This window comes from Malania oleifera, chromosome 7, assembly GCF_029873635.1.
Source record: "Malania oleifera isolate guangnan ecotype guangnan chromosome 7, ASM2987363v1, whole genome shotgun sequence".
Classification (NCBI taxonomy): Eukaryota; Viridiplantae; Streptophyta; class Magnoliopsida; order Santalales; family Ximeniaceae; genus Malania; species Malania oleifera.
Window position 1 is genome coordinate 106,115,331 of NC_080423.1, and position 72,089 is coordinate 106,187,419.

A 72,089-nucleotide genomic window follows, 5' to 3' on the forward strand; every position below is an offset into this window, starting at 1 on the left:
AACAAATCCTAAACAACGATCATTACATATGATATCGGTAAATCAAAGACTCTACCAGTTCGAAGCTGTACGTCCTGGTTGAAGAGATGGATCCCGCTGTAGAAGGTTCGACGGGACTTCAAGTATCGCAATCTGATATACTTAATTGCCGCATCTCCTCCAGGTTGGATTGACTGCTTTTTACGAAGGTTTGGCTGATGACGGAAAGTATAGTCCGTCCTTGTAGCTTGTTTCACACACCAGTGATTCCTCCCACACTCCGCTCTATCTTCTCCAGCTTTCTGCTCCTTCGGTCTGCCACCCGTAGGTAATGTACCCCAGGCCATATCTGTCTTTGACTCCTTAACATTAACCGGCTTCGTATCTCCCCTTTAGGGTATTTTCCCCGAGCCTTTTCTGGATGTACCCCGTTCTAATCATTTCGGACTGCCTCATATGCACTTCGGCGGGGATCTGAGGGTGTGGGATTGGAGATCCTTTCTACTATAGGTTGTGACATTTTGATCTCAAAGGCTCGGAATGAGTCCTCCAATGCCTCTCCGTGCTTCCACATCAGGAGTGGAAGTGGGCTTTGTTGTTTATCATACCCATCGGTTTCACCATATACACAAACCAGTTTCCCATCTACTACAAATTGATGACCCGTTGGTGCAGAGAAGACGGAACTGCCCCGGTGTTATTAATCCACGCCTCCCCACCAAGCAGCTATCGAACGGTTATGCCATGACTTGAATGTAAATGTCGAAGGTTAATGGTCCATTTGCACAGGAATTTCCATTAGTCCCCACCGATTCCCCGCGGTTGCCATCGAATGCCACTCACAGTCAAATTATTTTGCCTTAGGTAGGACGGGTCACAGGCATTGTTGTAGGGTCGTCATGTGCATGAACATTCAAAGATGACCCATTATCATCCCCCTCCGTGCAAATCATATGATCTCCAGACATTTAGCGGAACGTGCAACGCCTGATTGTGCCCTGTCCTTCCACGGGGAATCTCCTCAGCAGCGAGGTCAAATGTAAGGTTTTGTACCGTAAGACACAATCACATGGTTAAAATTTCGATGCTGATGTCTTGGGGAATATAGGCCTGATTTAAAGCCTTTAATAGGGCTTCCCGATGGGCTCCGAGGCTCAACAACAGTGATACACAGAGATATGGGCTGGCATCCTCTCATTGATCAATAGTTTGTATTCACTGTGTTAATAATCTTCAAGAATTCTTTCTTCGGCTTCTGATATTGAACTGGCTTCTTCAGGTTCCTAGTCTGTTCCTTGGCTAGGTGTGCACTTCTCCCACGACCTGCGCGTATAAACCCTTCCACTTCTGTTATCCCTCTTGCTTCATTCACATCCACACTGCTAGTTTCTCCTTCGGTGCGTACTTCACATTGTACTCCATGGCACTGCCTGGTCCTGTGGTAATGCGAAAGGGGGAGGCTGAGATCACTCACCCGAACTGGGGCCTCTGGGACCGTGGGGTTTTTCCCTGATGGGGATAAATGGTCTTTTTGGTGAAGTTGGGGATGTCAATTCCCCTATGACTGACGTCATTTGTTTTTCTGAATCTGCTAACTTCCCCACTCTTTGCTGTCAATCAAACTACTTAGAAAAATCCGGAAAGTCCTCACTTGTTGTACTGACTTTTCATAGTATGCTGGCATTGCTGGGGGGCGCCTTTAGGGCAAATCGCCTTTAACCCTGCTAGCCGTCCGTGTCATTTCCTATACACCCAGGCTAAGCGTCATTTGCTTCCCATCTTCTTTCGAATTTTTTTTCCTCCCATCTTGTCTCGTCTCATTCCGACATTGTCCTTCCATGGTCAGCAAGGATTCTCCTTGAATACCACCGGCTTCCGCCGAATGACAAACACCCTCATCCTTCAAATCGTGCCCTTGTGTTTGAAAGGCCCACATTGGTCCTAGGGTTCCCTGGGAAATTGGCAATGGTACGCGCTCGTCCTCGTATGATACCAGGGTGGGGGAGGATTTGTGATAGGAATCCCGGGGATGGTAGATATCATCCTCTGTTCTAAATCTGGGGGAATAAGTCTGCGTTGACTGGGAATCGGTCCAACATCTCCGAAAACCTGTCTTGGGTGTAATTCCTCTTGTGTGTTTGCTGGCTCGGGCGAGTTGGTATTTTCGGCTGGGTTGGCACAACCCGGGGTCCACAAACTGGGGTCTGGGGGCCCATATGCAGTGTTTGGTTTTTCTACTGGGTCCTGTAGAAATTTCCTTCCCCGAGGTTTTTGACTTCGGCGTTCTCTGCTTATGCTTCTCAAGGTCCCTGTATCATGGGGTATTCTTCTTTTCCTTTTTAACCGGACGCCACCTTCTTCTGGGCCATTATCGTAGTGCCCAGTCTTTAATCCGTCCAGCTTTTGACTTCGGCTTCCACTCTGGCCCCCATGCCGACACAATTCCCTGAAGTTATGAGGATGGACCCTCTAGATTTTGAACGGTAGGGATCTTTAACGTCCTACGAACATCGATATTGCCCACGGTCGTTGACCTGAGGGGCCACTTGAGTGGCCCTCGCGTCTCTCCAACGGTGTTCATACTCCCCTGAAAGGTTCCGTTGGCTTTTTTTCTCTTTCCGAAGAACATCCTGATCTGGAGCCTTCCAGATATGACGATATTGCTCTTCAAAGGCATCGCCACGTCACCCCACTTGCGGATCTGGCCCTTATTCTGTGGACATACCAGCTGCCGCTGTTCCCGGTAAGACTGCTTGGAAGCAATGCATCATCACTTCGTCATTATCGGTATAGGCGGCCATCGACTGACATACATCCGGACGGTGGGTCGAGGCATGTGGTCCCCAAACTCCGAAGTCTGGCATCTTAAACTTTGGGGAATGACTACATTAGGGACTAGCCGTAATCTCCCTTCCCTGAAGGGTCCTTTCGTACTTTGGTCAGAGTCCCCTCTATGGCCCTTAGCCGTTCTTCCATTCATCACACCAACGTGTTCCGGCGCAGTTTGCTTGTCCCTACACCCGCAACCGCTGATGAGGGCATCCCTATTCCCTGTCACTGCTGGAATAAAAGGTGGCGTGCATGGTCGGCGGTGAGGTGAATGGGGGCGTACCAAGAATATTGCCCCTGAATTGGTGTAGTAAACCGGCGGGTGGATATGGTCATTTTCTTCTTCATGCTCCTGTTCTTGGCCTATCTTCCCTTTGTTCAGCACTAGGTCCAATATCTTCTTTACTTGATTGCTCGCTCTCCTGCCCCTGCTCGATCCCCAGAACATCGGCTCTCTACCTGTTCTGCCATGGCCTTAGCTTGTCCGCGGGTGTTGTATGGGTGCGTACTTTGCTCAATCTTGCTGGATCTCAGTCACGTCCACTTGTTTCGCCTCCCTGTTCATGAAAACCCCATCCTTTCAGAAAAATCCATGTAAGGTATGTTTATGGTAAGTATGAAAAGGTGCAATCATGCGTCCTATTGCTTTAGCCAAGGTTTTGAAAAAAATCCTTATCATTTATTTTCAATTTTTCATACACACTTTTAGTGAGAAAGATATAAACTTCCAACTAGTCTACCAGTGTCAAATCCTAATTTTCCATAGTCCGCTCTTAACCGAGGCAGCCTGAATCGTCTGGGGTTGGTTCTGACTTTGTGGAGCTGCACTTTCCACCTTCTGTTTCAGTGCTTGTACTGGCTTCCAATAGTTGGCCTTGTTTACACAAGGTGCCATCTTTTTTCAAGTACTTTTGTTTAAATGTAGCTAATCTCTGTTTTTCATACTGTCTTCTCTATGTCTCCGTATGTACTGAGATTTTTCCTCAATTTCTGCTCTTGACGCCCTCAATTGTTGGACTTTTTGATCAAGCCATCTTTTGAAGTCTCTGCTTCTCTTTTCTCAAAACACTGCCGTGCTTTTCTTTGGATGGCGACCCTGAATCTTTTGTCGCTTGCTTGGTTCAAGTTGAGGATCTACATACTGGACCCTGGTTTGGAACTGTTCTCGGGAGGTCAGTCTTTTAGACGGACCCTAAGCTCTCCTCGACCGTTTGCTTGTCTGTCCGAGTTTTTTTTTTCCTTGCACAGGAACCGGGTTCCAGCCTGTCACGTTTCATAGTTCATAACTCTCCTGGACTCCCGAGGTTCTGACTGTTGCTTCGACTATGTACACAGCCGCCATGAACAAAGAATTCTTGATCTGCCTTTGGCGTATCATCATCCGCATATGTTAACCGGCTTCCTCCAGTCCATGGGTCCATGGCACAAACGTGTTTGCGCCTACTTTGCCTTCGGAACATGAGTGGTGCATAGGATATTCCACCCCAGGGACCTAGCAGTGGGACCCAGGAAGGTTTCCACATCTATATATCACTTGGGCTGGTCGTCCACGATGCCGCCATACATCCCTGCTGACTAGATGTGACGTCTGTCTTTCATTCATCCTGTCTGGTCATTTTCCTCCCAACGACTACTTCGAACTCGGCTAAAGTTATTCTTATTGTTGAGAAGCAGCGCGAAGAATCCCTGGATGCATGGCAAATTGCTCATCATCCACAACATCAGCAATGCCTAGCAGGTTCAAACGACATGTCTCCTAATTCCATCTTTAATGATCGGAACGTTTTGCAAGAATCAAAAAACCGTAGACTGGGTTCACCCCTTCCTAATAACGTGTGGCTACGACGGCTGGTGCATGATCGTTATGCCTATTTCCTTCGGGAAGATAAGTTAGGCCGTATATGGCTAACGCTAGCAGATGCAGTTGACTTCTTCCTTCCTTCCTTCTTCATCAACTCTTTCCAAAACTCCTTTCACACAGTCTTTCCAAGTGACCTTTGAGGCCTCCCAGGTTTCTGGACCTTAAGCTCGGTGGCCCTGAACAAATCTTGACACAGAGGTTCGAGTGGGTGCGTACGTTTCTGTAAGTCGTTGACAGTTTAGCACAGATTCAATAGTGAAGTGTATTCTTCTATGGGTGGGAGCAAGTCTACCCCATCCAAAAGTAAAGCAGCAATACGACGGATTCAAAATGCCACCAAGCTTCAATCATGTGGAGTTTTACGGAAACAGGCAATAGAAAACGATGTGTGCCCGTACGTCTATGAGAAAAAGTCCATCGTCTCTGAGGCGTCCACCCTTTCCAAATGTCTCTCCGCTCCTTTAAGGAATTGGATCGAGCGTTGATGTCCCCCCTTTCTGGTAGTCAGCCACCGATTCCTTACTTGTGCTGTCGCCCCTACTTCTTTTGTGACTTCGGCCTACAATTGTACCACTAGTTCTGTTTTTCATGATGGTACTACTACTGTGCTCCCCATGAGTCCGGATTTTAAACAGAACCTTGGCCAAGCAGATGGGACTGCCTTAGAAGAAATGGAGGATGCACCATGTTTTAAAATCTCAGTTATATCATATTAATCATAGGGAGAAGGATGGAGCCTCTGTCTTAATCCCGGGGTAATTATGTACATAAGGTCCCGCGGGCATCTTTACCTAGGCAAGGGATTATGGAAAATCATGTGTGGTTAAGCTCTAAACCTTATTGAAAAAGGTCCCCAGATTGCAACGTTCATCCTCCCTCCAGAGGTCCGAAAAAACGCTTGCACTGAGCGGAGTGGTTCGCGGGGTTCCCATAGGCCATGCACATGGGAACTGGCACTATTACACTCCTTCTAATCCTAACTGGTAAAGCCCGGTGTGTTCGAACTGTGGAGTGTGTGAGTTTAACCATTTCAACCTACACCCCCTACCCCGCATCCATCCATTATTCAGAACATTCATGCATATGTAACCAAATTTGGACAAAAATGAAAGCGAGTAATCAAAAAGGCTTATTTAGATTTGAGATCGGGATAATTCTTAATTAATCATTGGCTTAACTCTCAACGGTCCCCAGCGGAGTCGCCAAGCTGTCGCGACGTCCCGGACCCGGCCCAGAGAACCAATCTCTGGTTTAAAAATGGGTTCGGCTTGCGAACTGGGAAAAATGAATGTGTATTTTGAAAATGTGAATTTTCGTGAAAAAACGATGTGTGGTGGAGTCGCCACTAACCTTTTGAAGTGTGGTTAGAACACTTGATTACTACCCCGTTAGGGGTAGAATCGGTCTACGTCACCAAAGTTAGGCTCGGGAGTATGGTTACGCAAGGGGAAGGTATTAGCACCCCCTACACGCCCGTTCTTACGAATGGTACCAGATTAATAAAGAGTTTTCCCGAAATAAATGTAATAAGCCTTTAAAGATCACTCCCTTTCAAAAGTCAAAAACAAATGAAAATACTATATAGGTATTCCCTCAGAACCGGGGCAATCTAGTACTCCGAAGAGTCAATGTTCTCGTTGGCAATCATCGGGAAGGAAAATCGAAAATAGGATACAAAATACGCTCCCGAGGATTTTGAAATCTATAGGTTTTTTTTTTTTTTTTTTTAAGTATCAAAAATACTATTTCGGGAGGTTTTTGAGATTGGTTCGGGATTGGAATGAATTTTTCTTGTGCCTAAAAAGATATTTTTGTGATTTTTCCTAAGTGTGAAAATGATTTTTGATATTTTTCCCGAATTTTCAAAATAACACAAATGAAATCAATTGAAACCAAAATGTGAAAATACTTTGGGAATTTTTGAAAATTTCATGATTTTTGTGAATTTTATGGATACAACAATAATATACAAGCGAAATGGAGAAAACTGGGGTGAACCAGTTTGGGAATGGTGAGCCGGTCAAACGTTGACCAGTGTGGGGGGGAAAAACCAGTTTAAGGTCTTGGTCGAGACCAATGATTTTCCGGAATTTTTCCAATGTCCTTCCGAATACAACAGAATTTTAGACAACAATCACGAAGTCATGGTTTTAAAGATATGCCTTTAGAATGTATTTTTGAAAATCTTGAATGTAGGGAAACAAATCTAACCTTTGCCAACATGTTAGAAACTTTCTTGGATTTTCTTCAAAATGTTCAAAGGTAAATAAGTTTCAAAGCTTTAAAAAATTTTTGAATTTTCTTTGAAATTTTTCTGAATTTTTGTGTCTTTATGAAATTTTTTTGTTTTTTGTTTTTTTATGAGTTAAAAGGAAGCTATTTAAAGTAAAGAAAAGTGAAATAAAGTCAAATAAACCAACAGAGGCCGATTAGGGAAAGGGGGACAGAAATGTAACATAGGAAGAGAAAGTTCATTGGTCTTACCTATCGTCTTTTTCTCCTTCGGTCTTCTTCTCCTGTCTGTGAATCCGCAAGGTTAGTCTACAGCGCCTTCCCGAGGGTTGTTCTTGAGTTCCGACTCGAGGCACTAGGGAGTACCTTCTTCAAATGGAGTGACCCGGTACCGGTAGGAAAAGGGATCAATCGATCGCTTGATCTTCTTTCGTTTTCCTCTGCTCCGGTCTTCTTTTCCTGTTGATGAGTCTACTAGGGCCGCTCTACAACATCTTCCCGAGAGTTGTTCTTGCGCTCTGATTTGAGGCACTACGGGGTGCCTTCTTCAAATGGGGTGACTCAACACCGATAGGAAACGGGATTAGTCGACCTCTTGATTTTTACTCAAAAAAAAGACTAACTTCACAAACTCGTGATAGAAAACTTCAATATTTGAAATCTTCTCCTTACCACCACTAAGAGCTCTTTCCTTGTGCTTGAAATGAGAGGGCTATTTATAGGCTTAGCTTGGGGCAAGCATAGGAAAGAAGACATAGGGGAGTTATGATGGGGGGAACCAAGTATGGGAGGAAGAATGATGAAGGGAAATTAGCATGGGAAGAATGATAAAAGGAGAAAACATGACATGTGGTGAGTGATGATGGAGGGAACAAAGTATGGGATGAAGAATAATGAAGGGAATATAGTATGGGAAGATTGGTAAAGGGAAGAAACATGACATGTGGTGAGTGATGATGGAGGAACAAAATAATGGATTAAAAAATAATGAAGAGAATATAGCATGGGAAGATTGATAAAGGGAGGAAACATGACATGTGGTGAGTGATGATGGGGGGTGATAAAGGGAAGAAACATGACATGTGGTGAGTGATGATGGGGGAACAAAGTATGGGATGAAGAATTATGAAGGGAATATAGTATGGGAAGATTGATAAAGGGAGGAAACATGACATGTGGTGAGTGATGATGGGGGAACAAAGTATGGGATGAAGAATTATGAAGGGAATATAGTATGGGAAGATTGGTAAAGGGAAGAAACATGACATGTAGTGAGTGATGATGGGGGAACAAAGTATGGGATGAAGAATTATGAAGGGAATATAGTATGGGAAGATTGGTAAAGGGAAGAAACATGACATGTGGTGAGTGATGATGGGGGAACAAAGTATGCTTGCATTTGACAAATTAAAATAAATAAATAAATAATAATAATAATAATAATAATAATAATAATAATAATAATAATAATAATAATAACATGATGGTTCTAGAAGCTGTGTGGAGCACATCGGAGATGTGTGGGTCCCACGCGCCATGTGGGGTCCACAAGCCGTTTGAGGGTTACAAAAGCCCGAGCTAGCAAGGCACCGGATATGTGGATCCGAACTAGCATACCAGAGGGGGTAACGTGCACCGGATGTAGGAATCCGAGCTAGCGTACCAGGAGAAGTGGGGCCCACAAACCGTGTGGGGCCCAATTGAGATATGTGGGGCCCACAAGCCATGTGGGACCTAAAAAGATGTGTGGGGTCCACAAGCCATTTAAGGGTTATAGGAACCCGAGCCAGTAGACACAAGCATGCCAAAAGAGGTAACGTGCATCGGATGTAGGAATCCGAGCTAACGTACCAGAGCAGGTAACGTGCATCGGATGTAGGAATCCGAGCTAGCGCACCAGAGGGGGTAACGTGCACCGGATGTAGGAATCCGAGCTAGCGTACCAAAGAGGGTAACGTGCATCGGATGTAGGAATCCAAGCTAGCGTACAAGGAGAAGTGGGGTCCACAAACCGTGTGGGGCCCAATTTGAGATATGTGGGGCCCACAAGCCATGTGGGACCTAAAAAGATGTGTGGGGTCCACAAGCCATTTAAGGGATATAGGAACCCGAGCCAGTAGACACAAGCATGCCGAAAGAGGTAACGTGCATCGGATGTAGGAATCCGAGCTAGCGTACCAGAGCAGGTAACGTGCATCGGATGTAGGAATCCGAGCTAGCGTACCAGAGGGGGTAACGTGCACCGGATGTAGGAATCCGAGCTAGCGTACCAAAGAGGGTAACGTGCATCGGATGTAGGAATCCAAGCTAGGGTACCAGGAGAAGTGGGGTCCACAAACCGTGTGGGGCCCAATTTGAGATATGTGGGGCCCACAAGCCATGTGGGACCTAAAAAGATGTGTGGGGTCCACAAGCCATTTAAGGGTTATAGGAACCCGAGCCAGTAGACACAAGCATGCCAAAAGAGGTAACGTGCATCGGATGTAGGAATCCGAGCTAGCGTACCAGAGCAGGTAACGTGCATCGGATGTAGGAATCCGAGCTAGCGTACCAGAGGGGGTAACGTGCACCGGATGTAGGAATCCGAGCTAGCGTACCAAAGAGAAGTGGGGTCCACAAACCGTGTGGGGCCCAATTTGAGATATGTGGGGCCCACAAGCCATGTGGGACCTAAAAAGATGTGTGGGGTCCACAAGCCATTTAAGGGATATAGGAACCCGAGCCAGTAGACACAAGCATGCCGAAAGAGGTAACGTGCATCGGATGTAGGAATCCGAGCTAGCGTACCAGAGCAGGTAACGTGCATCGGATGTAGGAATCCGAGCTAGCGTACCAGAGGGGGTAACGTGCACCGGATGTAGGAATCCGAGCTAGCGTACCAAAGAGGGTAACATGCATCGGATGTAGGAATCCAAGCTAGCGTACCAGGAGAAGTGGGGTCCACAAACCGTGTGGGGCCCAATTTGAGATATGTGGGGCCCACAAGCCATGTGGGACCTAAAAAGATGTGTGGGGTCCACAAGCCATTTAAGGGTTATAGGAACCCGAGCCAGTAGACACAAGCATGCCAAAAGAGGTAACGTGCATCGGATGTAGGAATCCGAGCTAGCGTACCAGGAGAAGTGGGGTCCACAAACCATGTGGAAAGGTTTTGACATGAGGTCTCCTCGGAAAGGCCTGGTTAAAATTGGGGTGTCGACAATAATACCAGAGTATTATACTATACAACCAAAGAAGGCATATCTATTCCACCATATTACATAACTAGAACTATAAAACATAACCAAAATACATATGAGTTTCTACTACCACTCGCGCTATGCTATACTATCAACCCTGCTCTAGAGCTTTCTAAGATCGACCACCAGAAGGTCCTGAAAAAGATGAGTTGTATATTGGAGTGAGACACTTCTCAGTAAGGATGGAATAAATTAACGTCAGTGTATGGTCAATGAGTTTAGTGCATAGAAAATATAACCATTTGTTAATCAACAACAATTGTAAAATCATTTATAGACCATACTTATGCATACATCATTATTATAAGTGAGAATTCCCGAGAATTAGGCAGATTACACGCTCATACATGTAACGCCTCTTTGCTCTGATACCATATGTAACCTTACCCATTTAGTTTGGGCATGGTTACAATTGATACCTATCAACGCACTTGCCTTACTTAGCAAGCTCTCGGGCGGAGAGTTAACCTTACCCCAACCACATGTAATACCACAATATAAAATACATTTAATACTTTACTATAAATAACTTTCACATACATACTATAACTCACACTTATATAAATACTATTAATGGTAAGTTGTTAATACTTTTGCAGCCATAAGTTGTGTACTGAAAATACTTTACAACTATACTCTGTTTTTATATGCTCTATTTTCATATACTCTATTCTACTCTAGTTAAATTTACAAATATGAATATAAAAACTCACTCTCAAATGGATAAACAATATACTTTCGCCCATGACGGGTTGTGCGGCCCGTAGGCTAAACTTAGCCCTGGCCGGCCTGCCACCAAACTAAGTCAACTATACTGTATGTTTGCTAGTACGAGTGACCATCCCATAGCTGGTCTACACTCCACGTGGGAACTGTAACAACCTGCTTTTCATGTTTTTTTTTTTCTACTTAAACACATATAAAATATATAGCAAATCTCCTTATATTATCTGTTGAAAACATCTTAGGCCTAAGGGAGCATTGAGGAAACTTTATTCACATTACATTCCTAAGCAGCGGTAAACATAAAATTGTAAACAATATTTACAATAGAAATCTGAAAGTCCCAAAATATATATCACAAAGTACCTAGTGACATCATCAAAAATCCTGGGATCTACCCAAACAACCAACACCCAGGAAACACTCACCCTTCAAGAAAAGGGTAGCGCAAGAACCTCTCTACCTGTGAGCCTGATCTGCTCGCCTAACTGGACCACCTGAAAAATGTTAAGTCACTGGGATGAGACGACGCTCAGTAAGAGAAGGTATGCTATCACTAGTGTGTGGCAATTGAGTTACACATTTAATATACTGATATAAAACTGAAACTATAAAATTGATAGTCTACTATACCGTACAGATTACATTTATTATAGTTTAAAATACAACTGTATATCTCAGTTTTCTAGTTACACATAATTGTAATATTATAATACAACTGTTGTTGCACTGTAAATCTATATATATATATATATAGAAACAACTGTGATAATACCTTGGGAATTGAATGTCACGATTTAACCTCTCATGACAGGGTTGTGCGGCCCGTAGGCGGGACTAAACTCTGGTTGGCCTACCAGGTAAGTCAATCTGAATCTTTACCAATCAACAATCTAACCCACTGTAGTCTCTCCGGGAACGATACTACTCTATCTCATCAAACCGGCCACCTCAACCTAGCTTTCTAGGGAGACTACAATTTCTCCTGACACGGTAGACAAAATCCACACACTATTTGAGATATGTTATTGCAATCTGATCTGAAATAGCAACGGTACTATATTCTGTTGTCTGAATCTTTCTGAATATTTCCACAGTGTCACGACCTGCTCATTTTTCCACATATTTTTTTTTTATATAATATCAATATCACATATCCCATATTCCAACTCAGTAGGTCACAATCCACCTGGGCCCGTGGGCACCAGGGATATATCAGAACATAAAACAGAAGTCCTAGCAGCAGAAAATATACTAACATGTACATCTCAATACCATATACCAGAGTTACTACAATCACTGTGTTTTCATATATACATCCCAAAATAAAACCTAGGGACATTTCCCACAAAATCCAACTGTCCCTACAAAACTTACCCCTCAAAAAGGGCAAATAGACCGTACTATATCAGCGGGGCTTTTCCTGCTCTCCTATCCAGGGCTTCTGAAAAGTTAATAAGATTTAGGGGTGAGATACCTCTCAGTAAGGGAAATAAATTAATACTAGTGTGTGGCAACATGAGTATACCGTGTTCTACATATACCACACATATCATATTCAGTACCGTTTATCAAATCTGCAAAAACATATGTATATCAAAACATGGCAGAACATACTGCATTTCATAAGCATGTCTCATCTCATATCATAATAATAACATAAAATAGACCTGGTAGGTTAACTGGCTGTTGTCATGTATTACCCCCACATGACTGGATTGTGTGGCCTGAAGGCGGGACCTGACAATGGTTGGCCGACCACTGCCAAGTCAAATAGTAGTCTGTAGGTCCGACGGGTCTACCCAGACTGGTCCGTACACCAGGGGCGATAACAGCACACTTCTTGAAAATAACCACATCGACCATCCAATCTCACACCACTGCGTACAGTGGCGTTAACACACATATCATGATCACGAAGGCCATAGACACATAGCAACGGTACCGTGCAAGTGCTAGCCTAGACCAAGCCAACTAGGTTCTGATATCATATACATATACTAAAATCGTGATAGATGGATAACTCATATCATTAATTATCAAATCATTCATATCATTTTTCACATATACATATATCATGAAAATTATCAGCCCGTACGCCGGTATTTCACATTTTATCATAGCTCGGTTCGTATGCCGGCAAATCACATAGCACAGCCCGTACGCTGGCAAATCACATAGCTCGGCCCATACGCCGACAAATCACATAGCACAGCCCGTACGCTGGCAAATCTCATCCATATAGAACAGCCTATACGCTGGCAAACATATCCACATAGCACGGCACGGCCCGTACGCCGGCAAATCACACACACACACACACACATATATATATATATATATATATAAATATATAAATATCTTAGCCCGTACGCCAGTTTTCCATCATAGAAATCCATATCATCCCCATTCCCAGAAAACAGTATTTCACAACATTTTTATACTCACGCCACACTGAACAAATTTTCCACGTATTCAACATATCATCATTTAAACAGTATTTTCCAAATATAAATCATATATATAAATATATTTATTTTTTCTGAAACCAGATGCTACATATATATACATGCATTTTCTCAAAACAAAACTAGCTTAGTTTATCCCCTTACCTAACTACTGAGAAAGCCCCCAAAACAATCTAGTCTAACCCCCGTAAGATTTCCTAACCAATACCCTGAAACCGAAAATTCTCAGTATTAAACTTCAGTATTTTCGTACGTACAACATTTTCTATAACAACCACAAAGTCAAATTTGGTTTAAAAAGTCTTACCTCAACTTAGGGATGATTCCCAACGTTCCCAATCAACACCCCTGGAAACGAAAACTTCCAGTATTAAACTTTAATATTTCAACGCGTATAATACTTTTCTCAAGTGTCACAACTTCAAATTTGGCTTAAAAAACCTTACCTCAACTTAGGGATGATTTCCAAATTGTTTTCTCCAACGATCCGCTCCGACAGATTTGTAGAGAACTTCACCAGGAGCGTCGTGGTGGCTTCGGTTTGTCGATCCAGCGTAAAACTGGCCCGGAATCGAAGAGAGAGAGAGAGAGAGAGAGAGAGAGAGAGAGAGAGAGAGAGAGAGAGAGAACACACCAAAATCAAAGCAAGCTTCCTGGAGAAGCTTGCACATTTATATATATATATATATATATATATATATATATATATATATATATATATCATATTAACTTGATAATTAAAGCAAAGCTTCTTGAAGAAACTTGTACACTTTATATATATAAGAAACTTGTACACTTTATATATATATACATACCTTTAACTTATATATATTACATATATATCATAATAACTTACTTATATATATATATATATATATATATTTTCCTTATCATACAATTCATTTTACTTGTTAATTTAATTATTTTATTTTATTTTATTTTATTTTATTATTATTATTATTTTAAATTTTATTTTTCCCGGTTACTACACACAGGGTTTGGTACTATTTAGTACTGATATATATAATTATCTTACGGTTTTTACCATGATATTGAAATAACCATAACATTTCAAAATTGATCCGCATAATATGAATATCTGGTTGAATAACTGAATAACTGAGTAACTGAGTGTTATGGTTCTATAGTCATGGCATTCTGAAAAAAAATACTATAAATCATATTTTCTGGAAACTGCATAGTGATATCTTCTGCTAGTATACTATAAAACATGATATTTGTAAAACTGTATTAATCCTTTACTAAACTGTTATGAACTCATGCCACACAATTAAGCAATTAGATTCTCATGCTCTAAAATCTGTAACTCTTACTATAATAATAATAATAATAATAATAATAATAATAATAATAATAATAATAATAATAATAATAATAATCTGGAAAAACTGAATAATAAGCTGATATATATATATATATATATATATATATATATATATATATATATATATATATATATATATATACACATAATCTTCTGATGTACTTTCTAAAATCCCCAGCATAATATATTTCCCTTACCCCACCTGGCTGGGAGGTTGGCCTCCACTTCACTCCACTCTCGCACCCTCGGTATACCAACCTCAAAACCTGTATTTACATATACAAATTCTCCAGTAAATCAATACACCCATAATTCCTGAAATTGCCTATTCATAAATTTCTTAAACCATAATTTACCTAAGTTCTCGAACAGATACTTGCTGGGGTCTTCAACCTATGACTATAGGGGCCCAAAACATCATATTCCTGAAAATATGACACCCCAAATTTATTTCACAAAACACTAGCATATTCTCAAAGTATACAAAATTTGGGCTCAAATAAAACTGGTAATACTGAAAATACCTAAAAATCTACTTACCCTAATTTTAGGATGGTTTCCAAACTACTCAAATCAAATTTCTACTCAAATTAAGTTGTAGAGAATCTCCCCAGGATCATCATGGTAGCTTCTGATCATCGAACTGGGGAGAATCGGAGCTAGAATCTAGAGAGAAGTGAGAGGGTGCATTTTCTAGAGAGAGAAAATGAGGGAAAGAAAAGTTTTTCATTGAAAACCCCGTTTTTGCATGTTTATAGGTGGCTGGCCACATGACCTCATCGACGAGCCGATCGACGAGCCACATCGCCTCGTCGACAAGTTCATGAAGGTGGTTCGTCGACGAAGACAGTGCTCTCATCGATGAATTTCAGGCCCTAAAAAATAGCCTCTCGGTAAATTCTCGTCGACGAGGCCTTGCTATGTCCCCTTTTAAAATTCTTTTCCCTTCTTTTTTCTTTATTATTTAATTCTAATAATTATTTGGGTTATTACAGGAACTCTACTCTTCACTAGCCCACTTGACTATTTAATACCAACACTCTCATGCCACATAATTTATTCAATAACTATAATAAATAAACTATTGGAAAACAGGAAATTTTATACCCAATATCTGTTTTACCAAAAATACCGGTTTAATTATCTCCACCATTTATTTAACTCAAACTATATATTTAAAAGAGAAAACAGAGATAACCAACCCTACTCACCTTAATCCTTTACCAAAACATGTTTAACAACTCACACTAATAATTTCAACCCGTCAAATCATTCAGAAAATCTACGACAATAATCCAAAAATCAAATACTTTAATTCAATCGGTTCAACTTTAAAATAACAATTATTATAAAATCCCTGAGCTCACAAACACCCATTTAATTAACTCATAATAATAATAATAATAATCCAAAATCCAATTTCCATATACCAAAATATTCAGAAAAATGTATATATAATTCTTATAATTTCATATTACAATTTAATTGGTTAAATTATAAAAATTCCTGACATAATTTATTCCCCTTACCTCACCCCAAGAGTGGTGCCTAAGATGCTCCTATGACAAATCCACGTCGGTTAAAATGTTGGTGACCGAGAATGGAATCCAGTGGTATTTTCCGTTTTTCAATCGGTGTACGTTTGGTCGAAAAAATTGAGGAGAGAGGGAGAGGGATTGAGGAGAGAGAGAAAGACAAAACAGAGAGAGCTGAATCTGTGTCACGCCCCGAACCCGCGAGTGGGTCCCAAGTGTGAATTTAGTAACCTAACCTGTCTCTGTATCAATTAAAACATACATGATACCACATACAAAGAGGGTCCGACCTCGTGGGGTGAATGGATGCCCTATATACATACATATATACGTCCATACTCATCAAAATACGTAGCGGAATATGGTCTTTTATACATAACCAGTATCATACCAGAGTCTATACAAGCTAGGATATACCTTCCCATTTATAAAACATACCCCAGGTGTCTACAAAAATCATCCCGACAACCTGGATACCAAAACTCATACCTAACAGGTACTAGCAGTAGCTAAACAACACCCCTCACTTCCGGACACTAGGATGCTAGTTTCGGCTACCCGAAGGACCTAAAAAACATTTATATATATTTGGGGTGAGACACCTCTCAGTAAGGGAGAAAACAGGTTATATCAGTGTGTGGCATACCAGTGTCATTTTACATACTTCATAACACTATACATACGATACAGTTTGAAACAATTCGTACAGTTTCATACATTTCCATACAGTTCCAGTATTTTCACAAAAACCATTCTAGTTCATACAATACCCAAAACACACATACATACATACATACGGTCAGTGTCGTCACACCAGTTTCGCAACTACACAAGGTCACCTCGTCTCACAGCGATTACATTGCTACCTACGCAACTACGCTGCGACGATCAAGGCCTAATAGTGATTACATTGCTCCATACGCAACTACACAAGGTCACCTATTCTCACAGTGATTACATTACTACACATGCAACTACGAAGATCTACGACTCAAGCCCAATAGTGATTACATTGCTACATACGCAACTACACAAGGTCACCTAGTCTCACCACGATTACATTGCCACATGCACAACTAAGCTGCGACGACCTAGGCCCATAGTGATTCCATTGCTATATACGGTGTAGAACACACCCTTCGGTGACCAACCGGAACATACTGGTGATATTTCACACCCCAGATATAGAGCCGGCCACTCTCGCCCATGGTAGTTAACCGATACATGGCTGTTTTACAAACTCCTTGAATCATTTTGGAACTCACGTTCCTATACATTTCAACGTAAGGTAATTAGCTGCCACATAGTTATTTCACAAATATCTGGAACAAAATACATACATACAAACATACCACACTTATTTGGTTTACGGCAAATCATATCGTTTACAAATTCAAGTATACAGTTTATGCAAATATGGATTATGGTCACCTCAATAATACAGTTTTAATACAACTAATAGTTTTCTAAACAAAGTAGAGATGATACCCGAAATCCTCAATTTTTCCTGAAAACTGTAACCCAAAAATCCCGTGTTTTTACCCGATAGATTTCCCCAAATAAGTAGCCAAAACGTACATATGATCGTAGCCTACAGGCTTACCGATCCTGATTTCGAAAATGAACAGATATAAACAGAATCCCCTTACCTTAACCCGAATTCCAGCTACGAACTCTACGGTCTTCAAAATTACAAACTGAGACTCCAAAACCTACAAACCACAGTACAATACATACTTACAATCCGTACTACTGCACATATACAGAATCAGAAATGAAAACTGAGTCTTACCTCGATTTTAGCCTGAAACCCGAAAACACTCGAATCGAGATTCCAATCCGCTAGAAACGTAGAGAATCCTTCACTGATCCTCGCAGTAACCCTGGATTTACTAACCGAGCAACAATCAGCAAACAAAATTAGAGAGAAAGTGTGTAGGGAGAGTTTTAGAGAGAGAGGGAGAGCTTTTGGGAAAACTTATCCTCAAAGCAACCCCCAAAGATCTTTTATAAGCCTTTGACCCGAGGGGCATCGTCGACGAATTGGTGTCCTCGTCAACGAAGTCTTCAGATATTTCATCGACGAGACCGCGATTTCGTCGAAGAACTCTGATATTTAAATTTTCCTGAACCTCTCAGCTTTTCCTCATCGACGAACCTCTGAATTTCGTAGACGAAAAGCCTTCTACCTTCGTCGACGAAATATAGCCTCGTCGATGAAGTCTGTACAAATTCCATTTTTACCCCTCTTTTACATAATTAACCCATACACCACGGTTCGGGTTCTTACAATCTGAATCTGAGATTGAGATTGAATCTCAATCTTAGTGTTATCTACTTTATATATAATATATTATAATATTATATTATTATATTATAATATACTATATTAATATATTATATTATATTATTTAATTAATAATTAATTATTTATTTATTATTTTATTTTTTTGGGATCACTACATTCTCCCCTCCGTAAAAAAATTTCGTCCTCGAAATTCGCTAATCAATCCTTTAACCTAACTCTATAATTACTTAATCATCATCATACCACAAATTCCAATATACTCCACAACTATAAATAAATATATTAATCAAGAACAAAAATAACCATTGTTTGCCTTATAACATAAATATATTACTTGCTCCTGCGCCACGAGCATTATCCGCATCAGTCGGGATCAGTGTATACACACGCACTGGGCCACCTCGGGGTGCCTAATTGTTCCCTCGGTACTGACCAGAAGTAGGTACGTTAATCGGCAGCGCATGACAGTATTATGAGATGTGTCCTGGCCTACCGCACCAATAACAGCTCGCACTCCCAACCCGACAGTCACCCCGATGCCTTTTGTTACATTTATGGCATAGAGGGTGCGAAGAATTATCCCGATAGCCTTGATCCCCTATCTCCTACCTCTGGCTCACGTTGTCCTCACCTCTCTTCCATAAACCCTGACTGGCTTCGGTACGGAAACCAGAAGGCATGAGCCTTTTCTTTTGCTCTGACAGCTCTACACCTCTCTGCAAGCTCAACTTTGCAACGGTGACTTTATCCACAAGCTCCAAGAAGTTTTGTACCTACAGGACTACCACCTTATTGTGGATCCTCTATTTCAAGCCCCTTTCAAACTTCCTCGCCTTTTAGTATTCATTTGGGACCATGAACGGGGAGAAGCGTGACAACTCCACGAACCTAACAGTGTACTGCTGAACGGTGCGGTGCCCCTGAGTCAGGTTAAGAAATTCCTCAACCTTCGCATCCCTGATGGTGGCGGGGAAGTACCGGTCATAGAAGACCTCCTTGAAACGACTCCATGTCATAATTGTGGGTACCGCCCGCTACTCTTCCAGCAGCTTCACTGCTAGCCACCACCGCTTGGCCTCGCCTGTCAGCTTAAAGGTGGCGTAAAGAACCTTTTTCTCCTCAGTGCAACCTAGCACAATCAATATCTTCTCCATCTCCTACACCCAATTCTCAGTCATGATTGGGTCGATGTCACCCGCAAAAGCAGAGGGTTTCAAACAGGTGAATTACTCAATCGAACTGCCTTGGTTTACAGGTGGGCAGTTCTGTCCCTCAGGGCCTCACCTAATCTCTTTCTTGACCTGCTGAACTAAACCTCACAGTAATATGGTGGTTTCAATCTCATCCCCACTGGAAGCCCCTAAATCATTTTCCCCTCCAGTGTCCATGTCCTTACATCTGGGATCCATCCTAAAGATAGGATAGAGGCGAGTTTGAAATTTCCATATCTTAACATAACTGATATAGTTATGAAGTAAAGAAACCAGTTTAACATTCAAATCCTCAATTTAAACATCAAACACCCAACTTGACCTCAACCGTCAAATCACGACACCTAAATTACTAAAATTCTCTTTTAGGGGCTTATCCCCATAAATCAACCAACCTAACCTTGGAGTTTGAATTTCAAGTTCCAATCTCTCTGCTTGGAAACATCACCATCGATGGATTTAGTGAGGTTTTCTAAACCTGTCGACTGATTCAGAAAAACAAAGAAGTCCGTCAAGGGATTTCTGCCTCCAGGCTATGAAACAAAACTCAAAATTCCTATCTGTATCCTAATATACCAATTCCTATCATCATCCTAACTCGAACCTATACTCTATAATTAATTCACCCTAAAATCTGCAGAACCTAACAACCTAAAGCTCCGATACCACTTGTAACGGCCCGAACCCGCTAAGTGGGGCCCGAGATGTTATGTGTTCCATTCACCTATCTCTGATACATCAATCATCAAACACGCAACGGAATTAATAATGCATCCTCAATTATAATACCAGAGTACTATACTATACAATCAAAAAGGGCATATCTATTCCACCATATTACATAACCAGAACTATAAAACATAACCAAAATACATGAGTTTTTACAGCAACTCATGCTATGTTATACGATCAACCTTGCTCCAGAGCTTTCTGAAATCGACCACTAGAAGGTCTTAAAAAAGATGAGTTATATATTGGGGTGATACACTTCTCAGTAAGGATGGAATAAATTAATGTCAGTGTATGGCCAATGAGTTTAGTGCATACAAAATATAACCATTTGTTAATCAACAACAATTGTAAAATTATTTATAGACCATACTTACACATACATCATTATTATAAGTAAGAGTTCTCGAGGATTGTAGAGATTACACTTCCATACATGTAACACCCCTTTGCTCTGATACCTTGTGTAACCTTACCTATTTAGTTTAGGCGTGGTTACAACTGATATCTTTCAGGGCACTCGCCTTACTCAGTAAGCCCTGGGGCAGAGAGTTTACCTTGCCCCAACCATATGTAATACCATAGTATAAAATACATTTAATACTTTACTATAAATAACTTTCACATACATACTATAACTCACACCTATATAAATACTCTAAACAATAAGCTGTTAATACTTTTGTAGCCATAAATTGTGTACTAAAAATACTTTGCAACTATACTTTGTTTTCATATGCTCTGTTTTCATATACTCTATTCTACTCTAGTTAAATCTACAAATATGAATACAAGAACTCACTTCCAAATGGATAAACGATATGCTTCCCCCCATGACGGGTTGTGCTACGCATTGGCTGGACTTAGCCCTGGCCGGCCTGCCACCAAACTAAGTCAACTATACTGTATGCCTGCTAATACGAATGGTCATCCCATAACTAGTCTAGACTTCAGGTGGGAACTCTACACTTCACTAGTTCACTCGACTATTCAATACCAACACTCTCCCCAATATGTGTGGTTGTACTAAACTCTTCATTACTATAGCTATGATATCGAGCGATCTATGGTTCATCGGAATTCTTAAACCATACTTTGCAATTTGATAAAACTACCCATGGTCTATATGCCACCATAATTATTTACTATACATGCATTATTTTCAACCATTCTAGAAATTTATATATATCAACACATTTCCAGTACTTACATCAAATGGTCCAAATCACATTTTCACAATAATACGGCAAAAATACCTAGATTCAATTATGCAGTAAAATATAATTAAACATCATGCCACACAATTTATTTAATAATTATAATTATATAAACTTTTGGAAAACAAGCAATTTTATATCCAATATCTATTTTACTAAAAATACCGATTTAATTATCTCCACCATTTATTTAACTCAAGATATATATTTAAAGGAAAAAAAAAACCGAGATAACCAACCCTACTCACTTTAATCCTTTACCAAAACATGTTTAACAATTCAAACAAATAATTTCAACCGACCAAATTATTCAGAAAAACTATTACAATAATCCAAAAATTAAATACTTTAATTTAATCGGTTCAACTTTAAAATAATTATTATTATAAAATCCCTAAGCTCACAAACACTCATTTAATTAACTAATAATAATAATAATAATCCAAAATCCAATTTCCATATACCAAAATATTCAGAAAAACATATATATAATTCTTGTAATTTCATATTACAATTTAATCGATTAAATTATAAAAATTCTTGACATAATTTATTCTCTTTACCTCACCTCAGGAGTGGTGTCTACGATGCTCCTACAAAAAATCCACTCTGGTTAAAATATTGGTGGTCGAGAATCCAATGGTTTTTTATGTTCTTCAATTGGTGCACGTTTGGTCGAGAAAATAGAGAGAGGGAGAGAGATTGAGGAGAGAGAGAGAGAGACGAAGCAGAGAGAGCTGAATCTGAATCTGAGTTCAATCTCAGTGTTATCTACTTTATATATAATATATTATTTAATTAATAATTAATAATTATTTATTTATTTATTTATTTATTTTAGAATCACTACAACATGAGCCTATAATGACATAAGCTCACATGCTAGAGGCTCACTGAATATAGCAATGTGGACCCCACATTGTTGTACCTAGTAAGTCTCTGTTAGAAGTACAGTGGCATTGAACACTTTCTAATGAGAAACAATAGGTCTTTTTTAGACTTTAAATGAAAATTAAGATGATATTTAGGTTACTAAGATTTGCTAATAAAAACTATATATATATATATATATATATATATATATTCCTTTCTATTTTCGAACATTAATTCTCATATACCAAACATAATAATAATAATAATAATTATTATTATTATTATTATTATTATTATTATTAGATGCTCAATATATATTCTCCTTTCAAAGTATGACAGCTGGCTCCTCATATGCTTAGTGATTTACAGACTGGATTTTTGTCCTCCTATAGACCATCGGCTCTTCAAGACATAAGCCCACTTTAGTTGCATGCCCTTCTGCCTCTGTGAATTAATTAATTAATTATGACTATATATACTTTAAAAAAAAACATATTTCACAAAATCATAATCCCATTTTCATGATCTTAAGCTTTCGAATAGTTAATTGTTCACTCATTGTCACCCTAATACGGTCTCACGATCTATGTAATTCACTCATTTGAACTTCACTAATTCTTTGTTTTCTTTCTAAACTTAAATTTTTGAAATTTTAGGAGCTTTGTTCGATACATGTTTGATTTTTGAAATATTTATATTTCGGATCAGATTGTAAATTTAAATTTGTATAGATTGAAATAAAACATTATACGAAATTACTCTAAAAATCAAAATCGCAAAGGCAGCCTTATTTTTGGTTCATCAATTTACCATTAAATAACAAAATAATTTATTTAAAAATTAACTATTTTACACCTATATATTTGCTTCTTCTACCAAAATGAAGGTGGGATTTTAGAGGGCATATTTATTATTAAAAATAATAATAATAAAAAAAGTGGTCCACCATATATGCACTGAACCAAGCCTAATGAATCTGAATCAACCCTATCCATGCATGTCTACCTGGCCCAGGCCCCATACCTCTCTCTCTCTCTCTCTCTCTCTCTCTCTCTCTCTCTCTCTCTCTCTCTCTCATGTCCATATAAAAATATAATTTGTGGGTATTTGGTGAGGTTGCCAGATGAATACACAGAGTGGGGAGTGTAATTGTATGGTATAGATGACAAGATTGTAGTTGGTTGGTTGGCTTTAAATCATGAAGGGGTGGCCTTTAGATTTTCTTATCATTACCAATCATTATTCTTTTCTTTCTTCTTCTTCTTCTTCTTGTTAGTATTTTTCCTGTTTTAGGTTTTCTTGATTTCATAATGTATTGAATCAATTTTAATACAAAAGATTGATTGATAGTATATATATATATATATACTTGGAATCTGGCATTTTTATAAGATGTCCAGCTTTATTGGTCTGAAGCAAATCTATATAGTCACAAGCATGCTTGGTGGGTTGGCCTGCCTGGGAATTCGCCATTTGAGATTCTATATTAACATATATAGACATTTGGAATTAATCCTTCTTAACAATGAATCTATTATGTTCTTTCATATTTTTTTAAATCTTTAGAGGCTTCTGGGGTTTGGGACCGTGAAAGGTAATAGATCTCACATTTCATAACTTTAGTTTTTTTTTAATGTGTTAGAGGTCCAAGTTTAGGAGAGAGAGAGAGAGAGAGATCTATTATTTCATACCCTTTCTTATTTTTTTCAAAATTAGAATACGAAACCTTTAATATAAAAATCTCAATGGTTAACCACTAAAATATTTTGCACTCTACCATATATAGTTCGAGCACAAAACCTCCTACATGAAGTTAAGTTTCATATTCTAGTTGTTAATTAAGATATCTTCTTTACCCTGTTTAGAATTTGAAAAATATTAAAAATAAAAAATAATGTGAAAGAATTTACCTTTTTATGCTTGGCACTTGAAGGAATTAAGGCTCCATTCGGAACTTAGAAAAAGAAAAGGAAAATATGAAGGAATCCATTTTTCATATTTGGTTAATTATCAAGAAAAGTAAGAAAGAAAATAAAAGTTATACTAAATTAATAAATAAAACTATGATTCTATGCATCATTTGCATTTTATTTATTTTTTAAATTTAATCATAAGAAAACAAATTTTCATTTTTAATTGTATTTGATGTAGTAGGTGTCGTGACTTTATCTTGGGACAACTAAAAAGAGTGTGTTTTTAAAAATGATATTTTTGTGGAAAACAATGTACATGGAGTCACCACTAACATTTTGAAGTGTGATTATAACGCTTGATTACAATCCAATTAAGGGTAGAATCGGCTTGCGCTATCAAAGTCGGGTTCAGGAGTTTGGTTACACGAGAGGAAGGTATTAGCACCCCTTGCACGCCCGCTCTTACGAACTATACCTAATTAATCGAAAATTATCTCAAAATAAATTTCATAAGCCTTAGAAAATTACTCCTTTTCAAAAATTGTGAAGAAAGGTATAAAATAAATACTATATAAATATTCCCTCAGAACTGAAGCATGCCATACTCCGAAGAGCTCAATGCTTACCATTGCGATCATCAGGATAAAAATTGAGAAAATATTTTATAAAAATAACTCTTAGAATTGTTTCACAAACTCTATAGAATTTTTCAAAATATCAAACAGTATTTTATAAATTTTCTAGGAGGTTTTTAAACTCATTCGGAATGAAAAGTTTACAAAATGATTTCCTAGGTCTCAAAAACTTTTTTTTTATCTAGTTTTTTTCCCCACATTTAGTCTGAATTTTCAAATAGATAACATAGTAGAAAAATAAATAAGAAAATACTAGGTAACTGGTTCAAGCCGATTCAATGAATCTAATAATTCTCAGAGGAGCAAACGTGATTTAAATCCCGAGTAGAACCTAACGTTGAGCTTGAATTCCTGCATTCACAATTTTTTTACCTATTCTATCACATTTTAGAATGTAACTCAGGAAGGAGAAACCTATTAGTTTTACCGTCTTCCTCTCCTCTAGTATTCTTTTCTTATTGGTTAGTCTTCAAGGGTTAGTTTATAGCATCTTTCTAGGGATGGTTCCTGAACTCTGAGTTGAGGCACTACGGAGTACTTTCTTCAAATGGGATGACCCGGCAGTAGTAGGAAACATAATTGGCGGTCGACCACTAGATTTCCCGATAGAATGAAACGTAGCCTTCTCGCTCACTCACAAAGAGAGATACAAACTAAACAAAGGAAGACTTCAATATCTCCAAAAACCTCATTTTGTGTTTACAATGAGAAGTCTATTTATAGACTTAGCTTAGGGCAAGCATGGGAAACAAGACATAGGGGAATAATTATGAAGGGAACAAACCATTTGGTAAACAATTATGAGGGGAATATAACATGGGTTGAATGATAATGAAGGGGACAATGCATGGGGTGAACAATTAAGAGGGGAATATAGCATGGGGTGAATGATAATGAGGGGAACAATGCATAGGGTGAATAATTATAAGGGGAACAAAGCATGGGGTGAATAATAATGAAGGGACAATGCATGGGGTGAACAATTATGAGGGGAATATAGCATGAGGTGAATGATAATGAGGGGAACTGTAGAGACTCGGTGAATTATATTAATTAAATAATAGGAGGAGGAGAGAAAAAGAAATTGTAAATTTGGAATTCAACAGGGTCTCGTCGACGAACGCGTTGCGTTCGTCGACAAACACATTTGATGGGATCATTGACATGGACACGCGTCTCATCAAAGAGAAGTTACCGAGGGGCTATTTTCAGTTCTGAATTTTGTCGATGAGGAATAAGTGTTCGTCAATGAACTCCTTTTGTGGCCTCGTCGACGAGATGATGTGTCTCTTCGACGAGTGCAGGTGTATAAATAGCCGGAACTCGATTTTCACCTCAAAATTCACGCGAAAAACTCTCTCTCTCTCTCTCTCTCTCTCTCTCTCTCTCTCTCTCTCTCTCTCTCTCTCTCATATTCGGTTCTCCTTCCTTCTCTCTAAGATTTTGGGTTCGTTCTTTTCCGGATCGACGATCTGAAGCCGCCAAGCTACTCCTGGGAAAGTTCTCTTCAAGTCTGCTAGAGTAGATCGTTGGTGGAACTAACTTGAACTTCATCCCAGGTTCAGGGTAAGGCTTTTTATTGAGTATTTGACATTCCTACAATTGTAGAAAAGGTAGCATTTGGAGAAATATTGAAGTTTAGTTTGGGGCAATGTCGTTTTTAGGGTGTTGAGAAGCAGTAATTTTTCATAAAAATTATTATTAATTAATAGAAGATTAATTTTCAGAAAGCATGTATTATGTATAAGTATATTTGGGAAAGTATATATATATTTAGGAAAATACTACTGTTACACAAGAATATGTTTTTAGTGTAAAATATCAGAAAATGTAATTCTAGAATAGAATTCATGTTTTTATTCAGTTTGTGTGGTATGAATACTATTTCACATATATTGTATTATGTTAAGTCAGATTTATAGAAAAGACATGTTTATAGTTATTTTTAGGAAATACACGGATAATATAGGAAATTATGGTATCATAATATATGATAAACAATACATATGCTCAGTTCAGTATCTATGATATGCTCAATGCAAGGCCGTGATTGATAGCCGGTGCAAGGCCGCAGTTATGTATATTATTCGGTGCAAGGTCGTGATTATTTATGCTATGACAGAATTCAGAAAATGCTATTAATCTATTTATGTGAAAGCAGTATATGATCATGTAATATATGTTATTAGAACCCGGATGATAGTTCAAATCAGTTTTCAGAAGCAAGGTACCGTAACTATACAGTTTGTTTCAGTTCAGACTTATGCTAACCACCACTGCCAATGGAGGGGATGGGAGATGAATAATCGATGTGGATTTTAGTGTAGAGTTGTAGACGTCCACCTGGCAGTCCGTACCAGGGTGTGGCGAGCCCATCGTACTTACAGACATTTTTGATTCGGCAGTGATCGGCCAACCATTGTCGGGTCTCGCCTTCGGACTGCACAACCCGTCATGGGAGGTAATACATGACATCAGCTAGCTATTCATCCTGGGTATATTTCAGTACTACTAGTTATAGCAAATAATTTTATGAACATTAAGATATAGTATGATTTAGTATAACTATGAAATTGTATATTTATTCAGTTATGATATTATCAGTGTTTTCAAGTATGTAATATGTACTGTATATTTATTACAGTACGCAAATATTCATGTTGCCACACAACTGTATTTAGTTTATTTCCCTTATTGAGAGGTGTCTCACCCCCAGTACAAAATTATTTCAAGAAACCCAGACAGATAGACGGACTGAGGTCTGCGCTATTAGAGGCAGTTTTTACTACCTCACTAGGAGGGTGAGTTTTTGAGTTAGGATCAGCTGGTTTTTGTTGTATGATTCTAGTTTTTTCTTCTGAGGTTGTGAGGATTGTATATATACATTATAGACATAGTAAGATTTTCTTTGTATTTGAATATTTTGTATGAAATTTATATTTACTGCTGCTTAGGTGTCCGCTGTGTATAACAGGTGTGTCCCCGTTACTCACGGGTTCAGGTCGACTTTGCTATATCATTAGTTATTGGTATTAGAGTATTTAATATGGTTGGTTATGTAGTAAATTAAGCAGGTCTTTATAGGAACAATGCATAAGGTGAACAATTATGAGGGGAACAAAGTACAAGGTGAATGATAATGAATGGGACAATGCATGTGATGAATAATTATGAGGGGAATATAGCATGAGTGAATGATAATGGGGGGAACAAAGCATAGAGTGAATGATAATGAGGGAAACAAAACATGCTTGCATTTTACAAATTAAATAAATAAATAAATAATAATAAGAATAATAATAATAAATAAATAAATAAATAAAAATATACGTCAAGAATGGCTCAATCCGCATGGAGCCCATGAAGATGTGTGGGCCCACAAGCCATGTGAGACCTACAAAGATGTGTGGGGTCCATAAGTAGCATGGGGCCCACTAAGATGAGTGGAGCCTATTAAGATGTGTAGGGCCCACAAGCCATGTGGGACCTACAAAGATGCGTGGCGTCCACAAACAACGTGAGGCCCACTAAGATGCATGGAGCCCATTAAGATGTGTAGGGCCCACAAGCCATGTGAGGCCTACAAGCCGCATGAGGGTTGTAGGAACCCGAGCTAACATCAAAGAGGATAATGTGCACTGTATGTAGGAATCCAAACTAGCGTACCAAAGGGGGTAACGTGCACCGGATGTAGGAATTCGAGGTAGTGTACTAAAGGGGGTAATGTGCACCAGATGTAAGAATCCAAACTTGCATACTAGGAGATGACGTCCATTGGATGTGGGAATCCGAGCTAGCGTCAAAAGGGATTCAATTTTGAAATAAACCGAAACTTAATTTTGAAATAAACCGGGACTTGATCGGATCCCCCTACTCCTGGTTTACAGAGTCGTCTTTCTTATCACATGGGATCTCCTCGGAAAGGCTTGGTTAGAATTGGGGTGTCTACAGTAGGAAAATATAATAGAAAATAAATTTTATTCTAGTTTTCCTTCCATTTTCTTTCCTTCACCAAAATCCTTATTGGTCCAATTAACCTTCAGGATTCGTTTGGATCAAGGATTTTGCTTGAGGAAAAGAAAATAAAATAAGAATGATATTCATTTTCTCTTATATTTTCCTTCTTTATTAACTACGATAAAAAATGAAAGTTTATTTTAATATGACTAAAAATTTGGAAAAACTAAATATTAATTACGTGTGAAATTAAAATTATGTTCATAAAATTTGGTATATATATTTTCTTTTTCACTGTCCTTCATAACCAAACATGAAAATGTGGATTATTTTACTTTTTCCTTTCTTTTCCTTAATATTTTCTAAGTTCCAAACATGACCTAAGTGAAAAAGGAAAAAAGTTTTATATATATATAATGTAACGCCCTAACCCTCTAAGTGGGTCCGGAGTGCTACTAATCCATTCATTTACGTGCTAACCAACATTCTAATATCATTTATGTAGCGGAATACATAAATATAATCTTCCAACAATATAATACCAGAGTTTTCTACTTGTATCTATATACCAAACTCAACTTTTCATCCACCTGTGTTCACATAGTTACATATCTTCAACATCAAGTATTCACAACCATCCATTTCTTAGAAAACTTAAAACATAAAACATAAAATATATACATCCCAAAATACAATCAAAATTATACCATTTTTCTCAAAAATTCTATAATAGCTCGAGCTCTCTAAGCTCGATCTCGTGGAGGTCCTAAAAAAAATAAGTTCATATTCGGGTGAGACACATCTTAGCAAGGGAGGAAACAATATATTAAAACAGTGTGTGACCAACATAAGGTTTGTATATAACATATTATTCATCATTTCAAATCATTAACATAATTTCTAAAATCTTTTTTTGATCTTATTCGAACACATGTAAGGTATTTTACCCACGAGGTTACCTAAGGATAGGAGTGATTACTTATCCATACAAGTAGCAGCCCTCTACTCTGATACATTAGGTAACCTAAAGATTACAATTGAAGCATACTAGGGCGCTCACCTTACTTAGTAAGCTCTCAAGTGATAGATTAATCTTGCACTCACATAGTTCATACAAAAGTTTACCAGCGAAGGCCCCAAGGATAAGGAAATCTACCTACCCATATAAATAGTTTTCCTCTGCCCTAGTACATTATGCATCCCACTGCTACATCTAATACTTACTAGGGCACTCGCCTTTCTTAGCAAGCCCTCAGACGAAGAGTCTGCCCCGCCCAAACGTAATATGTTCTATTAGCATAAATACTGATAATACCATAATACATTATTCTGTCTGTCATTTTTCTGTAATTCTCATCTGTTCATGTTCTCAACTTTGTCATTTCGTAGTGTTTCACTTTACGTGGTTCTTTCCTATTTTACATTGTTCACATTTCACATTTCATTTCCGTTTCATTCATTTCTATTTTCATTTCATTTCATAACATACCCAGCATCTTTCAGTTGTTTTACCCAACATCTTTCAACCGTTTTACCCAGCATCTTTCAACTGTTTTATCCAACATCTTTCAATTATTTTACCCAACATCTCTTAGTTGTTTTATATGGTTGTAGGGGGGTGTACAAAAATTACCGAAAAACCAAAAATCGGATTAAAACCGAATTGAAACCATAAACGATTCGATTTTTCGATTTTCAATTTCAGTTTTCAAAAATAAAAATGTTTGATTTTGATTTTGGTTTCGATTTTATGTTGAAACCGAACCGAAAAAAACCAAAAAATCGATTTATATAATCCATATATATAATATGGCTAGTAAAAATATAGCATGCAATATAGCCATATAGCCACTAAAGAAAATAAAAATCCTCAATAAATTTTTAAGAACTTTATGAAAAATAAAGGTTATTTTTGTTAAATGTGCCCAACAAATTTTATTTTGTTAAAATTATGAGTCCCTATAAAAAATTAAAATGTTCAATAAATTTTCAATAACTTTATGAAATATAAAGGTTATTTTTTTTGTAAAAAAAATCTATTTAAAACCGAAAAACTGCAACCGAACCACCACGTTTTTGGTTTTCAATTAAAACATAATTTTGGTTCGGTTTCAATTTCGGTTCGGAAATCCCAAAATCGAAAATTTCGGTTCTGGCCAAAATCGAACCGCACTGAACCATGTACGGTCTTACATGGTTGCATTAACACTCACATGTAACATATTTCGTATAACATTTTAATACTCAGTTCATTTCCTGTATATCCTGCATCTCATACATATAACATATTTCCACACAGAATTCCTATTTACTCACGTCACACTATTTAGCAGTAAAATTCATATATATATATATATATATATATATATATATATATTTCTTGTAAAATAAACCAACCTACATTTAATATTTATATGCTGAAAATATACTTTTTATTTCTTACATAATTATCTTGAAAATATCTTTCACTTTCATTAGTTCAATTTCACATATACGTATCTAATAAAACAGCCCTAGGCTCAGAACACATAATTTAAATAGTTGACATTTTAAAATTATACAAAAACATATACACATATATTCATAATATATTTCATTTCCCAATTAATTCATAAAAATTTAATTTAATATATATTCTCCCTTACCTGGTTTCTTGAACTACGCCAACAAGGACCCCGAAAAGATACCTGCAACGCTCACCTGAGTCTTGAATAAAAAATCTTAATTCCATTAAATCAACTCTAAATAAGATACTATTTTAATATTTCCTAAGCTCATAAATTTCAAATAAATAAGTATACCCTCAAATATAACTAATTTACTTAATTCCCCAAATCTCATTCTTACTTTGGAGTGGTGCCTAGGAAACCCAAATTGAAAATTTACTCCGACCAAAATGAGGATGATTGCAACTACGACCCCGTGGTAGTGCCTGATCGTCGATTTAGTGGCAGATTTAAGGAAAAATTGAGAAAATAGGGAGAGGTTACCTTATCTCAGGAATGGTACCTACGCCGCTCCCACGACAAATTCGCTCTAATAGAAATGTCGGTGGCGGAGCTAAAAACCCAACGGTACCTTCCGTTTCCCGATTGGCTGAATATTCGCCGAGAAATGAGGAACAAGAGAGGCGGAGGCAGAGGAGAGACACTGGGGGGGGGGGGGGGCATGGTTCTCTGGGAGAATTTCCTTCTTGAAGGATCTTTTGATCCTTCAAGTTACAATCCTTATATATATAAAATCTTATATTATAATAATTATTATTTAATTTTTTAAATTAAAATTTTTAATTTTAATTTTTTAAATTTTATTTATTTATTTATTTATTTTTGTTGGAATCACTACATATAAGCCTTCGCTTACCCCATTCCTTGATCAGGAATGGCTGGAAGAGGAAGTTTGGAAATCGACTCTAGCTTGTTCCATAACAACCAGATAGTGAAGCAGAGTGAAGGCCCATCCCGTTGCCAATCATATAGAGTGCTCTACCCACTAACTACACTTGCTTCATAGACAAGGTTCATTCTGTAGCACGCTTTGGGCGATATATATATATAAGCTTTCCCTTACCCCATTCCTTGATCAAGAATGGCTGGAAGAGGAAGTTCGGAAATCGACTCTGGCTTGCTCCATAACAAGCAGATGGGGAAGCAGAGCAAAGGCCCAACCGGCTACCAGTCATATAGAGTGCTGTGCCCACTGACTGAACTTGCTTCATAGACAAGGTTTGTTCTGTAGCACGCTTTAGGCAAAGCTGGGGTCCAGAGTAGCTTGCGCTGGGTTTTGCAATTGTGATTGGGTAAGAGGGTTTTGAGTAGGTTAGGAGAGTTGAATTGGAATGCAGAATCTCTAACTTGAAATTTAAACTCGAAAGCCTCTATATGTGTGTATGTGTGCGCGCGCGCGTATTACTTTGCTACAACTATATTTTTTTAGGGGGGGTGCAAGTGCAACCATAAGTACAAGTTTATACATATTATATAGAAGAAATGGAATTAATACTTGACTGCACCAACCTACATGCATTGAACCTTTTAGTATTTAATGCCTATCTTAAGAAATTTACTATGATTTTCTAGATTTATATTGAATTTGCTTCTTTAATTATTGCACATAAAAACAATAAAACATTAAGAAATGATTTTAGAAAGTCTCATTATTTGTTTTATAGCTAATCCTATTGCCACCATGAGATGACGTAGCACTCTATGATTGGTTGGATTTTAAACATTGAGTCGCCCAACCAATCTCATGATGCCATATCATCATCTACTCAAGGTAGCATCGTCCATGATGAACAAGGATTTGATTTTCTTTTTTTTTAAAAGGGGTAGGGGGGAGAAGTTAAAGCACAAGGTTTTTTATGCTTTAAATTAAATAGGAAGCTAAGACATGTGGTAATGATAACCCTCTAAAATATTATAAAATATTTACAATAGTACCATGAAAGACTTAATTTTCAACTCTTCGATCAGACTCTAAATATAAAAAGTTATATCAATATTAAACTAATATCAGTATTAAATTGCATTAAATCCTTCTTAACAATGAAACCATTATGTTCTTTCATATTTTTTAAAATCTTTAGAGGCTTCTAGGGTTTGGGACCGTGAAAGGTAATAGATCTCACATTTCATAACTTTTGTTTTTTTTTTAATGTGTTAGAGGTCTAAGTCTAGGAGAGAGAGAAATCTATTATTACATACCCTTTCTTATTTTTTTTTCAAAATTTGAACATAAAACCTTTAATCTAAAAATCTCAAACATTAACCACTAAAATGTTTTGCACTCTACCATATATAGTTCGATCACAAAATCTCCCACATGAAGTTAAGTTTCATATTCTAGCTGTTAATTAAGATATCTTCTATACCCTGTTTAGAATTTGAAAAATATTTTCAAAAATGTAAAAGAATTTACCTTTTTATGTTGGGCACTTGAAGAAATTAATGCTCCATTTGGAATTTAGAAAAAGAAAAAGAAAATTTGAAGGAATTCATTTTTTCATGTTTGATTAAATTATCAAGAAAAGTAAGAAATAAAATAAAAAATATACCAAATTACTAAATAAAACTATGATTCTATGCATCATTTGCATTTATTTAATCATATTAAAATAAAATAGTATTTGATGTAGTGGGAAAATATAATAGAAAATGAATTTTCTTCTGATTTTCCTTCCCTTTTCTTTCCTTCATCAAAATCCTTGGTCCAAACGATCTTAAGGATTTGTTTGGATAAAAAAATTTACTTGAGAAAAGGAAAGGAAAAGAAAAGAAAAGAAAATAAGAAAGAAATTCATTTTCTCTTATATTTTTCTTCTTTATTAAATACTATAAAAAATAAATATTTGTTTTAATATGACAAAAAGTTACAAAAAATTAAATTACCTATATATAAAATCAAAATTTTGTTCATAAATTTAGTCTTTTTTTTATTTTCTTTTTCACTTTCCTTCATAACCAAACATGAAAACCTGGATTATTTTATATTTTCCTTTTTTTTCCTTTTCCTAATATATTCTGAGTTCCAAATGGGCCAAAGTGAAAAAGGAAAAAAGTTATATATATCTGTGTATGTGTTTTACTTGGCTGCAACAATATTTTTTTTTTAGGGTGCAAGTGCTAGGTACAATTTTATATATACTATATAAAAGAAATGGTATTAATACTTGTACTGCCCCTAGCTACATGCACTGAATCTTTTAGTATTTAATGCCTAGCTTAAGAAATTTACTATGATTTTCTAGATCTACATTGAATTTGCTTTCTTTAATTATTGCACATCAAAACAATAAAACATTAAGAAATGAGTGTAGAAAGTCTTTTGCAACTATCCTATTGTCACCATGAGATGACGTAGCACTCTCTGATTGGTTGGATTTTAAACATACAAGATTTCCTATGCTTTAAATTAAATAGGAAACCCTTCAAAACATTATAAATATTTATAATAATACCATGAAAGACTTAATTTTTAACTGCTCGATCGGACTCTTAGTATAAAAAGTTATATCAATATTAAACTACAGTTTGATTAGCCCCAATGCTAAATTTAAAGAGTAATTTAATTTAAATCAAAATGAGTTTGAGTTGTGGCATATACAATGTTACAATTTTCAACAGAGATTAGTTTAAGTTTGTGCTTAGTTAAATTATTATTTGTTCACATCATCTTTGTACTTCCCACATAGGAAAGTGAGTCCACACACACAGAGAACTCATGAGGGGGTCTTTCGATTGGCTGTGTAGTCATTTTTTAAGCTCTAGCATTTGGTTCATCTTTTGTTTGGACTTTGAGGAGATCATATTATCATCTTTTGTTTGGTGCATGGAATAGTTATATAAAACAATCTTGTTTGGACTCCTAGATTATCTTTTCCGGCTTGACATCTAAGCATTGAGATATAATTTGCACAAACAAGGGGTTGATGTATGGGAGTGGGTTTCTTCTCTTTCACCTACGCCTCTTATTTAGGGTATTTCTTTTTGGTTCTACCTTTAAGAGTTGCTCAAAGACTTTAACAACCTTCGTAAGTCGTCTCCCGACGTGGAGTTTAGCCGTTGCTTAGAGTTTTTATCACTTATTGTCTCTTTATTGTGAAGTAGTTAATAATTAATGGTGATGGTTATTATTATGAATTTCTTTACGTTTTGTTTATCGAATACGTATCTCGAAGTGTTTCCCTCTTTGTTATATACTATTAGCAAAGGTAAGGTAAGTAATTTTTCATTAAATAAATTTCATTTAACTAGTTATAATAATTGTCACTATGTTCCGGAGGGTCAATTCCGAGAACAAGGCCAGGTGTCATGCCTCCGAGTCACCTCGATCGAGTGGCAAACTTGAATTCAAATGAATAGGTCGTACAAGAAATGGGTCAATATAAGGTCCAATGGAATTATCACTAACCTATTTTGCTGTAGATGCGAATCGGGACAGTTGCAAGTTCAAGAGGCATGATCGAGGCCTGAGCTTTAGACAGAGCCTCGGCCATCTTGGTGGTAAATAATTCAAAGAGGAGCGTATAAGTATTAGGGTCGGTGGTCGAGTCACCATACTTCGTCGAAATTTCGTCATCATTTCCCAAATGAGAAGGTATCGAGCGGAAGGAGGATATGGGCTAGGGGTCGACGTGAACCAAAATCCAGATATCGTGTGGCTCTGATTTCATGTCAAATTCTCTATCTTTTTTATTTTTCCATCTATTTATAGACGTATTGTACAAATATATATGGAGATATTAACAACCCTATCCTTTTTAAAAAAAAAAAAAAAAAAGCGGCACCTCAATTTATTTATTAATATACCCTCACTTTTGGTGGAGGAATACCATGGTTATAAGATAAAATAAAAGGGAGAGTACAGAAAAACCCTCCCAAAAAAAAAAACCAACTCCAGCAACAAGCCCTATCCTTGGCTATACAGATTGTATGGTTATAATCATGCTAAAATCATGATATAGATTTTAGGAATCATAATCATGATTAATCCCTTGATGGAAGGGATTTTGCAGTTATGATTATTCCTATAATCTCTATTGTTGGTTTATTCTTATAATCTCTTGATTTGTTTCTTAATTGATAACTCACGCGAGCGGTATTGATTTTAATAATCGCACGAAAACTAATTATGTGACCTAAAAAATTATACATAATCTCAATAAGTAAAAAATTAAATTATTTTCTAAAAGAAAAAGTGACATCTTCTAATTAATTTAGCCAATTGCCCAAAAAACTCCTCAAGTGAGCTATTTGCGCAATAAATGATAATAGAGTATGCATAAAGATAAATAAATTAAGAAATTATAGTAACTACAATTTTTTTTATTTTTTTGTTTTTAAAATGCCCTTGTATATAGGTTTCTTCCCCTTCACCTTATTGGTAATTTTCATACTTTTAACAATCCAAAATATAATTAATCAAAACATACATAAACTTTTAAATAAGGCACTTTATCCCACAAATTGGACTCCTCAAAACATTCAAACACTTTATGGGTCATTTTTCTCCACGCATTCAAGTCCAAGTTTGATTTCGACATGACAATGTTCTAAGCTACAATGGATTGGGCCATCAAAACCAAGCGACACATTCTCTGTATGATCCTCCTAATTAATAATTTGCCAAAAGTCGTTTTGATCAATTGCTTAAATTCTTGATGTCATATTCACGCAGCGATGTAAATAGCTACAAGAATAGATTGAAAGGCATGGTGTTTGTGATACAAGTAAAAAGAATGGTATATAAAGGGAGTTGAGAAAAGATTAGAGGTCTCTCTACATTAAATAGACAATCAGTGAAAATGGAGCATGGATTTTCCTTCATTGAATAGGTATAGAGAAAATGAACTATAGATCTTCTTAAATTCAATAGGTAACGAATGAAGATGAAAGGAATGTATATTCAATTTTGGATTTTGGAACATACATGCAATTTTAATTTTCATGAAGGGCAAAATTATCATTATAATTTTTATCACTTTAAGTGTTGAAATACTTTCTAAAATAAGCATTTAAATATATCTGAGTTTGTCCCACATTGGAAAGAGTGGAAAAGAAAAAGTCATTAATAAATGATAAGGTGGAATAATTTTTTAAAGTTGGTTAAGAGAAAGTGCTAGTATGTACTCTAATACACCAAAGTACTGTCCGCACACGCACTCGTGCGCGGCGTGGGTTGTAGGGTGCTAGCGGTGCATTTAGTTGGTGCACAAGCACTTAGCATTTGTACTTTATGAGATCGTGACCGTTAATCATGATCAGATGGTTTAAAATTAATCTTATATTTTTTAAGATCAAGTGGCGCGACCAGGAGACCAGGTGTGACCTGGTCAATGGTACCATCGACTTAACATGAATGAATAATTGATTTTCTAGAATGTCTCGACCAGGACGAAGCTAGATCAATGCCTGGTGCGACCAGGTCGAATCTGCTTCACGATTTGAACAGATGTAATCTTTCAAAAAAATGCATAATTCTGTCTATTTAAAGACATAATTAACTCCACGAAATATACATAAAATTCATCATTCTTTCGTTCTTTTTGTTACATAAAGCTTGAACAAATTATATTTTTTTCAAATCTGAATTCTATTTTCTGTAGAAATAGAATTCTAGAAAATTTGTTCAAATTATTCTGAGGGTGTTTGTATCAGTTTCGTTTGTGTATAACGCAAATTGATATCAGATTATATTCTGAGCTTCATTGTATCTTGGAAACGTATTTGCTGACTCAATACACATCGATCTAGTGGGGCAAATAGCATTTTAAGGAAAACGATATTTTAACATGCCTTGAAGCATTTTCTAATATACAATATTTTCCTATCTTATTGTTACATTAAGAACTACGAAAAATTTTTCCTTTACTATTTCAAAGTAGTTTTGTATATCTATGTGTGCGTACACGCCATATGGTGAATAAGGCGACAAATTGTGTTTCAAGAATTCGAATTTCATTTTAAGTTAGAGGCAAGAATTCCCAAAAAATAAATTAAAGGAAAAGTCTCATGTAAGAAAAATAAGCTTAAAATGATGAGGTATACAATACATGCACATATGGATATGAAGGAAGAATGATAATGTAATAACCCGAACTTAGGAAAAAAAAAAAGAAAATAAATAAAAGGAAAAAAGGAAAATAAAAGAAAGGGACAAGGAATTTAAAAGGGTAACAAGCAGGGACTCATCGACGAAGTTGATCTTCTCATCGATGAATGATCTTCTGGGTTTCGTCAATGAGTATATGTGTCTAATCGACGAAGATTTACCGAGAGAGGTTTTGGGTGTTTCTAAAATTCGCCAATGAACTCACGGTTTCGTCGACGAACGTTCTTCTTGGGCTCATTGACGAATCCAAGTGTCTTGTCAACAAAGCTCTGCCTATAAATAGGAAGGCTTTCATTTTAAGCAAGAAATTTTCTCTCCTCACGCCACTCTCCCTCTACCTATGACTCCCTCACCTTCTCTCTTCGATTTCAAATCCAATTCAGTCTGGATTAACGATCAGGAACCACCATGAGGTCCCTGGAAAGATTCTCTGCAACACAAGCAAAGTAGATTTTCAGTTTGGAGTAGTTGGGCACCACTCTAAAATTAGGGTAAGTAGGGTATTTTTAATATTAAAAAAAAAAGTATTAGGAGTGTGTGGGCTTAGGAGATTTTAAAAACCCCAAAAACAGAGATATAAAAAAATTAGTGGATTGATTTCAAAAAAATAAAAAATAAATAAAATTAACTAAAAAAAATAAAAAATAAATAATTAAAATTTTAATTAATTAACTAAAAAATTAATCGGATTTAAAAGAAAAAGAAAAAAATTAATTAAAATTTATTTTTATTTTTATTAATAAAATATATTGTTATTATATTAATTAAATATATTTATTTTTATTATTATTATTATCCTGAAGCTTCAAAGAAGCTTCAGGATGAAACTTTTATTAAAAGTTCTCCTGCACCCCCCTATCTTCTTCTTCTTCTTCATTCTTTTCTTTTCTTTTCTTTTCTTTTCTTATTCTTCTGCAACGTGAACTCTCTCTCTTTCTCTCCTCACGTTCTCTCTCCCTCTCTTCTCTATTTCGTGATGGATTTTCGCCCGATCGAAATCTGAAGATACCACTGAACTCCATTCGCCGCTGCCATCATTTCTACCGGAGCGGATCGGTGGTAAGAGCGGCGTAGGTATATTCCCTGGGGTAAGTCATTTTTTCCTTTTTCTTTAATTTCTTGCAAAATATAAGCCCAATTGACGAACGAACACCACCACGAGAATCTAGGGATGATTCGCTACAAGTCTAGTGGGACGGAATTCTTGTGGGGGTGTCGGGCCAAAATCTCAAATTTGGGGTGCGGCGATTATTAAGGGGCTTATTTTTAATTAATTAGTATTAATTTAGAAATGCTAAAATATTAAGCATCAAGGACTGAAGTAGGATTTCTGAAATTTAGGGCCCGGGTGAGCACCGTGGGTGTGATTTTGGGACTCGCAAACAAAATTTGGAAAATTAAGTAGGAATGTTAAATAATAGTTTAAATATTAATTTGAGGTATATGGAGCCTAGGGAAGACTAGATGAGTATTATTTTGGAGAAATAGATTAATTAATCTGGGGAAAATGTAAATTTCAGGAGTTGAATTTCGAGCACTAAGGGCGTGAAATTTTGGGTCCTAACGAATTTCTCAGTAGCCAGGTAAGGGAATAAACTAAAGCAGTAATTTTTCATACAAATTATTATTGATTATGAGTAAATTTATTTTCAGAAAAGCATATGTTATATTGTGTATTACGAATGAAATGTACGATTGGGAAAATACTACTATGATGATTAAAATATATATGTATGTATGAGGTGTCGGATAATCACAATTTTAGAATATGAAGTATGACTTTTAACAGCATATGTGTGGCATGAATATTATTTTATGTGAAATGTATTATGATATGAAAGATTTTACGAACAAAGCATGATCTCAGGTATTATGAAAATATGAGTTATGTTGTGATGGTTTTGACGATTATGTGATAAATGATGTATTTTCAGAATATATATACCTGAAACAATTTTGGCGCGAGGCCATATATATATGTTATCGGCACGAGGCCGTATTTATGTTATTGGCACGAGGCCATGTATTTATGTTTTCGGTACGAGGCCGTAATTACTATATTATCGGCATGAGGACTATTTATGTTATTGGCGCGAGGCCATGTATTTATGTTTTCGGCACGAGGCCGTAATTACTATATTTTTGGCATGAGGCCGTAATGATGTTATATATATGATCATGTATTATATGTTATCACCACCAGGATGTTAGTTTAATTCAGTTCAGGGGCTCGGTACCATAGCTATATGTGTAGATCAGATATCTACGTCAGATTAGTGCTAACCATCCTACGAGGGGATGGGAGATGGATAATCGATGTGGCTTTCAGTAGAGTGTGGACGTCCACCTGACAGTCCAGACCAGGGTGTGGCGGGCTCATCGTACTTACAGACATATTTGATTCGGCAGTGGTCGGCCAGCCATTGTCGGGTCCCTCCTTCGGGCTACACAACCCGTCATGGGGGGTAATACATGACACCAGCTAGCTATTCATCCTGGGTTTGTTTTTAGTACTACAGTTATAACAGATGATTTTATGTATGTTATGATTTATTAATAGATGTGAAAATATATGTTTATCCAGTACGATATGATGATATTTATAGAATTATGAAATGTAGTATACGTATAAATGCATTAAATATTCATGTTGTCACATAACTGTATTTAGTTTATTTTCCCTTACTGAGAAATGTCTCACCCCCAAACATTAAATGATTTTCAGGAAATCCAGTGAGACCGGCAGGCTAGAGCCGCCATTGAGTGATTGGAGCTTCCCTACTAGAAGGGTAAGCATTGAACTAGGATCGGGAGTTTTTGTTATTTAATCCTAGTGTTATTTTGACTTTTGGAGGTTGTATATCATAATAGTATTTTGATGTTATAGAAATCTCTGGTATTATGTTTTATGATTGGATGTTTGAGATTTTATGTTTACTACTGCTAGGTTTTCCGCTGTGTTTGACAGGTGTCCGCGCTGCCCACGGGTTCGGGTTGACCATTTTATTTATTATGTGATATTTTATGTTAAGAAATTGAGGGACGTTACAGAGATGATAAATGATAACTATCCTAGGGTTAAATTAATAATGTTAGGATTTTGGAATACAAGGTCTTGTTTTCAGTTCGGTTTAGGTAGAATCTCGAGTAGCAGGTAAGGGGAAAACGTTATCGCAGCTTTTTATTAATTTTAAACTGGTTAAATTCGAGTATACAAGAAATATATATATTTATATTTGATTTATCTGATTAGTTAGGCATTTGAAAAATAACGATTTTGATTATATTTCATATTTGAGAAAAATCGTGTGGTATGAAAATAACTTTCATAATTAAAGGGTTGCGAGTACTGCATGATTATGATTTATTGTTTGCTTATGGTTACTATTTGGGTTGTAAATTCTGCCTCGATGGGAATACGGTTCAACTATGAATATTGTTTGATTGTAAATACTATGGTGAATGCGTTGATGTGTCTGGATGATTGGTTATGCTATGGATGTGTATTGTTCTAAGGTTCATGTAAATTGTGATATAGCATTGGCAGTAGTATAAGGAGGTCGTTATATCGTACCTAATATAAATCGCCATATAACGTTGGCAGTGATATGAGGAGGTCGTTATATGGGCATTTATATTAAGAGGGTAAAACATTGACAGTGGAATGAGGAGTTTGTTTTACCGATTTACTATGAACAAGGTTATGTGTGTGGATTTGTAACCTATGTGGTTGGGAATCTTGTGTAGTAACCTGTGTGGTTGTGAGTTCTGGTGGATGTGAGTCCTGTGTGGACTGTATTACTAGTGTGGATATGGACCCTGTGTAGGTTTGATTGAAGCATGTATGTATCCTGTGTGGATTGGTGGTTGTGATATGCGTATATATATGGATCTTTGTGAAATGGTTAGCATTGGATGCGTGTAACTTTAATTACATAAGTATTTATGGTAAAATTGAATTCTCCACCCGAGGGCTTGCTGAGAAAGGCGAGTGCCTTGATAATTTTATGTGGTACTAGAGCAGAGGGAAGTTACTTGTATGGGCAGGAATCTTCCCTATTCTCGGAGACTTTACCTAGATACATAACACGAGGGCTTACTGAGTAAGGTAGTGCCCTAGCATTAGTGTTAGAGCAGAGGGAAGCTATTTGTATGGGTGGGTAAACTTCCTTATTATCGGGAATTATCTCCAAAAATATTTATGTTGTGTGTATGTTATCAGATGTCAGTGATGTGATTGATGATGCGGATTCTTAGGTGCTAATAATATTGAATAACAGATGATTATATTTTTGTATGTATTAAACTCTCTGCCACACACTCTTATAGTTTTTTCTTCCTTACTGAGAGGTGTCTCACCCCAGCGATTTATTATTTTTCTTAGGTCCTTTAAGTGATCGAGCTTAGAAAGCTCCGGGCGGGATTTAGTTTTATGAGTGGTTAGAAGAACATATATATGTATAGTTCTATGTTTAATTTCTTTTCTAGATATGTAATATGGAGAATTTAGTTGTACTTTTTTACGAGTTGAATATATGTATATAGTACTCTGGTATTTCATTTGAGGTTGTTTAAATAATTCTGCTGCGTGAATGGTATCAGAGACGTGTAATTGGTCTCATAACACCTTAAGCCCCACTTGGCGGGTTTGGAGCGTTACAAATAATGTCTTCAATATTAAAGTAGACTACAAATACAATTTCTTGGAATTTGAATCCATATGCTTTGGAACATTGTTTAAATCACAATTGTTATTTATAAAACAAAAATACAGTGAGTTGAATATTTTTCAAGTGGCAATTTTCATGCCTAAATAAATAATGTAATTAAAAATTTTGCACTTGGGCAAATAAATCTACAATAAAGTTTTAAAGAGTTATTAATAAAACAAATCTAATAAAATAAAAAATATTTATTCCATTAATATATAAAAAATTGACTCATAAGTCTTATTCCAACAATCTGAGGTCAAGTGCATGAATTCTTTCATATGGTTCCACTCCTTAATTACAAGACCACAATTTAATGACCTATAAGATATGAGATTCCAGCATACATTGAAAATTTTTAGCATTCACATCCATAGATCTTTTCATAAATGAAAATGGAGATTTATTGTTATAATGAAAAAACTGAACAACCACTCGTAAAATTCAAAATTGAAATAAGTTAGTCGTACTAAAAATGATAGATCCATCTGTAAACACTAAATTTTGAAAAAAAAAATTGAAGAAAAGAAAGAATATATATACACTTTGTAGGAGTACAAGTGATGAAAATACATATGTAACTTTCGTCAAAAGCACCACCGCCGAAGTTGAGAAAGTCGTCGCCAAAATTGAAAATTCGCCGGATTTGCAACTTTCGTCAAAAGTAACACCGTCGAAGTTGAGAAAGCTGTCGCCGAAAATGAAAATTTTCCAGACCTAACACTTTCGCCAAAAGCACCACCGCTAAAGTTGAGAAAGTCGTCGCCAAATTGAAAATTTTCCAGATCTGCGACTATGACGAGATCGGATCTTGCCTATAAATATTCGGGCCTCTCACCAAGCCAAGGCATCACAACTGACAATGAGCAAAAAAAAAAAAAAAGATCAAGCATCAAGCATCAAGAGAGAGAGAGAGAGAGAGAGAGAGAGAGAGAAAGCAACCAAGCAAATTTGCTTCCACTTGAGCTCTTTCAATGACGGTTACACAGAAGTGGTGGTGTTAAAGCCTAAACTAGAAGCTTTTTACAAGAAAATGCTATGAGATCTCGTCAAGTAAGAGACTTGGAATTTGCCCTTGTTTGGAAAGTAGCCATTTAACCTCAATGTTGTGGGTGAAGGGTCCCAGGCAGCCTTGTTCCTTAAAGTAACATTTGCCTTGCGGAATATGGTTAGAATTTAAGGATTGCTTTTGTCTTCAAAAAAAAAAAAATATCACCGTGCATGATGAAAGTTGGTGTTGCTTTAGCACAATGTCCAAATAAAGAACAATAGTGTTAAGTCAAAAACACCCCACTCAAAAAAAAAAAGAAAAAAAAAGAGTCCAACTTCACAATCAAAGCTTTGCCTACAAGATCGTCTTTGGCATTGAAGTAAAGACTCGAACAAATTCGCTCCGCTAGAGATCAAGCTACTATAGCCCTCGACGGAATCTCAAATGAGGATTAATCAGAGGAAAAACCGAAGGTCGTACCTACAAAAATTTAATTTACATTTTACTGTAAAATTTTGTAGTTTGTATTTTATTTTATTTCTTCTTGCTTTTTTCGTCGCCCTACGAAGTCCAAAGGGTGCGAGATTTATAGCGAACAAATTCTTGGCACACCCGGTGGGACAACTTCGCCTCTCATCTCTTCCTCTCTATAAAAAAAATAAAAATAATAAAAAAATAAAAAGGCTAAAAAAAAGAGCCTAAAAAAAAAAACCTAAAAAAAAAGAGACAATAAAAAAGAGAAAAGAAAAGAAAAGGCCTTTAAAAAAAATCAAAAACAAAACAAACAAACAAAATTGCAGTTGGTGAACACATGGCACCAAGGAAGAATATCACTACTGGCGCCAACAAAGGAAAGGTCAATACTCCATTGCCAGCCACCACAGCCTTACCAGGTTACACTGACCCTGAGACGCGCAAGCGAACCCAAGTTCTCGCCTCCCTAGGGCCTTTGAATCTAGAATACATACGGTTCCCTCAAGATCCAAAGTTGTCACCCGACTCTCTCGAAGCATTGAGAAGCCGATCGTCTACACCGATTGACATCAAGCTTGGGAGCAACTACTTACCTCTAATCTCTCCTCAATAGCAAAACCTTGATCACTCCATTGGGTCAAGCAAATATGGCGCAACAAAACCATCTACCCCAATCTTCCACAAAGGATCATCTGTTGATGCCAAAGTAGTAGTAATGACTACAAATGCGGCAAACATAGATGAAAGGATTGCTGAGTTGGAAAATAAGCTAGCAATGCTAGCTAAAGCCCTCGAAGACAAGGACTGATAGATTGCTTTCTTAAAAGAGAAGGCCCAAATCGATCCTGAATCCGACGAAGAGCAACCGTATCCTCCCGGTTTTGCTCCACACGTTGTACTAGCCAACACTTCTATAATAGAAAGACCTCAAGCGGAACCAGTATATATTGCGCCATCCACCTCCGTCGCCTCTCTATCAATACAAGAACTACTGGATATGATAGCTAACACCATCAGATTGCAAGAAGGTGGGCCCAACTAAGGCTTTCAACCTATGCGAAGCCTTATTCGCAAAGGATCGAGCAGATGAGGATGCCATTAGGCTATCAACCGCCCAAATTCCAACAATTCGATAGAAGAGGTAATCCAAAATAGCACATAGCCCATTTCGTCAAAACCTGCAACAATGCAGGGACATACGACAATCAATTGGTGAAACAGTTTTTTCGGTCTCTAAAGGACAATGCATTTGAATGGTTCGTTAATCTCGAACTAGAATCCTTTGACAGTTGGGAACAACTTGAGAGAGAGTTCCTCAACAGATTCTTCAGCACCCAATGCACGGTGAGCATGATGGAGCTCACCAACACCAAGCAAATAAAAGGCGAGCCAGTTGTCGAGTACGTCAGCAGATGGCGCACGCTGAGCTTAGACTGCGAAGATCGCCTAATAGAGACTTTCGCTATGGAGATGTGCATCCAAGGGATGCACTGGGAGTTGCTTTACATTCTCCAAGGTATCAAGCCTCATACCTTTGAGGAACTTGCAACCCGAGCTCATGACATGGAGATAAGAACCTCCACCTCTAGGGGCAAAGACCTAGTGCTCGATGTGGACCAACATCGAGAAAAGAAGGAGGTCAAAAGGACCAAAAAGCCCGCTAAGGGCAAGGAAGCAATGACCGTCAACGCCACACCTGTAGACACCCGAACCAAGAAAAATAAAAGAGAATAAATAAAAGAAAAAAAATAAGAAAAGGATAGAGATGGTTTGGCACAGCACCAAACCGTCAACGATTTGAGGCATTTTTAGAAAAATCGTCGACAGTTTCCTACAGGGGCTGAGAACCTATAAATAGGTTTAAGTTCATTTTTTTTAGAAAACTCATCTCTCCTCTCTCTCAGCTCCGAACTTCTCTATCTCTCTCTCATCCCTCACATGATTGTCTCTCACTTCTATGCTCATCCGAAATTACTCTCATTCTCCAATCATCTTTCTCTCCTCTCTCAAGTTGCCGAATCAGTTTTGGTGGCGAGTTCGTAAAGCTATGGTCTCCATCTTTTGTTCGTCTTAGGTATATTTTCAGGATCAGGTAAGGGGAATAAATTATACCAGCTTTTTATTAAGTTTGAACCGGTTAAATTTGAGTATATGAGCTTGTTTATACATGGATGGTTTTTTGAACAGGTTAGGCATTTGAAAATGATGGTTTTTTTTTTTTAGAATTCATATTTGGGAAAAAACCAATGTGAGTGGGGTATTTTAATTATTTACAGTATATAACAGTATGGTAGACACTCAAACTGTGTGGCATGAGAATAACTCTTTATAATAAACTGGTTGTGAATACTATAGTGAATGAATTGATATGTTTGTATGATTTGCTTTGTGTGGTTATCCGTGTATATCACAATATAACGTTGGTAGGCCTAAGAAGTTTGCTATTTTGTCCCAAATATAAATCACAATGAGGGCTTACTGAGCAAGGTGAGTGCCCTGATAAGTATTAGTTGCAGTCTCACCCAAATTAAAGTGCAAAGTTACAAATGGGATCAGAGCAAAGGGGCGTTACATGTATTAATCTCCCCAATCCTCGGGAACTTTCGTTTATAAATGATTATCTATGTGTGAGTACGGTCTACATGTGTCTTCTCAGTTGATGTTGATTAACAAACGACTATATTTTGTATATACTAAAACTCATATGCCATACACTATTACAATTTATTTCATCCTTACTGAGAAGTGTCTCATCCTAGCGAATTATTAACTTTTCAAGTCCTTCAGGTGATCGAGCTTAGCAAGCTCCAGGTCAGGGTTAGTTTTTGTAATTACGAGTAGTCGTAGGAACTGAAATATGTAAGGTTATGTTTTTATATTTCCCTGGTAATGTAATATGGAGATGTGGATATACCATTTTGGTTGTATAATATAATACTATGGTATTTTATTTGAGGTAGTTTAATAATTTTCTGCTGCATGAATGATATTTATGGTATTAGAAATAGGTGAATGGAACACATAACACCCTAGGCCCCAATTAGCGGGTTTGGGGTGTTACAACACCAGTCAAGGTCAGGGCAAAGATGAAGACAAATACTCCAATTTTGCCTGATCCACAAAAACGGCAAGAAAAGCCAAGGACGACGCTGTGAGATTTGGAGTAGAAAAAATATGCATTCCTAGACTCTGACGTACCAGAAATTTTGGACCAGTTCTTGAAGGCCAAACTCATAGAGCTCGAAGAGCCTAAGCGTCCCGACGAAAAACACAAGGTCGAAGACCCAAAATTTTGCAAATATCATCGCATAGTCAGCCATCCAACAGAGAAATGCTTTGTGCTGAAGGAGTTGATCAAGAGATTGAAAAATCAAAACACGATTGTCCTAGACAAGGATGATGTTGCCGAGGCAAATCATGTCGCCATCACCACCGAGGCCTCTAAGCCTGTGTTAACCCTATGGGTCATACCCTATTTTGATTATGACAAATACTCTAGTATTTAATGGTTTGATGAGTTTGTGTGCAGGACCGATCGAACGTATCCTATGGTGCACACACACGACACATGAAGTGAAGACCTGAAGACCCTATTTATGTTGTATTGTAATTTAATCATTTATTTGGGTCTGTAATAGTAATTAGGAGAACATGGTCTGTAATAATTAATGCCTTACCTACATAGTAGGATCGATAAGCTCAAGACCATAGATGGACCTTAGGGAACACCCTTCGGTCGACCGACACCGGACTTTTTTCGGTGTCTTCAAATTGGACTTCAAGTGCCCCTAGGACACTCACTCATGCATACATATGTTTGAATATTTGACTTAGGTAATTGCATGCTTGAAAAAGGACAAAAATGTACAAGTTTTGTACTTTTGGTTGACCGACCCACACAGGTCATTTCCTCTTGGTTGATCGAAATCGGTCCGGGTCAACATGTTGACCACGGTCCGGTCGACCGAGCCCTTACAGTTCATTTGACCCCGGTCGACCGAGCCCTTACAGTTCATTTGACCCCAGTCGACCGAACCACCTGAGAGTCAACATTTTGACATCCCGGTCGACCAACCACTTTGGTACTCCAACTACCTGGTCGACCGGAGGGTCCTCGGGAGATGCCCCAACGGTCTGGTCGACCGAACCATTTAGTTCAAAATCTTCTGGTCAACCGAACCGCGCTAATTTGAAAAATCGCCTATCCCGGTCAACCGACCATTTAGTTCATTTTTCTCCTGGTCGACCAAACCTAGAAAAATTGCCCTTGACACATATATACGGTCGACCGAGCCTTCAATTCAAAATCCCCCTGGTCGACCGAAACATTTCTGGTCGACCGGACCTCTCGGGTTGTCCCTTAATTTTTACCGTGGTTAATATTTTTAAATAAGGTTAACTTGGTTAAAATATAATAAAATTTTCCTAATAATCTCATATGTGTCCTTAACGGTTATATTTTAAAGGTAGTCTATATATACCCCCTCATTTGGAATAATTAGTAGGAGATTAGCAAATATAATTAGCCAAAATCCTCTCAATCCTCTCAAGTTTTAAACTCCTACTCTTACTCATTTATATTGCAAAAACCTCCTTGTAAGAGTACTTTTGTTCTTATCTCACCTAACTTAAACTCTCTTTCGGTTGTTTTATTTGTGATCTATATTTCATAGAGAGTAAGCTACAAGTTCTCTTAGGGGGCTTCATAAATAAGCCTTCCATAGGAAAACTCCCTTGGGCTTCTGAGTTTTGCATTTTCATTGCGATACTCAAGAATTCATATTGAGTTTTGGTTGCGAAAAATATTTTACAAATCGTTTTTCAAATATCTCTTGTGATTTATCTTGAGAAAAATATTCTGAGATATTTGCTTGCGTGCTGAAGATCTTTGTTACTATACTTTTTGATTGAGAATATCTTCTTGATACAAAGATCAAATAAATATTTTTGCAAACCATCTTTGAATATTTCTTGTAGTTTATATTGAGAAATATTATTTGTTGAGATATTTGAAGTGTGCTTGTGATCTTTGTTTGTGCATTGTGACTAAAATATTATTTTGACACAAAGATCATACCATTTACACTCTCACGCACTGATTGTTATATTTGCATAAATATTTGAGAGTAAATATTTAGACTACATCGAGCTTATCAAATCCTATATTTTGGTAGTGTATTGATTATACTGTGCATAACTAGGTACATATCTGCTTTACACGAAAGCACAATCACTGTACCATTTGATTGTATTTCAAATCTATTGTATTTCCAGGCACGGGCGTGAAGAGGGAGACTAGCCCTGGAATAGTCTCGGATTGGCTTAGACCCGGTTAGGAAAGCTAGGTGCATCGTCCTGTTAAGGCGTGTAGCTTGAGGTCAGCCCCGCTAATTGACCTGGTTAAGGTTGAGGTCAGCCCTGTGCTAATTGACCTGGTTGTTTAGGTGCCGCTCCACCCGTTAAGTGAGCCTATAGTGGTAATCCTTGTACTTGTTGGCCAAGGCGGGGACGTAGGCAATTTGGCCGAACCTTGATAACATTTCTGGGTGTCGTCTCTTTTATTGCTTTATTGTGCATGCTTGGTTAAACATTTATTGCAGTTTAAAATTCCATTGTATATTTACATTGATTTATTTTACATGCACTAGATTGACCTTAAACTTGTGTAATACTGTTGTTAGTGGCAATAAATTTTAAAATACCAATTCACCCCCCCTCTTATGATTGCACCAAAGCTAACAGTCTGCGCAACAAAGTACTAAGGAGGATCCATGGTTCATCCAATTCGAAACCTTGGAACCTATAAACGTCTCACACCTGTGAAACGCCGCCGCAATACGCTACCACACAGCAAAAAAAAAGACATAGACCTCGACAACGAAAGAGGAGTCGCGTGAAACACCACCTCCTCAAGACAAGCAATCCTTCGAGACAAAAGAGGAAGGGCTTAAGTTACCTGAAGAGGCATTACGTGTCCAGTTCATAGTAGACCAAGATGTCAAAAAGGTCTTCGCTTATCTAGATATGCCTCGGGATGGTAACCCAAATATCTCGACTCTGTATGAACTCATGACCGACGACCTCGAGGTTTGGGACTCTTCATCAAAATCAGAGGATGAAATCGGAGATGGATGGTCCACATTCATCACCAAATCAAGGAAAAGTAAAAAGGGTAGGAAAAGTCAAGCCTTGCTGCACCCCACTGAAGTCCACTCTTCAAAGCCTAACACTAATGTCAGGCTTGGCAAACAAGACTCGCCAAAAGACTCGGCCATCCACACAGAATCCGAGGAGGGGTGGACTGTGGTAAAGGCTAGAAAGCCACGGCAAACAAAAAGGATATCAACAGTGTTGTTGCCATGAAGAAGGAAGCAGCACAAAAGAAGGTCTCGCGCACCTCAACTGAAAAAGAAGTCTCACGTGACCATAGTCGTGCGAAACATTGACACTAAGGATGAGGAAGAAATGGTGCAGGGAAGGCCCTCTCCTATCACCCTAATGGATTTCTTTCCTAAGGACTTCTTCACACAAACCCAAAATGTTGCGGTCCATATGATGTCCATAAACGTCACCGAGGAGGAGCCTAAGGGTTGACAACATAACAAAGGTCACCCAATGGAAGATGAGGTATCAAAAACTCTCCAAGATCTCCTCACCAACTCCCAATGGCATTCCTTAATGCAATCCTCTAAAGTGGTGCAAAATCAAGCCATTTTAACTTTTCACGAGCTGGCAAGGCTTTTGACCTAGGATGATACGACGGTACACAACAATCAGGCACAACAAGTTTGTGCAGCGCGTTACTCAACGATCGCATTTTCAAACGAAGATCTTTTGTTGGGATCAAAGCCCCACAACCAGCTTTTGTATGTCTCAAGGTATGCCAAAGAATAGAGGATTAGTTGCATCCTCATTGATGACGAATCCGTAGTCAATATCATCCCAAAGACTACCATGAAAGAGCTTGGCATCAACATTGACGAACTATCCAAAAGTTGAATGATGATTCAAGGCTTCAATCAAGGGGGCCAACAAGCGATTGGCATGGTCTGCCTAGACCTTACCATCAGTGACCTCACATCCAGCACTCTATTCCATATGATCGGCTCTCAAACAACATACAAAATGTTGTTAGGACGCCCCTGGATCCATGGAAATGGGATCATTTTTTCAAGTCTACATTTTTGTTTCAAGTACTACAAGAACAATATCCAAAAATTCAACGCCAACTTGAAACCATTCGCTGAAATTGAGGCCCACCTAGCCGATGTATTATTCTACAAAGACATAAGCAACTGTGAGGTCATCACATCAGAGGTTCCGACAGGTGGTAGCAGCTCAAAGAAAGATGAGCCATGCAACAATCAGGAATCCTCTTGTAGCCATATTGATCCCCGACCAAAGAAAAGATATAGCAGTAGAAACCTCGAAGACATTCACATTCTGAGAGATGACTATCCCTATCACTATCAAAGATAGATCCAGTGGTGATCACAAAACCAATAAAAGGATTCGTATGGTCAACAAAAGGGGCAATCGAACATGGGGCACTCCCGAATAAGAGAACTAATGAAGGTTTGACCCTAATGCTTACAAACTTTTAGCCATGGTTGGATATGATTTCAAGAATCCAAAACCAGTAATATAATAACCCCAAAAAGATATATAGAAGATTAGTGGAGTGATTCCTAAAAAAAAAAAATTAATTAATTAATCGGATTTATAAAAAAAAGAAAAAAAATAAGGAAAAAAATAAAAAAAATTATTTTTATTTTTATTTTTATTAATAAAATATATTATTATTAATTAAATTTATTATTATTATTATTATTATTATTATTCTTCTTTCTCCTTTCCTGCACGCACAGACACTCTCTCTCTCCTCTCATTCTCTCTCCCTCTCTCCTTGATTTCATGGCGGATTTTTGCCCGATCGAAAATCAAAAGATACCACTGGACATTATTTTTTGTTGCCATCATTTCTACTGGAGCGGATCGGTGGTAGTAGCAGCATAGATGTATCTCCTGGGGTAAGCCAATTTTTTCTTTTTCTTTAATTTCTTACAAATTATAAGCCCAATCGATGAACAGACACTACCATGAGAATCTAGGGATGATTCTCTACAAGTCTAGCGGAACGGAATTCTCGTGGGGTTGTCGTGAGCAAAATCCCAAATTTGGAGTACGAGGGTTATTAAGGGGCTTATTTTTAATTAATTAGTATTAATTTAAAAATGCTAAAATATTGAGCATCTGGAGTTGAAGTAAGATTTTTGGAAATCAGGGCTTGGGTGAGCGTCACGGGTGTAATTTTAGGACTCGCAGGCAAAATTCAGAAAATTAAGTGGGGGTGTTAAATATTAGTTTAAATGTTAATTTGAGGTATATGGAGCCTAGGGAAGGTTAGATGGGTATTATTTTGGGAAAATAGGTTAATTAATCTGAGAAAAATGCAAATTGCAAGAGTTAAATTTCGGGCACCAAGGGCGTAGAATTTAGGTGTTAACGAGTCTCTCAGTAAGCCGGGTAAGGGGAATAAATTATAACAGTATTTTTAGAATTACCGTTTAAATTAATATGTGAAAATGTGCTTATGATATTTTGTCTGAAAATTATTATGATATAAATATCAGATAAATTGTGTGGCATTTGAGTAATTTTAAATTGTGATATTTTGGAGTGTGAAATATAATGATGAGTAATTTCTGAGAAAATATTGAAATGAGAATTATTGATGTAATTAGTGAAAAATAATGAAATATGGTATTTATATGCGAGTAGAAATATTTTGCCTAAAAGATGTGATTTTGTGAATTAATGATATTGGAAAATAATGAAATGTGGTATTTATTTGTGAGTGGAAATTATTTGCATGAAAAATGAGTTTGTACAAATTGTTGATATGAGTATTTTGGGAAAATGTGAAAAATACGTGAAATATGATATATGATATTACGAGATGATGAAATGTGTACAGAAAATGATGAGAATATTTATATTGAACTGAGTTGTGATATACTGGAATATGACTGATGAAATGCCAATACCGCATAATGAATGCGGGTATGGGGTAGTGAACCCTAATGGATGGTAATGATATTGAGCATGGTACCGTTGCTAGTGGTGTTAGTGCAACCACACGAACTCTTGGAGCGTGTGGTGTGACAATCAACTGAGCCATTTTGTAGGGTTGTTAGGCCCCCTGAGTCCGAATCAGGGTTATAGGTCGACCAGTGTACTACAGACGCGATATGTGATATGATACTTTGTTCTAACCGGGTCAGTCAACCACGGTTAGGTCCAGCCTTTGGACCACACAACCTTGACCATGGGGGAAAGCATGGAGTGGATAGAAAGATCCTCAGGGTGGCCATAAGTTACAGACGCGATGTTGGTATTTGATATCAAGGATACTCATCAGCCGGAAAATAAAATGGAAATGGAAAGTGAAAGAATGATAAAATTGACTAAAATGAGAAATAAAAGAAAGAATGGAAATTGAGAAATAAAAAATGTTAAATATGAGAAATGAATTATGTGAGTTAATAACATAAATAATTGAGGCGAAGTGAAACTCTCCGCCTGAGGGCATACTGAGTAAGGTGAGTGCCCTGATAAGTATCAGATGTGGTCATACCCGGTTGCATAACGTGTTAGGGCAGAAGGAAGCTACCTGTATGGGCGGGTAATCTTCCCTATTCTCAGAAACTTTGCTGGTGAAAATGTGTTGGAATGATTGATTTTGAGAAATGATTTTAAAACTTATAAAAGCTTGTATTGTATATCTATATGACTATGAGAATATATTTACCAGTGTATTTTCTTATATGAAATGTTATTTTGAAAAGTAAAGCATATTATAACTGAACTTATATAGTCACACAATGTAAATAATTTATTCCTTCTTACTAAGATGTGTCTCGCCCAAATTAACTAAATTTTTCAGGGAACAGGGATAGATCGGGTGATAGAGCTCCGTGATCATAAGGAGCCGGGACCCTGACATACAGGGTGAGTTTGGACTAGGGAGGTGTGATTTCCTACAGTTGTATTGTTTTTGGGTATGAGATAGTATTGTGTAAATGAGTATGTTGATACTCTGGTTATTATATTTTGAATGATATAAATACACTGTCTTCCGCTGTTAGGTTTTATAAATAAAATGACTTTTTACCCGATACCCAATGCGGGTCAGGTCGGGTCGTACGAATGATAGTAGGATTGTTGACGTGACCGATTTGTGAATGTTATGGGTGACGTGTGATTATTTATTTATTATTGAAAAAAAAATTGTACGAATATCGGGGCGTCACAAGTAAGCCCACTGGCAGCAAAGTGCATCAAAGACGTTGTCACTCAACCTCCCAAGATTCGGACGGGTTTGGGTTATCAACAAAATCCTCCTGTTCGCATCACATTGAGGAGTTATAGGCAATCGGTGAACACATGCATCATCGCGATTCGAGTGGCTAACGAAGAAGAGAACTCCCATGTAGCAGCATCTCACGTTTCGGTGTTTGATCACATTAGAGATCCCAATCTCACACAAAATCAAGCAATCAATAAGACGAAATGGCCCCAATCACCAAAACCTCAAGACACAGTGTTTGGACGAACCGGAGGACCAAATCTCAGACCTCAAAAATCTATGTTCATATGACTTTTAGGCATAAGGCGAACGTTGATTTTCCGAAGGATGGGCAAACCATCACTGTCAAACCAACATGCCAATGAAGTTGATAAAGTTCCATCTTGGAAAAGGAATAGGATGACCGTAGAAGTCAACATCGAAGGAACACTAACAAGCGAAGGTCAAATTGACACCCAATGTAACGACCCGAGTTTTAAATGAAATTTAAATGATAAAAGAAAGGGGAATGGAAACAAAAATAAAGAAGGAAGCTGCCAAGCTTCGTCGACGAACACAGCGTTTCGTCGACGGAGGCTTTAAGGATTTCGTCAACGAACACAGGCCCTCGTCGACGAGAAAATACCGAGAGGGGGGTTTTGAGCTGACTGAATTTTGTCGACAAAGAATGGATTTCGTCGACGAAATTTGTGAAGAACTCGTCGACGAAGGTTGGGCTCGTCGATGAAGGTCGGGCTCGTCGATGAATTTTGCTGTCTATAAATACTAAAAATCTGATTTTTATTTCATTTGAAGCTTCCTCTCCACTCTCTCTCTCTCTCTCTCCCCTTCAGCCCTCTCACTCTCTCTCTTCGATTTTGGCCCCGCCAGTCACCAGATCAAAGATCTGAGGCTACCACGACGCTCCTAGCGAAGTTCTCTACAAGTTTTCCGGAGTGGATAGTTGGGAAAACGAAGTTGGAAATCATCCCTCGGTTGAGGTAAGGCTTTTTAAGCCAAATTAGACTTTATGGTAGTTATAAAAATTGATGTACGTATGAAAATACTGATGTTTAATACTGGGAGTTTTGAGTTTCAGGGTATTTAGTAGGAAATCCTATGGGGGTCAGGCTAAGATATTTTATGGGCTTTCTCAGTAGTCAGGTAAGGGAATAAACTAAAACAGTTATTTTCCATGCAAGTTAAGATTAATTATGAGGACATTTATTTTCAAAAAAATATATGTTATATTTGTTTATCACATATGAAATGTATGTTTGGAAAATATTGCTATTATGATTAAAAATGTATATGTATGTATGAGATGCCAGAAACGATGATTTTAGAATATGAAGTATGACTTTAAACGGCATATGTGTGGCATGAACATTATTTTTATGTGAAGTGAACCATGATACAAATGATTTTACGAGCAAATCATATTTTCAGGTATTTTGAAAAGACGAGTTATGCTATACTGAGTTTGACGAATATATGATAAATGAGTTATTTTCAGAATGTAAATACCTGAAACATATTTGGTGCGAGGCCATGTATTTATATTATAGGCACGAGGCCGTATTTACGATTTTGGCGCCAGGTCATGTATTTATGATTTCGGCACGAGGTCGTATCTATGTTGTAGTAACCGGGAAAAAAATAAAATTTTAAAAAATAATAATAAAAAAATAATAATAAAATAAAATTAATTAATGATTATTATGATATTAATGTATAAGTAAGTTATTATGATATACATTTAATATATAGGTTAAAGGCATATATATATAAGTGTGAAAGCTTCTTCAAGAAGTTTTACTTTAATTAATGATTATTATGATATTAATATATATACAAAATGGTGTGCAAGCTTCTTCAAAGCTTGCTTAGATCTTTTTTTTGGAAGTGCTCTCTCTCTCTCTCTCTTCTCTCTCCTACGACTCTCTCTCTCTTCGATTCCGGGCTAATTTTACGCCGGATCGACAAATCGAAGCCACCACGACGCTCCTGGCGAAGTTCTCTACAAGTCTGCCAGAGCGGATCGTCAGGGAAACGAAGTTGGATTTCATCCCAAATCCAAGGTAAGGCTTTATATTCAATATTTGAATTTTTGACAGTTGAAGAAAGTGATATACGCGTAAAAATACTGAACTTTAATACTGAAAATTTTCAGTTCCAGGGTGTTGATTGAGAACGTTGGGAATCATCCCTAAGTTGAGGTAAGACTTTTTAAGTCAAATTTGACTTAGTGGTAGTTATAGAAAATGTTGTACGTACGAAAATACTAAACTTTAAATCTGCAAGTTTTCATTTTCAGGGTGTTGAGTTGAGAACCTTGTGGGTACAGGGAAGATTTTCTTATGGGCTTTTCAGGAATCAGGTAAGGGGATAAACTAAGCTAGTTTTGTTTTGAGAAAATGTATGTATATATATGTAGCATCTAGTTTTAGGAAAAATAAATATATTTATATATATGATTTATATTTGGAAAATACTGTTTAAATGATGATATGTTGAATACGTAGAAAATTTGTTTAGTGTGGCATGAATATAAAAATGTTGTGAAATACTATTTTTTTGGGAATGGGGATGATATGGATTTCTATGATGGAAAATCGGCGTATGGGCCGAGATATTTTTATATGTATATGTGATTTTCCGGTATATGGGCCGTGCTATGTGGATGAGATTTACCGGCGTACGGGCCGTGCTATGTGATTTGCCAGCGTACGGGCTGTGCTATGTGATTTGTCGGCGTACGGGCCGTGCTATGTGGTTTGCCAGTGTACGGGCTGTGCTATGTGATTTGCCGACGTACGGGCCGAGCTATGATAAAATATGTAATACCGGCGTACGGGCCGATGATTTTCATGATACACATATATATGTGAAATAATATGATTAATATGAAAATAAATGATATGAGATATTTATGTATCACTGTTTTAGTATATGTATATGATATCGAAACCTGGTTGGCTTGGTCTAGGTTAGCACTTGCACGGTACCGTTGCTATGTATCCATGGTCCTCGTGATCATGATATCTGTGTTAACGCCGCTGTACGGAGTGGTGTGAGATTGGATGGTCGATGTGGTTATTTTCAAGAAGTGTGCTGTTATCGCTCCTGGTGTACGAACCAGTCTAGGTAGACCCATCGGACCTACAGACTACTGTTTGACTTGGCAGTGGTCGGCCAACCATTGTCAGGTCCCGCCTTCGGGCCACACAACCCAGTCATGTGGGGGTAATACATGACAACGGCCACCTAACCTACCAGGATTGTTTTTATGTTATTATTATTATGATATGAGATGAGAAATGTTTATGAAAATGCAGTATGTTCTGCCATGTTTTGATATGAATATGTTTTCCCAGATTTGATAAACAGTATTGAATATGTTATGTATGGTATATGTAGAACACAGAATACTCATGTTGCCACACACTGGTATTAGTTTATTTCCCTTACTGAGAGGTGTCTCACCCCTAAATCTTATACATTTTTTAGGAGCCCCTAATAGGAGAGCGGGAAAAGCCCCGTTGATCTAGATCAATTGTTTGCCCTCTTTGGAAGGGTAAGTTTTTGGTAGGGACAGTTAGGTTTTGTGGGGATTGTCCCTAGATTTCATTTTTGAGATGTATATACTGTGAGATAGTAATTGTAGTGACTCTGGTATGTGTTATGCACATTATGATGAGATGTATATAATTTTATACTTTCTGCTGCGTAGGCTTCTGCTGTATGTTTTGTTATATCCCTAGTGCCCACGGGCCCAGGTGGATTGTGACCTGCTGAGTTGGAATGTATGATGTAATGATAATTTATTTATATTAAAAATATATATATGTGAAAAAGGAGCAGGTCGTTACAGTTGGTATCAGAGCCTAGGTTGTTAGGTTCTGTAGACTTTAGAGTGCAGCAGGAACAATATCAGAGTTTAGGAAGTGATTTGAGGTTTTGTTCTATAGTCTAGAGGCAGGACTTCCGTGGTAGTTTCTGTGTTTTTCCTGGGGTGACGATTTCAGGAAAACCATAGTAAGCTATTGTCGGGTTGTGTTCCTAGAATGTAGGACTGGGGATTAACAATGAGTTAGAAATGTTAAGATGAGTGGTGAGGATAGGTGGGTAAATTATGAGGATAGGATTACTGAATTGCAACTGCTATTTTCCAGGATGGATCCAGAAGGAAATAGTGCCCATGCGAGTGGCAGTGATGGAGCAGGACCATCAGGTGCAGCTAGGACCAACTCTGATGCGGTATTACGTAGCGTGGCTCAGCAAGTTATGGCTGAGATTGCTAGGAGCTCGAGGGAGCAGAGTGGTCCATCTATAGGCCATGGGTGCACTATAGAGAAATTTACAAAGATGAATCCTCCGGCGTTCTCAGGTGGAGTTGATCTTTAGCCGCTGAGAACTGGATGCAGGAGATTGAGAAAATTTTGGCTGTGCTGCAATGTACTGAGGAACAGAGGGTCCTCTTTGCCACCTATAAATTGACAGGAGAGGCTGAGAGGTGGTGGATTGCGGTGAGACTATTAGAGCAGCAGAGGGTGACTCCAATAGCTATGACATGGGACCGATTTAAAGATCTGTTCTTTGACAGATATTTTCCAGCTACTGTGAGGGAGGCTAAGGTAGAAGAGTTCCTGAGTTTGAAGCAGGGACAGCTATCCATCCAGCAGTATGCAGCACGTTTTACCGAGCTCTCTCGATTCGCCCCATACATTGTTCTTGATGAGGTGAAGAAGGCGAGGTAGTTTGAGAGAGGCTTGAGGCGGAGTATATTTAGGCAGGTGGTGGTGCTGCGGATCCAGGATTTCGCTGAGTTGGTCGACAAGGCGGCCTGGGCAGAGATTGGTGAGCGTCTTGATGCGGATGAGCCGAGACATAGGAAGAGATCTGCATCTACAAGCTACCAACAGGGTCACAGGCCGGGTCAGTGGAGGAGAGGTAATCATGGTAGAGGGCGGAGACAAGAGATGGGAGGACGCCAGGTGCAGACAGGGCAGGGTCATCCAGTTTGTCAGACTTGTGGTAGGAGGCACTGGAGAGAGTGTCGAGCTGGTGGTGTAGTGTGCTACCGCTGCGGTAGATCGGGACATATAGTGCGAGATTGTCCTACCCCGCCAGATGCAGCTCCGGTGTGCTATCGCTGCGGTAGATCGGGGCACATGGTACGAGACTGCCCTACTCCACCAGATGCAGTTCCAGCTCCTAGACCATACCGGGGAGGTTATCAGGCACCACGGGGGGGCTAGCAAAGGAATACGGCTCCAACTAGGATGTTTACTCTGACACTGGGTGAGGCTGAGGCGTCAGTTGACGTGGTGACAGGTATGGTCATTATGCTTTCTTTTAAAGTTATTGTATTATTTGATTCAGGAGCTACACACTCGTTTGTGTCCTTGGGGTGTATTAAATTGTGTGAGGCTGAAACACAATCATTAGATGTTGAACTGTTGGTATCTACACCGACTGGGTTGGTAGTGAGGTGTGGTAGGGTACTCCGTAACTGCCCAGTAGAGATTCAGGGGAAAACATTGTCTGCTGATTTGATAGTGTTAGACATGGATGGGTTTGACGTTATATTTCGCATGGATTGGCTAGCAGCTAATTTTGCCAGCATAGATTGTCGTGCACGAGAGGTGATATTTAGACCCCCGGGGGAAGCAGAATTCAAGTTTGTAGGGTCACATGTACAATCCCCGCCTCAGCTAGTTTCAGCTATTCAGGCCAGGAGACTACTGTTGAGTGGTTGTCAGGGGTTTGTGGCGATTGTGAAAGAGATTTCAGAGAATGAGTCGAAACTTGCTAGCACGCTTGTAGTGAAGGAGTTTGTGGATATTTTTCCAGATGAGTTACCAGCGCTCCACCCGACCGTGAGGTGGATTTCTCTATTGATCTACCTCCTGGTACAGCGCCGATTTCTAAAGTTTCTTATCGAATGGCGCCAGTGCAGTTAGCAGAATTGAAGAATCAGTTGCAAGATCTGCTAGATAAGGGCTTCATACGGCCCAGTGTATCTCCATGGGGAGCTCCAGTTTTATTTGTGAAAAAGAAAAACGGGACTATGAGGATGTGTATAGACTATAGGGAGATAAATAAAGTGACAATCAATAATAGGTATCCTCTATCCCGTATCGATGATTTGTTTGACCAGCTCCAGGGTACACGGGTGTATTCGAAGATTGACCTCAGATCTGGCTACCATCAGGTGAAGGTGAAAGCAGAAGACGTCTCAAAGACGGCCTTCAGGACTAGGTATGGGCATTACGAGTTTCTAGTGACGCCATTTGGTTTGACGAATGCTCCTGCGGTATTTATGGACTTGATGAATAGAGTTTTCCACCAATACCTAGACCAGTTTGTTGTTGTTTTTATTGATGATGTACTGGTCTATTCTAGGAACTATGAGAAGCATGAGACCCACTTGAGGCAGGTTTTGCAGACACTTCGAGAAAAGAAGTTGTACGCCAAGTTCAGTAAATGTGAATTTTGGCTGGAGAAGGTCGTGTTCTTGGGGCATGTTGTATCTGGAGACGGTATTTCTGTGGATCCTAGCAAGATTGAGGCTGTAGTGAATTGGGCTAGACCGAGAAATGTCCACGAGATCAGGAGTTTCTTGGGGCTAGCAGGCTATTACCGTCGTTTTGTTAAGGGATTCTCAGCTTTGTCAGGGCCTTTAACACAACTGACGAGGAAAAATGTCATATTTGAGTGGGATGATAGCTGTGAGCAAAGTTTTCAGAAGCTGAAGCAGAGACTAGTCACAGCACCAGTGTTGATCATTCCGTCTGGGGGTGAGGGGTATACCATTTACAGTGATGCGTCCTTGAAAGGACTTGGCTGTGTATTGATGCAGCATGGCAGGGTAGTGGCATATGCATCAAGGCAGTTGAAAGAATATGAGAAGAACTACCCTACCCATGATCTTGAGTTGGCTGCAGTGGTACACGCACTGAAGATTTGGAAGCATTACCTGTACGATGAGCAGTGTGAGATCTTCTCTAACCATAAAAGTTTGAAGTATTTCTTTACGCAGAAAGAACTGAATATGAGGCAGAGAAGGTGGTTGGAACTGATTAAGGATTTTGATTGTACCATCAGTTATCACCCAGGGAAAGCAAACGTGGTAGCTGATGCGTTGAGCAGGAAATCCAGGGAGCCAGTGTTGGCGGCTACGGGGATCCAGCATCTGATCATAATGGATCTAGAGAGACTCGACATAGAGTTGGTGGAGAGTGATCTCCCAGTATGTATTGCCAGCCTAGTGGTACAGCCTACCCTGCAGGAGAGAATTAAAGCTGCCCAGAAGGAAGATCTAGAGCTAGTGGAGGTGATAGACAAAGTACAGAGTGGGCAAGGGGAGTGATGGGGATCAACATGCCTTATGTATCCCTTTTGCTGATATGATGACACATGGACGACCTCCCAATCTCCACTCCTTTGCTGACATGGTGACACGTGGACGACCTCCAGATGTCCACTATTGTTTATATCTATTTTGCAGGAACACATGGGATTAATTGAAGATCATCTACTTCTTTGATGGAAGATTTTTTTTATGTGAAGACTTTGCTATTGTGTTAATTTATATTTTTCGTGTATATGTTATTTCAAGATTACTAGGTGCTTGAAGACCATGCTTGAAGACCCAAGTGAAGTATTGAAGCAAAGTCCAACTCAAAACCCATGTGGCCCCCACATGGCTCCAATGGGTCCCACACGGTTTTAGCCTTCCTTTTGGAATGTGTTTAAATTTCAAATTTGAATTGTAATAATGCAAGACAACCAAGCTTGACTTGTGTGCTTATGAGTTGGAGTTCCTTGTTTTTTAGTAAGTATTAATTGTGTTAGGTTAATAGTTGTTGAAAGTTGTTGAGAGTTGTTGTTGAAAGTTATTGAGAGTTGTTATTGAAAATTGTTGAGAGTTGTTGAGTGTTTAAAGCTATGTCTCCTAGGCTATGCCTATAAATAGCTTTCTTATTGTAAAAAAAAAAAAGTTGAAGTTGAATATTGAAGAAGCATCTCTTTGCTTGAGCTTGTAAAGCTTGTTCCTCTCCTTGTGAGTGAGTAGTGTGAGGCTACAGCGTTCTCTCCGGAGATCAAGTGGTGAGAGACCACTAAACTATCCAACGACTCCATCAACCCCTCCTCCATCTAATACTCTCACGGCCCCCATCAACACCATACGGCCAGCACCTTCATACACCCATACGACGATTATCATCTACACTTCATTGTTGCGTTCATCTTGTGATTCAAAGCTTGTACGAAGGACCAACGGTGTGACCTAACTACGTGTGGAACAATGTCAAGTCATCCAAACCAATATCTTGGTAACTTCAATACTTGTGCTTGAATCTTTTGTTATATCTTGTGGACCCTTGCTAGTAGATTAAAATCACATCTTTGAATAGCCCATTTGATCCATAGATTGCAATATTGGTACTTGTTAGTTAAAATCAATTGTATGAATATTAGTTTGCTAACATAGAACTTTAATTCTTGAATCTTTGAAATAACAACTTTTCAATATATAACTTGATTCCTTTGTGAAAGAACCAATCGGGACTTAATTGCTGGACAAGTCATACACCTTTTCAAAATCCTTGAACATGTGAAATAAAACATGATTTATTGTGTTTATGTTCGGATAATTAAATTCTTAAATTAAAGTGTTTAAGTGTATGTGCTTGTGTGAGGGTTGAATCGTAGGACATAGGTCGACCTTTCCCGTCCTACATCAGGGAGGAGTTCAATATTGTAGATGACAAAGCTTTGTGGTTCCGTTCCAGATTATGTGTTCCTGCCGATACTGAGATCAGGAAGACTATTCTAGAGGAGACTCACAGATCTTTGTATACAGTTCATCCCGGTAGTACGAAGATGTACAGAGATCTTCGAGAGTCATACTGGTGGAGTGGTATGAAGAGAGAGATTGCCGAGCATGTAGCGCAGTGTTTGACATGCCAGCAGGTAAAGGCTGAGCACCAGAGACCGGCAGGACAGTTGCAGCCGTTATTCATCCCGGAGTGGAAGTGGGATCACATATCGATGGACTTCGTGTCAAGACTGCCGACGACGTTACATGGTCATAATGCCATCTGGGTGATTGTTGATCGATTGACGAAGACCGCCCACTTTATTCCCATCACGATCAGCTACTCCCTCAGCCGTTTAGCGGAGATTTACATTTAGGAGATAGTACGTTCTCATGGGGTGCCTGTATCTATTGTGTCGGATCGAGACCCACGATTCACATCACGATTTTGGAGGAATTTGTAGGAGGCTCTAGGGTCTCAGTTATCGTTTAGTACGGCATTCCATCCTCAGTCAGACGGGCAGAATGAGAGGACGATACAGATATTAGAGGACATGCTCAGAGCGTGTGTGACTTTGGGGGTAGTTGGACTCAGTTCATGCCATTAGTAGAATTTGCATATAATAACAGTTATCAGTCTAGCATTGGCATGGCACCATTTGAGGCTCTGTACGGTAGGATATGCCATTCTCCTTTGTTCTGGGATGAAGTGGGTGAGCGGCGAGTAGTGGGGCCAGAGCTGGTTCAGCAGGCATGTGATAAAGTTTGTCTTATCAAGGACAAGATCAGTGCAGCTCAGAGTCGACAGAAGAGTTATGCCGACCATCGCCGTAGGAATTTAGAGTTTGATGTAGGTGATCACGTATTTTTGAAGATAGCTCCGATGAAATGGGTTATGCGATTTGGGAGGAAGGGTAAACTTAGTCCTAGGTTTATCGGTCCATTTGAGATTCTAGATAAAGTGGGACCGGTAGCCTACAGGCTAGCTTTGCCACCTGTATTGTCCAGGATTCACAACGTATTTCATGTTGCTATGTTGAGGAAATACGTCCCAGACCCTTCTTATGTCATCAATTATGATGAGTTGGAGTTTAGTGATTCACTGGGATATGAGGAGGTGCCAGTACAGATTCTGAATAGGAAAATGCAAGAGCTACGTAACAGGACGATTCCTTAAGTAAAAGTCTTGTGGAGGAATCATGCAGTAGAAGAGGCTTCTTAAGAGTTTGAGGAGCAGATGAAGTAGAGGTATCCGCATTTATTTCAAGAAGTTTGAGTGAATAAATGTAAATAGTTAAGTAGTTTTCTGTTGCAGGTACATGTAATGGTTGAATAGTGTAGTACTTTAGTTTTGGGAGAATGGTTTTCTTTTGTATATGTAATCCTCCAAGACTCGAAATGTAACCACGGTATTCCTCCGCCATAAGTAAGGGTAGGCAATAAAATGAGTAGACCATTTTTCCTGATTAAAGGATGGCGAGTTACGGAAACAGTAAATTTCGAGGACGAAATTCTTTTAAGGGGGGAGGAATGTAGTAACCGGGAAAAAAATAAAATTTTAAAAAATAATAATAATAAAATAATAAAATAAAATTAATTAATGATTATTATGATATTAATGTATAAGTAAGTTATTATGATATACATTTAATATATAGGTTAAAGGTATATATATATAAGTGTGAAAGCTTCTTCAAGAAGCTTTACTTTAATTAATGATTATTATGATATTAATATATATACAAAATGGTGTGCAAGCTTCTTCAAGAAGCTTGCTTAGATCTTTTCTTTGGAAGTGCTCTCTCTCTCTCTCTCTCTCCTACGACTCTCTCTCTCTTCGATTCGGGGCTAATTTTACGCCGGATCGACAAACCTAAGCCACCACGACGCTCTTGGCGAAGTTCTCTACAAGTCTGCCGGAGCGGATCGTCAGGGAAACGAAGTTGGATTTCATCCCAAATCCAATGTAAGGCTTTATATTCAATATTTGGATTTTTGACAATTGAAGAAAGTGATATACGCGTAAAAATACTGAACTTTAATACTGAAAATTTTCAGTTCTAGGGTGTTGATTGAGAACGTTGGGAATCATCCCTAAGTTGAGGTAAGACTTTTTAAGTCGAATTTGACTTAGTGGTAGTTATAGAAAATGTTGTACGTACGAAAATACTAAACTTTAATTCAGCGAGTTTTTATTTTCAGGGTGTTGAGTTGAGAACCTTGTGGGTACGGGGAAGATTTTCTTAGGGGGCTTTTCAAGAATCAGGTAAGGGGATAAACTAAGTTAGTTTGTTTTGAGAAAATGCATGTATATATATGTAGCATCTGGTTTTAGGAAAAATAAATATATTTATATATATGATTTATATTTGGAAAATACTGTTTAAATGATGATATGTTGAATGCGTAGAAAATTTGTTTAGTGTGGCATGACTATAAAAATGTTGTGAAATACTATTTTTTTGGGAATGGGGACGATATGGATTTCTATGATGGAAAACCGGCGTACCGGCCGAGATATTTTTATATGTATATGTGATTTACCGGCGTATGGGCCGTGCTATGTGGATGAGATTTACCGGCGTACGTGCCGTGCTATGTGATTTGCCAGCGTACGAGCTGTGCTATGTGATTTGTCGGCGTACGGGCCGTGCTATGTGGTTTTCCAGCGTACGGGCTGTGCTATGTGATTTGCCGACGTACGGGCCGAGCTATGATAAAATGTGTAATACCGGCGTACGGGCCGATGATTTTCATGATACACGTATATATGTGAAATGATATGATTGATATGAAAATAAATGATATGAGATATTTATGTATCACGGTTTTAGTATTTGTATATAATATCAGAATCTGGTTGGCTTGGTCTAGGCTAGCACTTGCATGGTACCGTTGCTATGTGTCCATGGTCCTCGTGATCATGATATATGTGTTAATGCCGCTGTACGGAGTGGTGTTAGATTGGATGGTCGATGTGGTTATTTTCAAGAAGTGTGCTGTTATCGCCCCTGGTGTACGGACCAGTCTAGGTAGACCCATCGGACCTACAGACTACTGTTTGACTTGGCAGTGGTCGGCCAACCATTGTCAGGTCCCGCCTTCGGGCCACACAACCTAGTCATGTGGGGGTAATACATGACAACAGCCAGCTAACCTACCAGGATTGTTTTTATGTTATTATTATTATGATATGAGATGAGAAATGTTTATGAAAATGCAGTATGTTCTGCCATGTTTTGATATGCATATGTTTTACCAGATTTGATAAACAGTATTGAATATGTTATGTATGGTATATGTAGAACACAGAATACTCATGTTACCACACACTGGTATTAGTTTATTTCCCTTACTGAGAGGTGTCTCACCCCTAAATCTTATACATTTTTCAGGAGCCCCTAATAGGAGAACGAGAAAAGCCCCGCTGATCTAGATTAGTTTTTTGCCCTCTTTGGAATTGTAAGTTTTTGGTATGGACAATTAGGTTTTGTGGGGATTGTCCCTAGATTTCATTTTTGAGATGTATATACTGTGAGATAGTAATTGTAGTGACTCTTATGTGTGTTATGCACATTATGATGAGATGTATATAATTTTATACTTTCTGCTGCGTAGGCTTCTGCTGTATGTTTTGTTATATCCCTGGTGCCCACGGGCCCAGGTAAATTGTGACCTGCTGAGTTGGAATGTATAATGTGATGATAATTTATTTATATAAAAAATATATATATGTGAAAAAGGAGCAGGTCGTTACGTATGTTCTCAGCACGAGGTCGTGATGATGTTATGTATGTTCATGTATTTTATGTTATTACAACCAGGATGTTAGTTTAGTTCAGTTCAAGGCTCGGTACCGTAGCTATATGTGTAGATCAGATATCTACTTCAGATTAGTGCTAACCATCCCACGAGGGGATGGGAGATGGATAGTCGATGTGGCTTTCAGTAGAGTGTGGACGTCCACCTGGCAGTCTGGACCAGGGTGTGGCGGGCTTATCATAGTTACAGACATATTTGATTCGGCAGTGGTCGGCCAACCATTGTCGGGCCCCGCCTTCGGGCTGCACAACCCGTCATGAGGGGTAATACATGACATTAGCTAGCTATTCATCCTGGGTATGTTTTCAGTACTATTACAATTATAACAGATGTTTATGTATGTTATGATTTATTAACAAATATGAAAGTACATGATTATCTTGTATGATATTATGATTATTTCCAGAGTTATGAAATGTACTGTATATGTATAAGCACTTTAAATGTTCACATTTCCACACAACTATATTTAATTTATTTTCCCTTACTAAGAAGTATCTCACCCCCAACATTAATATATTTTTCAGGAAACCTAGAGAAACCGGCGGGTCAAGGCCGCCGTTGAGTAAGTGGAGCTTCCCTAATAAAAGGGTAAGCTATGTACTAGGATCAGTAGATTTTTGTTATATGGTGCTAGTGTCATTTTGATATTTTGAGGGTTGTATATATGTACAGTATTGGGAGATGTAGTAAACTCTGGTATTATGTTTCTAGTATTATGCTTTATGGATAGATGTTTGGATTTTATGTTTACTGCTGCGTAGATTTCCGCTGTGTTTGACAGGTGTCCCCATTACCCACGGGTTTGGGTTGACCATTTTTTCTATTATGTGACATTTTATATTTAGAAATTGAGGGACGTTACATTTGGTATCAGAGCCTAGGATACTAGGTTCTGTAGACTTTAGAGTGCAGCAGTAATAATACCAGAGTATAGGAAAAAGGGAATTTGAGGTCTAGTTTTGTAGTCTAGATGCAGGACTTCCGTGGTGGTTTGTGTGATTTTCCTGGGGTGACAACTTCAGGAAATTCATTGTAAACTATCGTCGAGTTGGGTATCTAGGTTACAAGATTGAACCTTGAATTGAGATTAAGAGAGATGAGTTAATTAGGAGAATATACGATATGAGTTGAGTGACATGTATAGTAGAGGGGTTTCAAGTTAAGTTATTTCTTTTTTCAGGATGGATCTCGGTGGAAATAGTGCCCACGCCAGTAGGAGTGAGGGTGCTGGACCCTTAGGCGCTGCGGGTAGTGATTCGGATGCCGTTTTACGCAACGTAACACAGCAAGTTATGGCAGAGATTGCCAGGAGTTCGAAGGAACAGGGTGGTCCATCGGTAGGCCACGGTAGTTCGATTGAGAAGTTTTTAAGATGAGTCCTTCAGCTTTTCAGGAGGGACAGATTCTACAGTTACTGAGAACTAGGTGTAGGAGATGGAGAAAATATTTGCAGTACCGTAGTGTTCAGAGGAGCAGAAGGTGCTGTTTGCCACCTACAGACTAACTGAAGAGGCCGAGGGATGGTGGTCGGCGGTGAGACTTTTAGAGCAGCAGAGGACTATACCTATAGAGATGACGTGGGAGCGATTTAAAGAGATATTCTTCAACAGGTATTTTCCAGCCTCTTCCAGGGAGGCTAAGATTGCGGAGTTCCTGAATCTAAAGCAGGGATAGCTATCAGTACAGCAGTACATGGCGAGGTTCATCGAGCTATCTCGCTTCGCCCCGTACATTATTCCAGATGAGACGAAGAAGGTACGACAGTTTGAAAGAGGCTTGAGGAGAGAAATATACAAGCAGGAATCGATACTGAAGTTGCAGGACTTCGCTGAGCTGGTTGACCAAGCCACTATAGCAGAGATTGGTGATCGGTTGGAGGCTGAGGAACAGAGACAGAAGAAGAGGTCTACACCTTCTGGTTCCCAGCAGGGAGTCGGCCGTGCTACGTGGAAGAGAGGTGGCTATTACAGGGACCAGAGACAGGAGATCGGGAATCGCGGTTTCCAGGGTGCACAGCCATCTCCAGCTTGCCCATCTTGTGGGAAGAGACACTTGGGGGAGTGTCGTGCCGGGCAAGGTGTCTTCTACAGGTGCGGGGAGTTAGGGCATATGATGCGGGAGTGTCTGACACAGACAGGTACGGCTCCTGCTCCTAGACCTGCACGAGGAGGTTATCAGGCACCACGAGGAGGCCAGTAGAAGAATACGGCCCCAGTTAGAGTTTTCCCTTTGACGCCAGGAGAAGCTGAGGCGGCCGGCGACGTGGTGACAGGTACTGCTAGTATGTTTTCATTTAAAGTTAGTGCACTTTTTGATTCTGGTGCTACACATTTGTTTGTGTCCTTGGAGTGTGTAAAATTACGTGGAGCAGAAACGCAATCATTAAATGTCGAGTTATTAGTGGCTACACCGACCAGGTCAGCGGTGAGATGTAGTAGGGTACTCTGTGGTTGTCCAGTTGATGTTCAGGGGAAGATTTTATCTGCTGATTTGGTGGTATTAGATATGCACAGGTTTGACATTATTTTCGGCATGGATTTGCTAGCGGCTAATTCTGCTATTATAGACTGCTGTGCTAGAGAAGCAATATTCAGACCTCCAGGGAAACCAGAATTTAGATTTACAGGGTCACGAGTGCAATCCTTACCTCAAATGGTCTCAGCTATTCAGGCAAGGAGGCTGCTCCAAAATGGCTGTTTGGGATTCGTGGCTTTTGTGAAAGAAATGTTAGAAAATGAATTGAAACTTATCAATACGCCTGTGGTAAAGGAATTTACAGGCGTGTTTCCAAATGAATTACCGGGTTTGTCGCCTGATCGTGAAGTAGATTTTCCCATTGATCTACTTCCAAGTACAGCACTGATCTCTAAAGCACCGTACCGAATGACGCTAGTAGAGTTGGCCGAACTGAAAGATCAGTTGCATGATTTGCTAGATAAAGGCTTCATATGGCCTAGTGTATCTCTATGGGGAGCTCCAGTACTATTTGTGAAAAAGAAGGACGGGACTATGAGGATGTGCATAGATTATAGAGAGATTAATAAAGTGACCATCAAAAATAAATATCCACTACCCCGTATAGATGACTTGTTTGATCAGCTCCAGGGTACACGGGTGTATTCGAAAATCGATCTCAGATCAGGTTACTATCAGGTAAAGGTGAGAGCGGAAGATGTATCGAAGACAGCTTTTAGGACCAGATATGGGCATTACAAGTTTCTTGTTATGCCATTTGGTCTGACGAATGCTCATGCGGTATTTATGGACTTGATGAACAGAGTCTTCCACCAATACCTAGACCAGTTTGTTGTTGTGTTTATTGATGATGTGCTGGTCTATTCGAGGAGCTATGAAGAGCATGAGACGCACTTGAGATAGGTTTTGTTGATACTTAGAGGGAAGAAGTTGTATGCCAAGTTCAGTAAATGTGACTTCTGGCTCGAGAAAGTTGTGTTTTTGGGGCACGTAATTTCAGGAGATGGAATTTCTATAGATCCTAGTAAGATTGAGGAAGTAGTGAATTGGGCTAGACTGAGAAATGTCCAGGAGATCGGGAGTTTCTTGGGGCTAGCTGGCAATTATCATCGTTTTGTAAAAGGGTTCTCACCTTTATCAGGGCCTCTGACACGACTGACAAAGAAAATGCTAGATTTGAGTGGGACGACAACTGTGAACAGAATTTTTAGGAATTGAAGCAAAGGTTGGTCACAGTGCCAGTAAAATATGTACTATCCAGACCGGTCCTATCCAGACGACTCGCTAAGTGGGCAGTCATACTGCAAAGTTATGACATCGTCTATGTGCCTTAAAAGGTGGTTAAAGGGCAAGCTCTTGCTGACTTTCTGGTGGATCATCTGACTCCATTTGATTGGGAATTCACAGACGACCTCCCAGACAAGGAAGTATTCCAAATAGACATCTTACCGCCATGGGCAATGTACTTTGATGGAGCCACACGACGTGATGGTGCTGGTGCCGGTATAGTATTTGTTACTCCTCAATGCCAAGTGTTGTCGTATGCATTCATCCTCGGTGAACTATGCTCAAGCAACGTCGCCGAATATCAAGCATTGATCATTGTCCTCTAAATGGCCACTGATATGAAAATTCATATGCTTGAAGTATACGGTAACTCACAACTTGTCATCAACCAGCTCTCTAGGCAATACGACGTCAAAAAGAAGGATCTTGTGCCATACCACAAGTACGCCCAATGTCTACTGTAAGAGTTCCAAAGCATTGTCTTGGA